This window comes from Pyxicephalus adspersus, chromosome 5 (assembly GCF_032062135.1).
Source record: "Pyxicephalus adspersus chromosome 5, UCB_Pads_2.0, whole genome shotgun sequence".
Classification (NCBI taxonomy): domain Eukaryota; kingdom Metazoa; phylum Chordata; class Amphibia; order Anura; family Pyxicephalidae; genus Pyxicephalus; species Pyxicephalus adspersus.
Genome location: NC_092862.1, coordinates 91,086,833 through 91,158,921, shown reverse-complemented (window position 1 = coordinate 91,158,921; position 72,089 = coordinate 91,086,833). Strand labels below are relative to the sequence as shown.

Sequence of the window (72,089 nt, the reverse complement as noted above, 5' to 3'; positions counted from 1 at the left end):
GCATCCAGATTTTGTTCAATTAGGTCCAATATAGATCAGAGACCATGAAGGTCCTGTCTTAGGTCAGAAGTAATTGATGTGGAAGACTTAGCCAGCTCTGTTTGTAATAAAGCAGCCAAATGGGAGAGCAATCGAGACTCCCCCGCAAACAGTGGGGAGAGAGCAGCAGGAGGCATATCATCCTGGGGCAGGAGATTATATCTATTGCCTGTGGGGATAAGAGCATAGGAGCTAAGTAGGAGAGAGAGATCCCTGTCATCCATTTTGGGGGAGCAGGGGCTAAATGCAGAGGATTAGCCCTGTGAGCAGGCATCCAATGTCTTAGGATCAGGGGAACTAGAGCCCGTGAGTGAGGTTGCTGGTTAAGCTAGGGGAGAGACTCCTTTGCAACCCCCCCCCCCCACCTGGTCCTGCAGGGTAATTATCCGGCTGTTCCTTTTGTTCGGGCCGCACCACGTGTTGTGAGTCCCATCCGGCGGCCATTTTAAATCTATCTTCCTCCTGCCATAGAAGCCGGTGCATGTGCACTTTTGTGTTGCTTTTCTTTTTATTGTCCAGTCACAGGATAGGGTCAGGAACAAATGACAAATATGTGATGGTGAAATGGCAGCTAAGAAAAGCTCATGGTCAGGAAACAGGCAGAATCAGCAACAGTAAATCCAATCGGCCTGATTTAATAAAGCTCCCCAAAACTGGAGAAGCTACACTTTCATCAGTGAGGCTTGGTGATCTAGCAATCCTGGAATGGGTCCGGTCCAGGATTCAAAACATTTGCTAGCAAATTACTTTGAAGAAATCCATTCAAGGTTTTCTGGATCACCCAGCTTCACTGAAAGTGTATGCTTTCCAGCTTTGGAGAGCTTTAAATCATACAGGCCCAATGAATAAACACACCAGCAGCAGATCACAGAACACAGGCAGCACACAGATGTACATCTATGAGGCTCAAGGCACATAGGTGTTTATAGACCGAGATAGAGCTCTGCTTTTTTCAGCCTGGTCAAAATGCTGTCTCACATAAACTAGACTTGTTGAATGACAAACACAACAATACTCATTAAATATTTCTGAAAATTTAGCTTTCATGTTCCAACAAGTGTTCATTACTCCAGTAATTCAATACAAATACAGGTAGTCCCTGAGTTAAGGACATCCGACATACAGATGACTCCTAGATAGGGACGGGGCTTCCCTGCTCGTTCGTGTGCAGAACAGAGGCTTGATAGGGGGGAGGAGGCGGTTCACATGACTTGCAGAAGAAATCTTTTGCTAAACACAGCTGAGACAGAGAGCTGCTCTGCAACATCTTGTAACTCTTTAATGACCAAAACAGACTCTGCAGTTGTTTCTTTTTGAATATCAAAGCTTGCTCCAGAAGTTAATGAATGTCTGTTTTTTTTTGCTTTGTTTGCTATTAACTCACAGTGAGGATTTTGTACAGTAACTGACACCACGCTGCCTAATATGTTGAGACAAACATCTGTCCTAATTGAATTTATTAAAGGAATGTACCTGTTCCGACTTACATACAAATTCAACTTAAGAACAAACCTACAGTCCCTATCTTGTATGTAACCCGGGAACTAACTGTCAGTCCTGGCAGGCTGTATATGTCCAGAGTAAGACTTTGTATTGGCAAGAATCTAGAGATAAGTATTACAAAATAAATAAATGTGTAGAGAGAAAGCTACCAAATTTGAATATACGTATCCACAACATTGTGGATGTTGTACTGCAACCTACCAGTCAGGTTGAAAAAAGACATAAGTCCATCAAGTTCAACCACAAAGGAAATAAACATATCCCAGATATAAAACCCATGGACATACCGTATTTTTTGCCGTATAAGACGCACTTTTTCTTCCCCAAAACTGGGGGGGAAAAGTTGGTGCGTCTTATACGACAAATGTGTTATAAAATGATTAAAATAGGATACTCACCCGATACCCGATCCTGCGTGTGTCTCCTGTCCTCGCTGGCTGCAGCGTGTCTCCTCTCCTCTCTGGCTGCAGCGTGTGTCTCCTCCTGGCTGCAGTGCAGAAAGAAGCCGGCACAGCACCCCCTGCTGATCCCTGTCCTAACTGCCGTACAGTGGAAAAAAAGGTAAGAACGGCACAGAGTGATCAGAAGGGGAATTTGAATCGCAAAGTGATCAGAAGGGGAATTTGAATGGCAGAGTGATCAGAAGGGGAATTTGAATGGCAGAGTGATCAGAAGGGGAATTTGAATGGCACAGAGTGATCAGAAAGGGAATTGGAATGGCACATGAGTGATCAGAAGGGGAATAATCTTTCAGAATCTTTTTTTCTAGATTTTCCACCTTTAAAATTGGGTGTGCCCTTTATTCCAGAGCATCTTATACGGCGAAAAATACGGTAGTTGGTCCAGAGGAAGGCAAAAAAACCCTGGTAAAATTTGCTTCAACAGGGGAAAATAATTCCTTCCTGATTCCATGAGGCAATCAGATGTTCCCTGGATCAGCCATCACTATTATTTTTACTTTAAGGCTTCAATAGCCAGTTAAATTCTGTGCTTCTAGAAAAGCTTTTTTTAAAGCAATCTATAGTAGTTGCTAAAAATGTTCCACATTTTCACAGACCTTACACTGAAGAATCCCTTCCTTGTTCCTCTAAACGCAAAGCGTGCACTCTTGTTCTTTGTAATGATCTCAAAGTGAATATTTGGCAAAAGAGTTCTTTATATGGACCATTTATATAATTATACAGGGTGATAATATTCCCCCTTAAACGTCTCTTCTCAAGAGAGAATAGGTTCAGTTCAGCTAATCTCTCCTCATAGCTGAGCTCCTCCATTCCTTTTATTTAGTTACCCTTCTCTGCACTCTCTCCAATTTCACAATGTCATTTTTGTGAACTGGTGCCCAGAACTGGACTGCAAATTTCAAATGCTTTGTACTGGGGCAGATTTATGTCTCCATCTCTGCAGTCTATTCCTCTTTGATACAAGAAAGTATTTTGCTAGCTTTTGATATTGTAGCTTGGCATTGGCAAGTCTATGATATACCAGAACCCTCAGATCCTTTTCCATTTGTGACTCCCCCAAATGTATTCCCCCTAGACAGTATGAAGCATGCACATTGTAGTATATATTAAAATTATATTATATAGGTTGAAAAAAGACACATTGAGTGCATTGAGTTCAACCACAAGGGTAAACATACTACAAAACCTGTATATTCTGTATAGAAACATATATGCACAATTCATCCAAAAGAAGCAAAAGCATTGCTATTTGCTTTTTGGGTTTGAGCTCCAGCATTTTCCTTTGTGTACACAGAGCTAAAAAAATGTTTAGTAAATTTGCCTTTTCTTTATCTCCAGTAACTAAATCCAAGACATGTTGTAAGGGGCCTACATGCTCTGACCTGATCTTTTTGCTATTAGTATATTTAAAAACATTTTCTGGGTTTTCAGCCTTACTTTGTTTTACAATCTTTCATTTTTAATTTTTGCAAATTTGATTTCCCTTTTACATGTTTTGTTACATTCTTTAAAATTTTTTAATGATGAAGGTGATCTTTTCTTTTTATATTTTTGGAATGCCTTTTTATTATTTATGGGGAAAGGGAAGGGTCAAAGCCAAGGTCAGTACACAGGAGAATCAGCAACTAGAGATGCAAACAGGAACAGCTGTACCCTGGAAACAGAGCCTAAGTGAACTCCTTGTTCTGGCAACTTTTTGTTAACAGCCACATGACAAGCAAATGAGAAAACCTACCACCAGAGAGTGCTGGAGCAGAGGCAGCTCAGGTGGTGTTTCTGGTTCTCTGAGGTAAAGAGGCCGCTCTCAGAGGATCACGTGATTGAGATCAGGAAGTGACCAGCAGACAGGATTCCAGAACAGGGCTGCTGCTTGGCTGCAGAGGAATGTGAGGTGGGTGACACGCACAGTGCCATAGATCCCCTGGTCCTGTGGGAATCTGTGACATCATCTCTGGCATATAGATCAATAAAAGGTCAGCCCAGTGCTCCCTTTTGCAGCAGGACTTAAGCCATGCAGGTAGCTGTCTAAGCTTCTGCTGCTTTTCCAGTGTTGCGCATGGCATAGGCAACTGATTTTTAAGGATCCTCCATTTTCATGTATCCTGTCATTGGTTCCAATATGGACCAAGACTGCTGGGTCCATCACATGCCAAAACATAGCAGGAGGGAGACAGCAAAACATTTTCTAGGGCTTCCTGCATTGCCTTCCCCATCTCTACTGGATGGGCTGCTCTCCAGGCTGTTAGGGGTACCAGTAACATCTTGGGCTGCCACTTCTGGGTTCACCACCCACACATCTTCACATAACTTTGTTTAGGTGTTCAAACACATGGCTAGCCTTGATTTTCTGTGAGCCCCTACCACTCCCTCCAGTAACCCAGCTCCCTGCTCATCCAGACTTACCTCTCCACCCTCCACATCTATCCCATTTACTGTATCCTGCCCATTCTCAGTCAGCAAGAAACTCCTCTGAAAGTTATCAGTAGTAAATGTAAAAATTGTTTTAAAATGTAGGAAAGTACAAAATATACCCAAGTAAGAGTATAATAACAGATTTGAAAAAGCAAAGTGTACACATAATCTGCTGAGGTTTCAAACAATCAGCCACTAATTTGGAGAAAGGTAGAAAATTAAATAGGTGGAAAAAAACAATCCTCAGCAGATGGGTTAAGTGTTTCTACAATATAGTTCATTTGTACACAAACATTTGGAGAGGAGAAGAAAACAAACAAGCCAGAATGGTCTAGCAGATCTAACCCTTAGCCTAGAGGAAATAAAGGTAGAATCAAAGAAAAGAAATTCTGCCAAAACCTTATTTATTTTTCCTTTTAAAAAGAATAGAAAAAGTAGAATATTTCAGTTGCACATTTCAACTTTGTGGGCGTGCTTTGGGATTAGCATGCACAAGCTTTAATGCAGTGTCAGATTTTTGCTTTGGACCATTTTGCTAAAATAATCTGAAAACAAACGTACAAAATGAATTTTGGCCTATAAATTGAGTATTAAAAAGTTTAGGAATGTGATAAACATAAAGGACTATATGGGTTCTAACATGCTCTATTGTGTTCTATGGGTGCATTTAGTCTTTGTTATCTACTCAGCTGGAAGTATGAAGCAGTTGGCCTACACCAGTTTTCTTACTTATGTTTTTAACATATTGAAAATGGCAAGGTTTGTAAATCAACTTTAAAGAAACTCTTATGTTTTCTTTATTCAGTAAAATATAAATGAAGTGAATGCCTATATTAGTCCTAAAATATTCCTGTGACTCATTTAAATACAATATAAAACACCGCTGTCTAGTTATGATTAACACTCATTTCAGGGAAGAAACAGAAAATGGAATTTCCAATATAGAAATTGCAACCTTTCTCATAGAAATGGCATAACTAACCCCTAGTTTATTGACAATTTGCAAAGTGTTAAAGCATTCACATAATGCTATTGACACCATGGGAACATAAATGTTAGCAATATTAGAAGTATTTTAATATTTTTTATACTATGTGTCAGTGTTTTTTCCTAATCTGATGAAACACCCAAATTAGGAACATCAATAGATGTCAGACTACATTTCACAGCATTCCTACATTACAATGGAAGCCATGTACCTACAGGATTGATAGTCAATAGAAGAAGGTGGAGAGCAATTTTCTTACCTTAATCTGTTAACTGTAAACCTAAAGACAGGAGAGTTTGGACAGCTGCACAGTAACAGCAAATTTCAGGTTCACAATGTTTTTCTGAATTTGTAAATTTCTGTTTCCAAAGGTAAGATTTACACTAATTAATTAATTTACACTAATTACTATAGTTGCATTGAGAATTAGCCACCTTCACTTTTTGTTTTGTTGGGGTTTAAAAATCTTTACTGCTCATCAGTTTTCAGAGTTAACAATAAATAATGGCCCTAGAATTGTTATTTTCATTTTGGCACCCTGGGTGATAACCAATATGTGTTCTTACATACACATGTGCACTCTATTCAGGTGTTTGCATGTGCATGCATAGAGGGGTGATTTAATTTTTTTTATAAGATTCTTTATTTAACAAAAAGCTTTTAAACTATTTCAACAACTACACATTTCCACACTGTGGGTGGTGGTACAGTCAGAAGATCACTTGTACATCAAAGTGTAGATCTTGAGCATGTGCAGAAGGGTCTTTCCCCGCACTGTAAAAAGAAAAAGAGCCGATCACATGCATGCACACTGAGATAGGCAATTTGTTTACATTTTCAGGAGAAAGTGTCACCCAATCTTGTGTCTGCGCAGTGTGAGATCAGAAAGCAGGAAGAAGATAGACGAAGATGGGGGCGACTGCTGGTTTTTCCGCATCAGAATAGGGAAAAAATCGTGAGGGAATTGTGGAGGGATTGAGGGCTCTGTGGAAGTAAAGGAAAGTGTCATTTTTTTTTCTTTTAATGAAAGCTCCACTTTAAAGTAAATGTATCATGACAGAACAATGAAGGCTACCATCATGTTAGACTTCTAGATTCACAACCCCAAAACAAATATACAAATGAGAATCTTCAGAGAAACTTCATGGAGATTCCTTGTTGTAGTTCACTGGCTAAAACAGAATTGAACCTAGAGGGTCATTCTCACAGCTATTTAAAAAAAAATTCAGAAGGTGGTCAGCAATGACAACTCTTACAATTTTCTCATATAAGGTGACACTTTTATCCACATATAAGGTGACACTTTTATCCACAGTGACAAAAGTCACACATCTGTCATCTCTTTCCTCCTTTCCTATTTCTACTTCAGCAGATTTGGCTTGATGATTAAACTTGTTTTTACACATTTTTTTTTTTTGCTCATGTAGGCTGAACTTTTTGTGGTTTTCCTATCTACATTAACCTAGTCAAATGAAAAGGCTCCAAACACTTCTCTGGGTTTCAGCTGTTCCTTTAGGTCGCTAGTCATCGGAAAACTTTTTAACTCTTATATTTCAGTTTTATTACTGTGAACATATGTTGTTTCACCTGCTAAAGTGGAGTTATTAGTACAATTACTATTCACATACATTAATTGGTCAAATATTAGATTTGGCCAAAAGCAAAGAAACTACAAGTGGGACTTTTAAGGCAAATACTTTACACAATACTTTTTGACCAAGTTTTAAAATGCTCAGATCCTTCTAATTTTTATTTATTCATCTTAAAAACAATTAAAAACATAGCAAACACTCATAGATGTACTATGACAGTAAACACAGGGGCCCTGATTTATTAACCACCTGGGTGGTTAGCCTGCACCTGGTTCGGGGTAAGAAAACTTGCTACTATCGTTTACCCCGAACCAGGTGCGGGGTGGCTAAAAATATAAACAAACGTTACAGTGCAATCCGATTGTCATACAACATTGGATTACAACTGAAAAAAATACTTACCATGTCCCCGCAGCTCCTCCGGAGACGTCTTCTGTCTTCATCCGGCGTGTGCAGTCACGATCTCCGGGGTTTCCCGGTGACCTCGCTGCAAGGGTCGGTGCGGGTGGAGGCGGGGCAGGAAATTCAAATCACTTTGTATTGAACTCAATACAAAAAAGCTGTATTGAGTCCAATACAAAGAAATCTTTATATATTATATTATATATATATTATATAAGCTACTGTACATTTACATTGCATTATACACTATTTTTTTTTAAAAAAAAGATTTTTTTTTATGTTTTATAAAAAAAAAAATGTTAAAGTTTATTATTAAATTTATTACATTTTGGACATATTTCGGTGAGTCATGCCTAAGAATTATAGCCTACAATCTAAAATAAATTTCCATGCAAAAATTTTTTTTTTTCCTTTTTGCATGGAAGTACGGAAAGAATTAGAACACCTGGCGTTCGCGTACGCGTCCCTCGGCGATTTCTGATGATGTCCGTGCATACGCCCGTTGACGGGGGTCGTAGCAGGAAATTCAAATATTTTGTATTGGATTCAATACAAAGTCCTGTATCCAATCCAATCCAATACAAAATAATACAAAATATATTTATGTGGTTTTGTCTATAGGTTTGTGACATTGGACTCTGTTTTAAAATTTAGGTGTTTTAGAAAAATATATTACTATACAGTATACCGAATTATTGCATTTTCAGTATTTTTTATTTATTTATGCATTCTTGTTTAACCCCCCTAGCGATATTCCCGAGTGTGACTCGGGGTGGGAAAAATTGCAAAAAGCGGTAATCCCGAGTCACACTCGGGGTACCTTTGGGGGACCCCCTTACCTTATGCTAATCCTAAGAATTACAGGCCCACAATATAAACAAAAATTTCTATGCAAAAAAAATAGGATCACTTTTTGCATCAAAAAATTACAGAATTAGAAGGCTAGGGGGGTTAAGCTGATTTTTGTGTTTTTTATTAAATTTTATTATTAAAGTAATTTTTTTTTTTTACATGATTGTGTGTTTCACACTTTATTATATTCAGGATATCTACTAGACCCTTGTTTGGACATATTTCTGTAAGTTACAGGTCTACAATTTAAAAAAAAAAAATCATGAAAAACAGTGTACCACTTTTGGTACAGAAATCAAGACGTCAGTGAAACGCCCAGGTGGTTAAAGCTCTCCAAGGCTGGAGAGAATACACTTTGATCAGTGAAGCTGGGTGATCCAGCCAACCTGGAATGGATCTGGTCCAGGATTCAAAATGTTTGCTAGCAAATAGCAAATGTTTTAAAGAAATTAATTCCAGGTTTTCTGGATCACCCAGCTTCACTGAAGAAAGTGTATTCCCTCTAGCCTTGGATAGCTTTAGTAAATCAGGGCCAGGATCCCTGGAAGCACTGTGTCTCTATGTGTTTTGAAGAGAACTAAGTCCGCTTCATCAGCCCCAAATTCAGAGTATCCCACAGATGTTAATTTTGTGAGGGTCCAAAATATCAGGGAGACAGGTCACTCAACAGCCAAAATTGGATGTTTGCTATGTTTTTTTTTATGATGAATAAATAAAAATTAGAAGGATTTGAGCATTTTAAAACGTGGTCAATAGGTTTTGTGTAAAGCATATGCCTTAAAAGTCCCACTTGTGGTTTTCTTTGCTTTTGCCTTGCCCTCAAGTATGGAGATGTGGCAGACTGAATAATCATTGTACTAATAGGGAATAGCTGTTACAAATATTAGATTTTCCATATCAAAACATAATTGATTTCACAATAAGTATTCTTCTTATTATTATTATTACTACTAATAATAATAATAATATTAATACTTTACTGTGCCATTTAGAACTTGTCTCTTTACTTTCTGTCCCTTAGTAGCAGCAGAAAGGTGGGCAATTTCCCCGCCTAGGCAGTCACTAACTTATTGGTAACAGTGATAAAGGTAGTTTCAATCGATTAGTAACATAGGTAAAATTTATTTAGGCAGGGTCTAAAGAGAAAAAAATAACAGTATTAAAACAATAAAAAATGCATATTGCGGTTTACTATTCTCTGGAAGTAGTAGCTACATTCTTTTTATTTTTGTAGGCTTTTTTCCCTGTATTTTTACCTAGTGGTCCTTTCAGTAATAAACTATTTGTCCTTGGGGTTATTTACACATACCATACTGTATTATATATATGATTAGGCAGTGTTTTTACCATAGGAGATAAAGGTTTTGAAAGGACTACTGTATCATCTTCTCTATAACAGAAGGCAAGTGTTGTCCCTGATAACAAAATAATCGATAACATTCGCCAGTGGAAGGGAGCACAGGTAATTATCAGCCTACTAGTCCTCTGGAAAAATCAGCAGGATGATTTCAATTGAGTATGTGTCCAGCCAAAAGAAAAGAGAAAAGACTTGCCTGCTCACAAATTTTCAAAGCAGAACTAAATTACCACTGTAAGTAAGAAATAAAAGGAAGAGAAAAAAAATCATAGTGCTAGGGCATATATTCCAGGAATTAGGTGGTTTAGGGAAGCTGGTCAGCATCAGTATACTGTATGTTAAAATCAAATGTGGTACAAGTAGTCAGTGAACTGATCTGTGATATCCGATCCCACGGTTTTGAGACCTTGTGATCGCTTAGTAAATGATACAGTTTTTCTTTGGAAAACTTAGATATGAGTAAGATGAGGGACACAAAAGGCATTAGAATTGCTAGAAAGGGACTGAAACCTTAAACTACAAAAAGGACACCTGAAGCAAATTGTGAAAGAACATCTATGCTACAATTCGTAATGCTTATCAGTGTTACAGTGAGTGTTACAACAATAAAACAGCTAAGCATTTTTTTACTGCCAATCCGCTTACAGCCAGTTGATGCAGTAACTTTTTTGAGTTCCTATAGGCCATTAGCAAACTTTCACAAGAGTTCCTCAAACAGGAGTATCTCCTTACTTTCTCAAGAGAGCAGACTAAAGAAAAGTAGTGAAGCAATCACACAAGTAGAAACCTGATATTTCTGGATGGAGCTTTGCATTTCCCACTGTTGGTGCTTGCAGGACATGAATTTTCATTGTAACATTTTCGATAACTTTATGTTTTTATGGTAACAACTGTTAACTTTTACATTTCCCTTCACGTTTGGTCCCAGTGACAAAAGAAATCTGCATAAACTAAAGGGTGAGTTGAGGCACAGACAGCAATAAAAATTTCACAGTAAAACAAATATATCTCCAATCTATCCAAAATTAAACCAACTTTTTTATCCTAAGGATTTATCATAAATTTGGGGATAAGTGTTAGGTTTGTGTTTTAAGTGATACTATAATGGTTTGTTGTGAACATGAAATCTCATGCAAGAATTCTTGAGAATTGTTTTTAGGCAGGGGATTTTTAAAGGGTGGGGTCGTGGAATAGTGAGGGAAATGTAAAAGGAGCTCAGCGTATAAGACCCAGTTCTGCCAGAAGGTATACATTCTAGCATCAGTTTTTATTAAAATAATAAGTTGAGCATTACAGAATGCAACCAAAATGTATTTTTTTATGTATAAATAAATTTACGCTTTATGTATATAAATACAACTATAGAGAGAAATTATTTGATAAGTTGCTGAACTTGGAGGGTGCTTCAGTACCGATTATTAGGCTCATAACTCAGGTAAAATCTAGGTATTTTACACTGCAATACACATAGTATAACCTATAAATCTTGTATATTTTATTAAACTGGTAGACCTCCATGGGCTTAGCACAGAAATAAAGAAATGATTCACAAATATTTGAATCTAATTATCTTAACTATTAAAATTTATTGGCAAAACTAAATAAATGCAGGAATCCAAGTATACCAGTCACTTCCCTATTCTGTATCTCTTTTCCACCTTTACTTCCGTATATCTTCAGACTTCCTATCTTCAATCTAACCTGTCAGTTTGAGGGAACTGAAGAAGCTCTAAGGATATTTTTAGACAAAAACTTTTAAACCGTATTAACAGCTTGGAATATTGGAATAAATGTTTGTACTGTACATACTGTACATGGCCATTGTTCATTTTAAAATGTCATAATAACTGAGAATACTATAGATTACAGATATGAATTTATGTTTACTTATTTCTACGGTTACTAAGAGTATATTTATTACCAATCTGCATAGTAAATCCAGTTAACACAAGTACTTGTTTATTTGTTGTGTAATTACTGAGATGGACAAATGTACTTGAAAGATAACTAGAATTTTTTGTACTGAACAGAGAACTACATAGTTTTATTCTGTGTAAACGAAAATGTCCTGTAATTTGCCTTCTGTTTGCAGTGTTTGTTTCTGTTACACAAGGTTGGTATCAACCCTGGTATTTATCAGTAAATAAAGTACATGTTTGTCATGCTATGACCACCAGCCCATAGGCGCATGCCTGCCAAAAGCCAGAAAATGTAACTATGGGACGTATTATGAGCTATTACTAAGAAAGTCTTAACAAAAGAAACATTAAAGACTCATTATTCCATTTGTATTACCACCTTTTGACACTATCATCCCAAATTTTCATCTGCTGGTTCTTTTGAGTGATTCACAACAGATATCCATGGCACAGACCAAAACTAGCATTTCCGGAAAAGAACCCCATACCAATCTTGAAGCATGGAAATTGAAGTATTACTGTTTGGGGAATGTCCTGCTTCTGGGTCTGTGCAACCTGCAATCATTAGGTTATCTCTAATTACTGCACTCTAAAAAATTTACCTTGATAAGAATGTGAGGACATCCGTCCAAATACTGAAGCTGAAATAGAAATAGATCCTTGACCAGATAAATAACAGAAGAAAAGACATGAAAAGATTATTTACTGACTGAAAACCAAAACCATTTTGCAAGTGAAAACATTTGGCATAAATGAGTGGTCAAAAATCTCAGTCAATGTCATACACTGGTTAGAAGTTATGAAAAATGCCTACAAGAAGTAACTTCTGCTAAAACATCATGCCTATCTGTAGGCATGGTTTGAATAAGGATTTAATGTTTGCTTCCATGGCACTGACATACTTTTTATATATTTATATATATATATATATATATATATATATATTTGACTATTTTTTGCATTTAGGTGCAAATTTCAGCAATTTTTATCCAGTTTGTGATACTCTTTCATACTTGATGGCCTCTTTCATACTTGCTGTAAACTGCAGTGTGGTATCACATGCTCAACCTGTTCCCAAATGCTCCCACTCAGTATGCACTGTAGTTTCAGTGGGGTTATGGCATGATTCCTGGAAGAGACACGTTACATGTTACTAGATGTGCGGTTTCTTGACCACAAGTCAGAAGTGGGTCTCAGTCCCAGTGAGCTCCACACCACGTACTCTTCTGTCTATGTACTGTATTCAACTGGTTGCAGTTATAGTAAGAGTTTGCATGTTAGGACATACATAATTCTTTCCTCTGTATCCTTTCCTTAGTGCAAACAGCTCATGTCTCAGATTCCAACAGTTGGCGATAGCCCCTGAAGTACAAAGAGCTCTCTACCTAGTTTTATATAATTAAAATCCCCATATTTAAAATCACTGTTACTGACCAATCTGCAATGTATGCACATAAACCTCTCAGTAATCATCTGCCACAGAAGAGGCTTAACTCCTCAGTCACCAACCCCTAACGTCAGAGCATTAGCTCCTCAATGACTTGTTGGCAGTATATATCATTGGCATTTGTATCAATTCCACTGTCTGCACGTAATGCCAACTGTCATACCCTCTGCACTACTCTTCTCATAAAACCTGCTTAAATAGCTTCTACTCCCTCTAGTAGATAAATCAAATCATTAAACTATTTAGATCCTCTTATATTAATGCCTCTGGTTTTTATACAGCTGAACTTCTACTTAATAAAGTATTGTAGTGTTTCTCAACCAGGCTTCAATGAAAGGTTTCTAACGTTCTTCCAAAGGTTTCTAGAGGTTCCTTAAGCAATGAGCAATTTGTGACTCTCAGGTCAGTTTAGGTAATAACCAATAATGTTTTTGGCTATTGGTATAGGTGACATTCTTCCTACTGGCTAGCAATGCAAGAAGCATTCTTTATACTGACCACTACACAAATTTACTTTGAGTTGTGAATATAGTAGTTATAGCAGTTATAGTAGTTCCTTGAAATCTGTAAGTTTTTTCAAGGGTTCCCCCATGTTTAAAAGGTTGAGAAACACAGATCTAATAAAACAGTTATATATTGGTACAAAAAAGTAATAATTGTACTTGCACATGTTGCAAATTTTTATTTACATACTGTAGGTTCAAACTGCATACTATAGATACACTATATATAATATTTACGATGCATGTCTTTATATTTTATATTTACCTATTTTATTGATACCCCACCATATGAACATTTTTGCGTGATGTACACACGTAAAACTTTTGTTGTTTTATCTATCACAATCCTTTCCAACGAAAAAAGACTGAAAGATGCATGAACAAGCACTGTACAACAGCCGTTCTGCTCTGTGGAGAGGGGAGAACGAGCAAGCTGCACCCTCCCCTGCTCTCTCCCCTTCACTTGTATTGCAGTCATTAGTTGTTCATGGACCTACCAGGACAGATCCATGAACAACATTGGACGAGCGCTGTACAAACGTCAGATTCTCATCTGATACTAAACCTGAAACCCTGATCAGTTGTGATTCATCTGACGTGTGTACATAGCCTTATAATAATATATTTAGGAAATATATTAGAACAGTATTGAAAAATAGAAATGTCTTGGTATGACACACAACATCATTTATTAACTCTAATTATTACATTCACTCAAACAATGTTGACAAAAAATGACCAGCATAATCAGTTTTGCATTATATGCTAATAAATGAAAGCACTATTTTACTGGTCACTTTTATGTACAATATTCACTAGTCAGTAAATTTTGCATACTTTTAAATTTTCAGTGCAAGTCAGTAATGAATATGTCCTTAAATATGAGCAAAAAAGTGTTTTTTTTTAATTTATAGAATAATGTGTGACTGACCACATTTGTCACTATGGTAAGGTCACTAACTAGACAGACGTGACTCAGTCCTCTACCATACCCCGGGCACAACTGCAGCTAAAACATGTGACCTACTCATTCTCCCTTTGGAGCAATGAGTTTCAAGCAGGGTTTAATGGAAACCTATGGTTCCTCCGGAGGTTACTTAAGCAGTGAGCAATTTGTGCCTCTCAGGTCAGTATCCACTGACACCAATTATCAATTTGGGTATTTCTAAGGGTGTCATTTTTCTCTAGAACAATGGCCAACAATGTAAGAGGCATTCATCCCCATCACCACTAGGCAATGTGCCATGACTGGATTTGAAAATTCCTGGTTGGAAATCAGATTCTTTTTAAAAAGGTTTCAATTTATTTTTGGTGATTTGTGCACAGCTAGAGAAAACAGAAATTTAATCTGTTACACTGACACTGTCTCTTTAAGATATTTTATCACATGTTATTGCATCTCCTATTTGCAGGCTACATTGTTTAAAAATATATGTGTCATGTGAATGTATGTGTCATGTGAATATAAATTATATTATAAAAAAAAATTGTGTTTTAGCATACAGTTAGCACGCAAAAATTTTAATTACAGTTTTTTGTTACTCTTTCTTTAAAACAAAATACATACATTTTTTCTGTAAGAACAAGATGTTAAAACCCAGACCACTATGTAAGGATGAATATGAGGAGGTGGGAACTTTGTAAATGAAAACACAAATTTATACACATTAAAATCATTGGAGTTGTCTTTACAGCACCCCAGATTTCAAATGGTGCAATTTATACAGATACATTCTTTAACTTCATGAAAGCTTGAATGGAAATATTTGCGCCATCTTGTGGTCAGAAAAATTATTGCAGATACTTGTTTGCTGTTTGTATTTTATTTAGTTTTAATCATAACACATTTAATGTGTAACTTTTTTTGTTTTGTTTTGGATGGAGAAGAAAAGATTGAACTCTCTATACATAACCAGGATATAGAAAGCATCACTAAGATGAAGATCAATTTATATGTTTGGTTTGTATTACAAGCAAAAAACCTGAGCACAAAACAAAAAGTTTTTTTGTGAATGAATTAAATTTACTTGTAATAGATCTCCAGACACAGAGATAACAAATTGTTTTGAGCTCCAGGAACAATCATTAGAAAATTGTAGGGGTAAGTGTAATGTGTTAATTACACTTCCTTTCATACAGACCTTTCAAAGATACAGATTTCCGAAAATTCAGATGGAAGAATACTGTTAGCTCAATGCTTGTGATAACTGTGCATGTTTCCATTGAATTAGTTGCTGCAATGAAATACTCATAAATTGCTATTGTGGCAACAGGGGAATGTATAATGTACCTAGAAATGCAACAATCACATAATTTATTCCAATAATAATAATAATAATAATATTAATACATTGACATTGGCTTTCTGTTATAAGTACTGTATTTGTCGTCTGTAGATGATCATAGAAAAAAATTAGGTATTTGTCAAACTGAACAACATTGCAAATTCAAAATGCAGTGGGGTTGAGTTACTAAAGGAGAAGAGACTGTACACTCAGAAAAGTCAATGTTAGTAAATGAGGTTCACTTTGATTACCCAATCATGTGCAAAGAAAATGATTAAAAAAACTGTTTTCTAGATCATTATTGATTCATTGAAATACATACAGCTTCATCTTACTTACTAAGCTCAGTGAACATGAAAATGTGAAAAAAGTGAACCCAATGAAATACAATAACTTTTAAATGTGTATTTAAACTGTTAAGTTGGAGCTCCAATTTAGAATACCATCTTATGGATTCATATGAAAACATATTATCTAGTACTGAAGTGTACACTTATGATTTACAAAAGAGATAGAAAAGCTCACTTAGTAAAAAGAATGTTCCCAAGATTGGTGAATAAAGCAATATTCTCTTCATCAGCAAGGCATGTTAAAGTCCTCTTATTTAACTCTTTACACATCAAGAGCAACAAAGATTTTTGCTAAAATTAACATTCACCTTTTAGTAAATTGGCTTTTCTTTCTTAGGAATCAACTCCATTGTCTCCTTGTTATTTTTAATTTATTTACTTTTTAAAAATAATTTATTTAAAGCAAACTACTGAAATGTTGTATAAGCTTTATTATGATGATGTAACTTTAGTTGTTATGTTGAATCTTTTTATTTCTGCAGCTGTAATAAAATAATACCTGGTCATCCTCCTAGAAAAGTCTTATGTACCTCCTGTAATTAGATGACAATAATCTGTTTTGGATTCAAAACTCAAACCACTGAATCTAGGTCTAATATGAGCACATTATCAAATTATGGAAATGTGTAAAACACTCTTCATTTTTGGCATATTTTGGCAACTACTCCATATGGGGCTGCATCACCTTTTTCACAGATGGATAAGACTGGAGAAACTGGTCGCATGCCGTTTCTCTCTCCATGCCTCCAATAATCTCTTTGCACTATCCCATATAAAATAAATGCTGAGATTTACAAGATTCAGTAGCCTATGCAGGCTTAACCTTTTTTGGTGGGTTTTGTGAGCTTTATACCCTGCCATATTTATACATCATTAGGACTTGCTTTGAAGTCAGATTGAGTGAGATTTTGCTTATTTTATGACTGTTGTCTTCTGAGTTTAAAGTGGTTACTATAGTGATATACAATGCACAATATATTTCTATATTCCTACATCATACTGGAGTTTATGGAAAAAATACATCTTTCTTTCCATTTCCAAAAGGAATATGATGTGGCAGCAGGTGAATATTTAGCTTATACATATATTAGCGTGAATAGGAGAATTAGTTGTTGATCAAATATTAAAATCAAGTAAAAAATGATCTAAGAATCTAAGGTAGTAAGTTGTTGGTACCAGACATGGTGGTTGCGGCATCTAAAAAACTTTTGAGCTCTGAAGATTCTCAAGAAAAGCAGTTTCTAGATTTTACAGTTTTGACGTATAACCAAGTTGCATATGGCAACACTTATATTGATTATGAATATGATTGCTGTCAAGCAAGGGTGATTTGCTATTGGATATGCATTTTTACTCTAATTTAAAAAAAGTATGCTCTCACTTATAATAACAAAGGAAGCTAAAATGTCTATTATGCCTATTTATTTCCTAATAATATATTTGGTTGTTTAAGGTAAACACTGGTTGTCTAGGCTGGCATACACCCTTTAACAAATTGTTATTTAATGAAAGATGCATGTTAAATGTTTGTCACCATTAGGCAACAATACTTCAGTATAACATCAATACCTTTATTATAATAAATTTTGTGTCACTGAAAAAAACAAACAAAACTAAGTGCCAGTAAATAGATCCTTTATGTTGTTTTTTCATTGTTTTAAAGAAATGCTGTGAGCACAGCTCCATATGATAAATGATTACTTTTTCCTAAAGAAATCATTTTACAAGACCCTGTTTTTTGCAATCAGTTGCCCCTGAGCGATCTAATGGACTTCACTTCATTATGCAACCACTCATTAAAAGCCTTGTATCTACTAAAACTGTATCTACATAAAGTGATCTATGAGAGGGCTGCATTCGTTTAGCAGACACATCTTTAATTTTACTCATTCGTCTTAATTTTTTGTAATCATTTTCTGTAAAGAGGGTATAGTGTCAGGCTTTGCTTCTATGCTACTGACAGATCCAATCTTGCAGATAATTACCATAAGGAAATTGATGCTTTAGTGTGCAAAGGAGAATTTAATTTACTCAGACATCCCACAGCACAATGCATTCCAAAGGATATCAGGATTTCACTTTTTCAGAAATTAAATAGTACTTTATAACATGATTACTTATTACTGAACATCTTTTACACCCTTTTTTTAAATAGTTTGATGTGATCACACAAATATATTTAACATAAATTGCAAACTTCTCCCTACCTTTGAATTAAACAGTGGCCAAATTGTGGAAAATACTTTGTAATATTAAACATGGCAAAATACTGTTCACAGCATGTATAGATTTTTCTGTGTTCAAAACAAGTACACAATAAGCCTGATTTATTAAAGAAAATGTGCATACACTGTTGCATTCATATGTCGGCAAACCTGGTCAAACAGTCAAAGACTATTCTCATAGAATTTTTATGTGCATGTGATGCTCATGGTTATGTGCACAACTCTAATAGGGCTTTATCAGCAAAAATGTTGTTTTCTGTTTCACATGTTCAAGTATCTAAAGGTATTCTAGCAACGATGTGAACTACCTAAAATAAGATTTTCCTTTAATGTCTAACATGCATTTGTTATCTGTTTTGCTATGATATTGTATACAGAAGTAATATAGAATAAAGTGTATAAGGATACAATAAAAACTAACTGTAAAAACGCCACAGTGTACGATAGTAAGGTTTTACTCTATGCATGCACATACAACCGTGTTCTGGTCATGATACACTGGCTTGCATGATTTCATATGTTGCTGCCTGTGAATTATGAAATTGCTATATAGATAAATATCAGTACAAGTTGTGCCTTTTTGAATGCATGGTGTTTGGGGCTTTTGAAGCTGCTCCTTCCCTCTTGATCCATTATTGAGCTAATCTTAGTGCTGGTATGTATTGCTATATATATAGTATCAGTTTATACAGGGAGCAGCATTTAGCATTCTATTGTTATTGTAGTGTAGATGAGACAATTGGCCACTGTCTGTCAATTAAAAGAGATAGCATCTCCCTATTGTTTAGAGGCAAATGCAGCAACAAACAGATTTTGGCCAACAGATTAATCTTTTAACATGCCTGACCAATGGCCATTAAAGTGCAAGACTGTTATCTAGATTTTGCAGACAGGACTGCTATCCTGATAGACTGTATTGCTAAGTTTGAGTGGAGAGTTTGTGGACCAATTGGGAGTGGCCACAAACTTTCCTGATAAAAGGTTTCCAACTAAGATGGAAGGCGGGACTCAGAAAGAACACAGCCAGAAGAAGCCAGGGAACGCTGGAAAGGACCCTGCCTGGCTGATATGGGACTACTGTGAAAATTCAACAAAGACTGAAGATCAAGTGTCCAGGTTTCCAAGGTGATCACAATGCACAAGTGTCGTTTGCTGAGGAAATTGTGAAATGTTGTTACTGAAGCTAAGTAACCTTTAGTGTGTCCTTTTGTATACATTACCAGTGTTCACTCTCCAGGATGGGTTAGATAGGGTGTGCATGTGTGTGTATGTATGCATAGTTTTGATCTTTGTATGTTTTGTTGTGTCTTCCTGTAACTCTGAATACGCACCATTTATTGTTGAGTAAAAGCATAAAAACTACAAAACAAGCTGTGTTCCTTTACTGAGAGAACTAGTTAGCTTACCAGTTAGCTTACTCAGCTAACAGTTAGCTATACAAGTATATAACAAAATATTTTGCTAGCAAGCAAAACATGGTAGCACTATTCTTTTTTCTTAATACAGAATCTAAACATGCATGCAGTCATGAACAAAAAGAGTACACCCTCCTCCATCAATTCTCAGGATTATCAATCAGGATGTATTTACAAATCTGTTTTTATCATTTGATTAGCATATTCTAAATTAATTCAAATCTAACCTCAGGTGCAAAACACATAGATTATATTATATATTTTTTATTTAACAAAACTGAAGCCACAATAAAAAAAGCCATGTGTGAAGTACACCTATGATTTCAAGTCTTTTAGAACTAGCTTTAGCAGAAATAACTTTAAGCAAATGTTTTCTGCATGGCTTTATCAGTCTTTCACATTATTGTGGACTAATTTTGGTGCACTCTTCTTTACAGCTCATTGAGTTTTGGAGTGATTAGTTTATGCACATCTCCTTTAGGATTTGGCACAGCATTTTGATGGTCTAGACTTTAGCTGGGCACTTGCAAAACCCTGACTCTTTTTCAGCCATTCTGTGGTAGATGCTGGTTGATCATTGTCCAATTGCAAATGGACATCAGTAATTTTCTAAATGTACCATCATGGACTTGACAATTTAATATGCTAGATAGGGCATGTAGGGTGTGACATGATCTGACCCTGGGGTGAATCTGCTGGGATGTCCACTCCTGGGAAGATTGGCAACGGTGTCAAATGTTTTCAACTTGTGAGCAATCTTTTAAATATAGAATTAGGAACTTTTTTAAATTTATTGATGGAATGTATTTGAAAATTATATTATTGCTTGATCAATTGACTGGTGGGCAGCAAATATTCCTCTCAACAATGCTTCTATAAGATAATTTATGATATCTTCTTGGCATTGTGTTAACACACACCTGAATACTCCAGACCAGCAATCTACTAAAGCTTCTGCTTTTATTGGGTCGTCATTAATTTATCAAGTGCAGTTGATAAACAGCATGTGATGTGTATTTTGCCAAGTGTTTTTGGTAATCTGAGGTTGTATTTACCTAATTTTAGGACTTGCTAAGGACTAGATATTTTTTATTATTATGTTATGATACTCAAAGGTGAGTGTCAAGGTGGGGGTGTATAAGCATAGATATTTGATAGCAGTAGGCTTGGAAACAAATGGGCCCCATATAAGATCAAGTGTTTGCAGATACAGAGTCAAGTTTTTCATCTGAATAATGCGGTACGTCACCTGACCCATTTAGATGAGTTTCAGTGAATTTTCAGTGCTATGGAATTTAAAAGTAAAACACAAATGGAAAAGGCCCCTTTTTTATTATGTAAAATTTGCGTTTTTTGGTATTTGGTATGAGGTGACTTGATATTGTATATAAATATATTCCTACTACGTCATAACAATCCTACCAAAGATGATACATTGTAAACTTTTTCTCCTCAACATCTTCAAAATTTATCAAGTATGGTATGCAGAGGCAGCAATACCATCTAATTTAGAGTTTGTAACTACTTTTCTGGGCCAGTTTAGCTAAAGTAACATTATGTTTAAGAATAAAAAACATGAGCATATCAGAGATGGTAAGGGTACAATATAGTAAGGCTTATCAGGAGAACTATCCACAAGTATTAAACAAGTAACAAACAAGATGCAAAGTAGTAAGAGTAAGTCCTTTTAAGGATTGATTTAAGACCGTACATTCAGTGTGTGGTTGAAAAGCTAGTACTGTACTGTAAAACTAGAATGAAATCCCTTAAAATTGTAAATATGTTCATTTAAAGTAGATAGTGCGCTAAAGTTCCCACTCCCAATCAATATGGAAATGGGAAGGGATATCTATATATAAGGAATTTGTTTGCAAATACTCCGAGTGAGAACATATGACTGGAGTCATGGTTCCAGTATTGCTAAACAATTTCTAGGTTTTCAACAAGAAACTCCGGATTTTTAGTAATGGAGGGACACTACAGATTAGGATGGTTTTATGAAGTCTGCTAGGGAGTCACATGCACAAAAGTGAATACAGAGTTGAAGAGGTGGCTTTTTCAATGGTGACCTATCATTTTTGGGATTCAATAAAATGGAAGTAGGATATCTAATAAACATGGGGATCCATAAAAGAGCTCTCAGAGTCACTGTAAGGCCCTGGTCAGCACCAGTCCTCACCAGGCACCAGTCCCCCAATCTAACACCGCAGTCTTCACCTTTAGTAAGCCCCAGCTTAGCCTCAGGAGACTGTTCTCCGAGCCTCTGGAGACTGTTCGGGAGACTGCATCTCCCAGCACTCGGTTGCCCCCAGGACTTACTGCGCAGGGGTTGGTGTCTGGGAATGGGCTGGCAGCAAGCCAGGAGCCCCCAGATAAAACAGCACCAAGATTCCAACAGAGACAAGTCCAGAATACAGAGCAGAGGTCATACACAGAATATGCGTTCGGGAGTCACAGGCAAAGGTCGGTCCAGGCAGCATAAACTGGGAAAGTCAGAAACAGGCAAGGTCAGCAACAGTAAATCAGACGATGAATCTCCAGCACAGATTAGCTCAGCTATACGCTACAACAGGCATGGTGACTGGGAGCAGAGAGGACTTTAAAGTCCCAGCAGCCAATAGCAGTGCAGGACTGAGTCAGGAGCTGATCAGCCTCTAGAATCCCCTTCAGCTGTGCGCAGCCTTACAGAGTGGTGCTGGAGATGCCAAAAATACATCAGGCTGCACAGCTAAAGGGAACCAGGGGCTGCTATCTTAGTTTCCTGGCTGCTGCAAATGACATCGCTGGACAGAATAAACTGTGTTTCATACTGCGATGGTGCACAGCACAGAGTTGCCAGACAGATGAGCATTTCCTGACAGTCACATCTCAGTTAGGTAGAGCTGTTGTTTTAAAGATCACCATGCTATCAAACAAATGTTTTATATCACTTGAGGGGCATCATTTGGTTCACAACTCTGGACTCCTAGAGTTGGGATTGCTGAATCACATCAAGAAAAAAAAATAATTAAATTAATTTTAATAAAATTTATTAAAAATAAAATTAATTATTAGATGTGGCTTCTGGTTTGGTATAATTTACCTTGAGTTACTAAAATTCATCCAGCATTGAAGCAAGTGGATTGTGACAGAAAATGTTGAAAATGATCTTTAAGACAGGATGTGTTGAGGCACATATCATCCACACAAATACCTAATTTATTTGATTTACTTTATGATGTACCAGAGGGGATAAGGGGTCATTAATCAGTATTCTATGAACCAAAGTCATAGGGACCCTTTACCTTATCAGCATATACAACAGACTAGAGGAAAGAAAAATCAGTGTACCAAAATATGCAAAAGATAAAAGCTGCCTATAGCAAACAAATATTCTACCACTGAAGAGAGATCATGCATACTCCAAATTGGAGAAGGCCAAAATCATATTTAATTTCATCAAAATTTCGACTAAACTTTTATAAGTTTTGATTTCAACCTTTTCAAATTTTTTTTAGGGGTAACATGGAAAAAAGAATACCAAAAATATAAATACTATGCTTGTGGAATACCAATAGAGATTTCACAATTTTTTAAATAGAATTTGGTAGCATACAATGTAGTGGTGTAATACCCAATATTTCGCTCTAGCCTTAGCTTCATTCACTTTTGTGTGTAGATTTTGGTAAACACAAGCTGTCTGCACAGTGCCATATAATTAGGAGAAGCCCATGCTTGATCCATTAGAATTACACAGAAAGGGTATTTTAAAGTAAACATTTTTAAAGGCTAAACAATGTTATAAATGTTAACAATGTTATGGTTGATGTTCAGTACACTGTTTCTTTTTTTTTTTTTCTTTAACAAAATAACACAATAAGACAGTAAGACAATAGACTAGACAAAGGTGATTTACAGAAATGCACACACAATACTAATATACAAACAGATAACAACAACAGCAATTATAACTAATATTTTTTTTTACAGAAAAGAGAATGAAAATAAAGATTTAATGAGACAAAGGTACCTAATAAGCAAAAAATTATAGCACTAAACTAACGGAATATTACTAAAAAAAAGTAAGAATAATAAATCACACTACTAATTATAACTATAATTATAACTACTAATAATACTACTACTAATTAACAAAAACAAATACAAATTCTACTAATTTTCTACTATAATTATCTTTCTCTTTGTCCCCCCTAATTCTCATAAATTTTTACTCTCTCTCACTATACAGTTTGTCTCTGGCTCTCTCTGCTTCTACTCTACCAGATGAGTAAAATCCACAGAACTCTGGCTGCAGGGACACTGATAAATATGTGAAACACACGTGCTGGGATCCCAGATCCTGATCATTGGTAGGTGTGTTCTGATTTTTGCAATACACACGTCATGGTGGAGGTGGATGCTGTAAGTGGTATAAAGAGAAACGCACACTATGCATGGAAGGATTTCTCTCTTAATTATTCATTGTGATTAATTATGATTATCATGCTTATGATTATGTATTGCTTTAACCATAACTTTGTCCAATACTCCTGAAGAAGTTATTGTGTTGAAATGCATTTAGTGTGGACAATAGTTACTAGCCTACCTATGGTTGATGCATAAAGCCATTTTTTTGCAACTGTTAAAGGTTCATACTGTATTGAAATAGGTGGTTATGGTTATATTATTGAGACAGTTTCTATGTGAGACTTATTTAAATGGATTAATTGATTTTATAAATACTTTTAATATTAATAAATAAATTGATACTTTTATATATCTTTTTGTGCCTGCCTTAAAAATGTTATTTGTTCTGTTGTATATTTATCTAAATGAATATGTTGGGGATGTGGCAGTTTATAGCATAAATAATGCATTGGTAACATATCAAACTATAATTTTATCCCATTCAGACATTTGACATTGGTAATGGTTCAAGTTCAGTCACGACAAGAACAATAATTTTTTTAAAGCAAAAATTCCACAAACAGGAACTAAACAGATATGTATGAAATCTCTTGACTTTTGGCATGTGCGGAACAGGTGGATGTTAGAGTCCTGAGCCGGCTCTGCTCTACACCGGGACAAACAGGGCTGTAGCAGGCACATCAGGCAGTGGTTATGGCATTGGGAGGCTTCCTGAGTGGGGAGCAGTACAGAGGGAGGCTTGCAGTAGGAGAATACAGATGCCGACTCACGGTAAGAGCCGGTAGCAGCGTGTGTTAACACAGGCAGCCTCAGCATGCAGGAAAGCCAAGATGGCTGATTCCTCCCCTCACATGTGTCAGGAAAGGGGCGAGTGCTCTAGTGAAACAGAGATGTATACAGGGAGCCTGCCTTCAACACCAGTTGTACAACCACAGCTTTCAGATTCAGAAAGCCTTTTGGAAAAAAATCCATTAATGTTACATACAACATTGGAGAGTACTACTAAGAAAATTACAAAACATTTTACAAGGGAGCTAAGAGAGTTGGGTCAGCGTACAGTACAACTAGAGGGGTGAGTAGATGATGTTACCACTGTCCTAGAGGGGCATGAAGAGGATATTGAGCATTCGAAACAGGAGGTACAGCTTTTACATCATAAAATGGAGGATAATGAGAATAGGGCTCGCTGCTCTAACCTCCGCATACGTGGCTTACCAGAAAGCATAACTGATCTTAATACAACAGTGACTGCCCTTCTTTTAAAATATGTCCTGAGATAGCAGTGGAAAAGCTAGAATTGGATCGTGTAAATTGCACATTAGTAAAACAAAAATCTGATGGTCGACCAAGGGATATCGTGGTTAAATTGCATTACCCCTATGTCAAATATGCGATAATGAAGGCAGCCAGAAAGAAGGAACCCCTCACTTTTCAAGATCATAATTACTAGCTTTTTATGGACTTGGCTCCAGCAATGATATTGCGTTGCAGAGAGATTAAACCATTTCTTTTGATCCTACAGAATCAGCAGATCCCTTAAAGTTGGGGCTTCCCCTTTAAACTGTTATTTACATATGGGGGCAAGTTACAAGCTATCTCTTCATTAGAGGAGGCCAGAAACCAGTTTCAGGAAATGGAACTTTATGCTTGTGATCAATATGAGAAATCAGGCCATGTGGAAAATCCTAACCCTCTAATACCACGAATATCTGAAATACACCAGCAAAAGAGGACTAAGGAGCGTAAGGTCACAGATCCACCTAAACGCCTGAGACTCTCTCAGAGCAATATTTGAATATTTATTTATTTTTGTTTTCTTATTTGGGATACTAATTATGTATTTGGTGGAAGCATAATTTTTTTTAAACAGCTAGTTGAATATTTAAAGAATTGCTTGATGTTATCTAGTATTTATTATTGTGCCTTGGTCCTAGTGTAGAAGACACTGCGCTCTTTTGTAAGTTGCCAGGGATATCCCCCACCATTAGATTAGGAGATAGGTTTGGTGTCTTCTCCTGTTTATATTGCATTTTCGTATTATCAGAAAGGGTGGATGCAGGGTGAGAGCAGCTCTCCACTCTACATACCCCGGGTGCATATATTATGCATAATGTTTAGTGTTTTGTCTGTCTGGTGTCACCCCTGTCTTAGTCTGTATCTTTTCTCTTTTGTTTCCGGTGTAAGGCAGGTGGCATACTGTACAAATGTTTGTGACAGGAATAGGGTACATATGAATAAGTGCTTGGAAAATATAGAGAAATGGTCATTTCAATACTTTCTCTCAATGTACAAGGCCTTAATTCCCCAGGTAAAAGGTCATAAGCCTTCCGTTTTTTTCATACACGTAAAGCAGATGTAATATGTTTACAAGAGACACACTTCTCTACTTTTTCCTGCCCAAAATATTTTCATGCGGCCTATCCAACCGTTTTCAAAGCGAATGCAGCAGTAAAACGAAGAGAGGTGCTTATTGGCTTTAGGAAAACAGTGTCATTTCAACTGGACAGAAAGGTGGTAGATGAAGATGGTCGATATTTGATATTAGTTGGAACATTAAATGACGCCAAAGTGACATTGGTCTCCTACTATGCTCCCAATGATAATCAATTGCCTTTTTTTGAACAGCTGATGATTTCGGTGCACAAAAATGCGCAAGGCTATTTGATGATGTGTGGTGACACCAATGTTCCACTAATACCAAGTATGGACAAGAAAAAAATATCTATGGATTTTGTTGTATCTGGTGATAATACATTATCAAACAAAATTGCTGGATCGGGTGAGATCTGAAATGTTGTCAGATATGTGGAGGAAATTACATCCTAAAGAAATGGAGTACACAAATTTTTCACATCCTCACCAACTATTTACCCGTATAGACCATATTAATTTGGTTTTATCTTGTGATATTTTGGCAATTTTATGGTCAGACCATGACGCAGTTTGGGCTACGTTGTCTTCCCTTTTTCCTAAGCCTGATATGTTTAGATGGTCACCTAATGACTCTTTGCTCAGCAACCCTAAAGTGGAACAAAAATTACAAGGGATTTTGGTCGAGTACTTTTCTTTAAACCAACAACCTATGACATCACCACTTATGCTTTAGGGGGCGCATAAGACGGTGATAAGGGGACAACTCATACAGATAGCCTCACAGATCAAAAAGAAATGTAGGGCAAAGGTAATGGAGTTAGAATCTAAATATGAAAATCTGAGAACACAGTACATACACAATTGAATCCTTGCACAGCATCTATTGCTGAGAAAACGTTGAGATGGTCAAATAATACATTTTATAGATATAGTAATAAAATGCATACATTATTGGCAAATGCCTCAGATGCCCAAACACCTATAGACTATAGGTAAATGGGATTGGACCCACTAGTAATGCAATGCATATAGTGCAGGAATTTTATAAACATCTACAAAAACTGTACCAAACTCCCCATTCTTTTAATAAAAGATCTTTGGAAACATTGGAGACAGCACACGGAGAATATTGCATTTAATTTACCAAGCTAAACAAAATAAGACATCAGCTTTTTTTTTTCTGCTGAGTTTGGATATAAGTAAAGCGTTTGACTCAGTGTTATTGCCATATCTTATATCATTATTAAACAAATGGGGATTTGGAGAGAACTTTTGTAAATGGGTTTCCTCACTGTATTACTCCCCTAAGGTATTTATACAATATATAAGCTATCGTACAGAACGATTTTCTATAGGCAGGGGCACCAGGCAGGGTTGCCCACTGTCGCCATTGCTTTTTGCATTGGCAGTAGAACCTCTGGCTAAAGCTATTTGAAATCATGTTGACATTCAGGGTATAGAGATGAATGGGGAACAACACAAACTCTGCCTTTTTGCGGACGATATTCTCCTTAGTTTGACGAATCCCGTGGTAACTTTGCCAATATGATGAAGGTAATGGAAGGTTTTCAGGCCTTCTCGGGGTTGCAGTTAAATAAATCAAAATGTAAGGCTTTTAATATTAATCTATCAAAAGAAGTGGTAAAATTGCTTAAAGAATCCTTTCTTTTTCAATGGGAGTTAAAAAGACTTAGCTATTTGGGTATATATATTCCCCCATCATATGATCTTTTGTATAGCGTTAATATGCCTGACTTGGTGAAACACCTGATAGGTTTATTAGAAACATGGAAACTCTATCAAATCTCATGGTTGGGCTGTATAGCTTCCATAAAGATGTCCTGGTTACCAAAGTTCCTATATCCTATAAGAGTTCTTCCATTAGCTATGCCTAATCATGTAATAAAAATGCTACAAAGTAAAATGTTAGATTATTTTTGGGGGGCAAAGCGCCCACGAGTCCCTAGACATACTTTATATCGATCTAGGAACTTGGGCGGCTTATCGGTGCCGCATTTGAGTTCATACTATAAAGCTGCCCAAATACTCCCTTGTTACAATATCATGACCAAAAAAATGTCCCTAAATGGGTTTCCATTGAGAAAACAGCAATGGCACCAATTTCAGTAGAAACATTACTCTGGATTCCAGAGGTACAATGGCGCCACATTACCAACCCAATACCGAAACATACATTTAAAATATGTGATTCTAAAAAATATACGGGGGGCCTTATGTCTGGTCATAGACCAGTAAGTTTCATAATTGGGAACTCGTTGTTTTCTCCTGGTCTGGAGGAACCGAGACGTTTCTCTTGGTGGGTAGAAAAGGACCTATATAGAATTTGTCATTTTACTAACATGGCAGGGATTCTTTTTTTTAGCAAGATTAGAGAAAAATATGAAACCCCACCTGAGTAACTCTTTAGGTATATGCAGATCAGGCATTTTATACAAACTAGGCTGAGATTAGCCGTTGGAAGTTACAATATGACGTGGTTTGAGAGACTGTGTGTACAGAATGTAAAGGTAAAAGGAGTTTTATTGGCTCTGTATAATAACTTTAGTTCACACAAGTATGGCAATACCACCTTATATATCCAAATGGGAGGCAGACATGGGCATGTTATTGCAACAGGAACATTGGAATCAGATATGGTCTACAGTGGCCCATAGTAGGATTAACACTTCAGCGGTAGAAACCATTTATAAATTGATGTTAAGATGGTATATGGTTCCATCTAGGCTTACTAAATTCTAGCCGACCTGTGGGGGTAAATGTTTTAGGGCATGTAATACAACAGGAACTCTCTATCATATATGGTGGGAGTGTCCTAAAATAAGAAAATTTTGGACGAGGGTATATCAAATAGCTTATACTTTTATGGGTTGCACATTTCCTAAAAAAACGTCAGAGGCACTTTTGTGTTTGAAACCATTGTCCTGTACTAATGTTCAATTTAAATTGATAACGTACCTGTTCACTTCAGCCAAAATGTTTTTGGCTAAAGCATAGTGGTCTAAAACCCCCAATGTGCAACAAGTTAAAAATAAAATGTCCTGGTTCTTGATGAACGAAAAGATAACAGCGATATTGAATGCTTCGGTTCCTAAATTTCAAAAAATATGGTCACCATGGATTGAGCACTATATAAATAACAGTTGGGATCGGTCAATGTTGACCATTTAGTTACAATATTGATTATGTAGGTTGTAATACATGTCCCCTTTTCATATATGGGATTGTCAGCTGACCTGCCCCGTCCCCCCTTCTTCCTTGGTCTTTGTGTTTTAGTGGTTGTCGATGTTATATGTAATATGTTAAGAGTATTTGGGTATATATGTCATGCTTAACTGAGTGGTAAAGAAAAAAAGTATACTATAAATAAAGTAAAAATTGAAAAAAAATAGAAAAATACGCAGTGTTACCGGTATAAGACAACGTGGAAAAGAAAGGTGAACCCTTATTGTATTCCTAAGATAAGGGAGTAATGAAGAGTGAAATAATAGGGAATGAATAATTGTTAAAAGATGAAGTATGGAAGGCTCTTTTCTCTCTCCCTTTGTATCACTGAGAGATATTATACTAATTACACTCATTTAAATATGATTTGGATGAAGATCTACAGGTCACAGGTTTTTTTTTTCCTCTTTTTTCTTTTTTGGATGGAATTACTAAATAGAAGTAGGGTCTGTATAATTATGTTGTAATGGAGGGAAAAGCATTAATACTTTTTCTCCTCTTATTATTAAATTAATTACATGTTTGTTTTGAGTGTGATAATAGGTAAAGGGTTTTAGTAGATAATTTTGTCACTGAGGAATATATGAGGGGGGTGGGAGTGGGGAAGCAGTTGACAATACAAAAATGAACCAACTAGTGTGTATCGAGACAATAATTCTAATAAAAGATAGTGATTAAGTAACAACTAGAACTGAGAAATATTAAAAGTTGGGATAGACATATAAAATTAAAGAAACTCCTTGTACATGCTCTTATCATCTCCCGTCTGGACTACTGTAACATCCTTCTCGCTGGTATTCCACTAACCCGACTCTCTCCTCTACAATCTATCATGAATGCTGCAGCCAGACTCATCCATCCTTCCCTCCGCTCCTCCTCCGCTGCATCTCTTTGTAGTTCTCTCCATTGGCTTCCATTTCACCTTAGAATCAAATTTAAGCTCCTGTGCTTTGCCTTCAAATCCCTCCACAGTTATTGTCCCACTTACATTTCTGACATGGTTTAAAAATACTCCCCCTGCCGCTCTCTCCGCTCCTCCAATGACCTACTAATGACTTCCTCACTCATAACCTTATCACACGCACGGTTACAAGACTTCTCTAGAGCTGCTCCAACTCTCTGGAATGGTCTTCCTCGTCCTATTCGGCTTGCTCCTACTTTCTGCTTATTTAAAAGAGCGCTCAAAACCCATTTTTTCAAACTTGCCTACCCATCTTCTTCTGTCAATTGAAACCATCACTACTTCCCACCACTACATATCTCCCATCCTATTGTGTGTGAAATTCCCCCACCTACTAGATTGTAAGCTCTTCGGGGCAGGGTCCTCTCCTCCTGTATCACTGTCTGTATTAGTCTGTCATTTGCAATCCCTATTTAATGTACAGCGCTGCGTAATATGTTGGCGCTATATAAATACTGTTTAATAATAATAATAAATTTGAAGATTGTGTTGTATAGAGATTATACTGGTTAGTTATGATTTGTTGGAAAACGAACAATTTATGACACATTTTATGTTGGCTTGTTTATTTGTATGATTAAAATGAAAGGGAAAGGGAAGTGATCAGGCAGGTAAGAATAGTTATTTCAGAAGAGACATCCCCTGTTCCTTTCTCCAATAAACACCTGCCTGATCACCAATTTTCAAAGTGGGGCATTAGTTTCACTTTGAAAAGACAAAATATGCCTAAATATAGAATGGTAAAGAATCCTTTGGTCTAATTCCAAATTATAGCTAACCATATATAAAAGAAAAAAACAAACAATATTAAGTTGAGTTGAGATGCAGATTTATTTTTATGATTAGTTGTATTGGCAAAGCACATACTACAAATGCAGACTGGCTACATTGTATGACTTTAATATGTGTTTTAATTCATTTTATGCTGCCATAAATTTCCTGTTGCTTTAGGAGATTATTTCTTTGTCCACTTTGTTGTAAGGATTATATGGTGAAACAGTAGTGATCATTTTGGAAATTGGCCCCTGGTGATTATACGCAGAACCCGTTTTGCTTCCAATAAGAGATCTGAAATAAAAGTACATGAATATAAGATCACATATTTCTGTTTTAATATGTTACGTTTGTATACATATTTTCTTTTATGTAGAGGTTTTTCTGTGTTTTTAAAATTCGTAAAATGTTTTTATAGCCAAACTTTATGGTTTTGTATAAAGTACAGATGGATTTGGACCCCTGTGAAACTTTTATTGCTTTTTATATCCCTAATTGTAGGAGAGTTAACATTTACCAATGATGGGAAATTTCAAAATTTTAAGTAATGAAAAGGAGGAGAGGGTGAATCTTCCAACAGGGATACTTGTTGCAATGACATCTAAGAGGAAGAATGGTGGTTTACTCTTATGTCTTGTTGCATTTGCAGGACAGGCAAAAATGTAAAATCTCAACCAATGGGATGAAGGAAGAAAAACTATAAAACAGATTTTACCCCTTACATGTAACAATAATATAAATTATAAAATGTATTTAAATATACAGTTTCAAAATATTTTACTCAGCTGTATCCCATATCCAGTAAAGCTGATCTAACTTTAGTTACCTACTTTGCTCTTTTATCATGTTGTGCCATACATTGAAATGTGACAAGATTATTAGAACTCCAGAAACACGTCTAGGTAAACGATCTTATTCAGGATACTATAACAGCCAAACCTATGACCAGAAGGCATTTGGTCAAACAATCCATGTTGAAGGGAGTTATAAGCCAGTCAGCATATTTATCTCCCAGTTAACAAACATTAAATGATTGTCTGCTGTGGGGACCTGATTTCTGTTAGACAGGTATAAGGACAAGTTTCAGAGGTTTCTCTAAGATATCTGAATGAAGAACAGTGGGATCTCTGGGGGTCCCTTTTAAGGTGGAGTAAGGCTCCAGTAAGGCTGGAATACATAGGATATGATGTTTAGTAGTACAAAGATTTTATCTTCTTGGAGTTATCAGGGTGCCAGCATTTCCAAAAAGTTTTTTTTTTCTAGTGGATTGCTAAATATTTCTCTAAAAAAATCCCTGAATCAAATTCACACTTTTTTATTAACAATACTGACTTTTTCATTTTATATCAAGAAAATCTTGTGTTTATGATTTATTATTTATAAACCCTTTTTATAAAACAAAAATGTTTTATGATATATTATATGATATATTGTAAACTGATTGTTTTTTAGAGCCCGTGCTTGCTCTTTACAAACATTTTCATGTGAGCAGAGACTGTTTAGTAGCTCTGAACTGCACGAAGGACAAATTAGAGCAGCACTCTAGAGGGTTAACACGGTAGCAGAAGAAAACTCTTTCAGAAATGCAACTCACATGTACCCATTCATTTTTTTGTCTGCAGATGAAGGGGGAGACGGAAGATTAGAATTTGCTGGGTGGGTAGCTATCCAATGAACCCTGCCAGTGTATCCAGGAATGTTTGGAGTGCTAAAAAGAAAAAAGTAAATAGCATTAATAATGCCATAGACAATGAGATGCCATCATTGTCAAGGTTATACAACAAAGAAGTAAACAAACACTCTAATTAACTATGTTTCATATTTCTGATTAATCCTGCAAAGTTTAATAAGAAAATGTAAAAACTCTTTGGCTGAAAGTTTTGTTTATATCTGGTCATCCTGGCAAGAACAAAATTATGTGCATATGTTAAGGCCAAATTAAAAACAAACAAAATTACAGCTGCAAAATGAAACAAGTTCAGCAAGCTAAGTATGCTATATATGTTAATAAGAGACATCTTCTTTAAAATAGTGCAAGTGCAAAATGATGTTCTTACTTTGCCGGACATCATGTTACAAAATAGTGAATCTTTATGTCAAAGCAATAGTGTATGGTGCAATCTGGCAATAAATGAATTTCTGAATCTCTACCACCCAAATATTGTAATAGTTTAGTCACTTCTGAAAAATATAGATCTCATCACTGATTATGTAAGAGAGTAGAGAGGAGCTGGGGCTATTAATCTCAATTTGGGCTTTAAGTCTTACAAAGCTCTGATGTTAAAAAACATAGTAATTAGCATATTTGTCTTTGTCTTTGGATAAACAAAAATATTTTTTTTTAAGTGCAGCATCTGTATAAAGTAGTAAACTGGATTTTTATTTTTTTCTGTTCTAGGCCAGCTACTTTTTGGTACCCCCTGCAGCCCAATCTGCGGGGCTCTGCCCCTATCAAAATACATAAAATGCATGCACTGTTCCACCATAAACAAAAGGAAATATCAAAAGCACAAACTACAAATAACCTAACCTATACTGAAAAACAGAACTGACCACAAAATGGACATGTATAAAACAAAGTCTCAGTAGAAAAAAATAACGAACACAACTGAGAAAAAAACAATCCTTTATTCAAACGATAAAAATATTTCCGCAGAGACACAAGAAACAACAAGAAATTTGTCCACACAGCCACAATCAATACCATACTGAAAGAAGAAAAAACATATCTGCAAATATACCATAAATACCATTCTGAGACAACCAGAAACATGTCTACAATGTCACAGTTTTTACCCTAGTGACAGAGGAAAAAAAACATGTCTTCAAAGACACAATCATTGCTGTACTAACATATCTCAAGAAACTAAATTGGTAGCAGAAAACCACAGTAGGATGCAGAAACCTTGGCAATTTATTTAAAACATTCAAAGGTCATATTAAAACTAAAATCCAGAAACTGAGAGTAGTTTTGTGTTTCTGCACAGCGGAAAAAACTTCTTTCAACTGCTTTCAAGCTGAGAAGGACACAAAACTCTAGCGAGCACATGTTTTGGGTGAAGTGGCTGTTTGGTAGTGCTTTGAGTATTTTTTGTAAGTGTTTGTTAGTAATTGAGTATGCAATATTACATCAGTCTTCAGTTATATTGTAAACCGGCTTGTTTTGACAATTAAAAAAAGTTGTGTGTTTTACGCACAAATACACATGAAGTAAAGAAAGTAGGTAAAGGTAGTAAAGCAATAGGCTACATTCAAACGTCTTTTAAAACAAAAACATAACTGATTTTTATTAGGATGTTATTGAGATATGAATAAACTGTACAAAAGTTAAACTTCTAAACTAACTTGTAATTTTAAATGTAGAGGACATCCCCAAAAATAACTTCAAGAAACCTTACAGGGCATTTTTCTCATACTCTTTCATACATCCTTTGCTAAATTGATGCGCCAGTGTGAAGTTGTTCTTGTTTAATATAACACTTGCAGCACAGCTGTATATTTGAGTAACAACAAAGTATTGCTACATTGTATTTCATTTTTCATTCACATGTTAAAATACAATATATATATATATATATATATATATATATATTCATGTTTTTTCCTTTTTGGAAGTTTGGGAGAAAGATGAAGGGTATGCTGCTGTTGATGACTGTTTAGGCTTTAGCCTTTTCTTGATAGAAATGTAAAACAGGGTGAGTGGTTTTCCCACTCTGAACTGGAGGTTACAAGGACTGATTTTCCTGTTGTATGACACTGCATTTTTTTTTTATTTTATGTAATTGATATTGGTATGTATTTATGCATATGAGAGATAAATTTATTGTTAGTACGCAGTTGAAAGACTTATTCCTTATGAAGCTGTGTTAGAGATTGCAGAAGTCATGAAGAGTGAGGAAGACATTGGGCCTTGATGCAGCAAACATGGAATGGATTTCCTAAAAATCATTTGCTCTTAGCTGCAATTGTTTTAAATCCTGCACCAGATCCATTCTAGGTTTGCTGGATCACCCAGGTTCCCCCATGATAGCCTATCTTCTACAGTCCTGAAAAGCTTTAATAAATCAGGTTTATTGCGATTGTATCCTTTCACTTGAACACTGACAGTAAAGTTGTGTTGTCACTTTTTGATGAATGAGGTAAAATTGATTAGAATTAAGAATAAAATTGCTGTGATCAAATAGTATAAAAAAGCAATGAGAAGCAAGAAATTCAGGCTTTTTTTTTTTTTTTTTTTTTAAATAGAGCTAAAAAGGTGAAAAAAAAGATGACAATCACAGAGCAACATGTCCTTGATATTTTTTTTAACAACTAATGGAATGCATAGTACATTCTGAGCTGCCAAATGTCAGGACGTTTAGGTACAGTCCAAAAAAGCAGGCCAAATACATTTACACTTAAAGTCTGACACAAAAAATAGCTTTAAAAATAGCTGCCAATATTTCAATTATATGTAGAATAGTAACAAATCATTACTAAGAATTTATTGTTTTGTGACCCACTCAGTACTGTTAAGTGAGGCAGTCAAAATTTAATGGATGAAATGCTTACTATAGGGAAAATATTGAATACTGATACATGGGGCATGTAAAAAAACAATGTATGTAATGTGTGTACTGTGAATTCAGTACCTTGCAGGAAAGTATTTCTTTATGTGTATGTTTATGTAATTTTGTATCCACATTTCTTTGGCAGGTCTGTTCTCCTGCCTCTGCACCTATGCCCCTACATTATCTGTGCAAATATGTAAAAATGTGGAGGTATTTGTGGGACTACAAGTATCAGGAAGGGTTAAAGAGTGACACAAAACATTCAGGTGCAGCTTAGTTAAAAGTTAGCAATTTTAGAAACATCTCTGTTCTTGCCCAAGTGGGAATTTCACTGGTTGCTTACATTCTTTGGTAAGAGTGCATACATGCACCTATTGCCCAAAATTCAGCTGTCCCCCCACAGTGGTCATTGAAGGGCTGGTGATCAGGCTCCTGATCATGTGATGATTATGATAAGCAATCATAGTAGTCACAATATAACAAAAACTGTGACTATGTTTACTTTCAGTTCTGTGAATGTATGGGTCATTTATTTAAAAAAAAAAACAAGTTCTAACATCCAAATGTGCCTTCTCTCAATTGACGCAGTGAAGGCATTTGATAGGGTAAACTGGTGATTTATGTATGCATCCCTAAAACAAATTGGTCTGGGCCCCACTATGGTCTCCCGTATTGCAGCTTTGTATTCAGCCCCTTGTGCACAAGTTCGTGTTAATGGCACCTTATCGGCACCGTTCTCCATCAAAGATGGTACCAGGCAAGGTTGCCCTCTTTCCCCCCCCTTACTATATGCATTAGTATACAGATAAGGAATACAGATAAGAGACACGCAATATAAGATCTCGCTTTATGTGGATGACCTTTTTTTATACATATCATCTCGCCACTCTTCAATTCCCTCTATTTTGAAGGAGTTTGATAGGTTCGGCTCGGTAAGCAATTTTAAAGTCTATTATAATAAATCAGAATTGCTCAACGTCACCCTTCCCCGGACCAAAAGTAACTCCATAGGCATTAACATTTTCTTCAGGGTATGTAATGAAGCTCTCAAATTTTTAGGGATTCATATCACATCGGACCCTACCAAATTATTTATGTATAAATATTCCTCCCTATTTGGTAAAATTCAATCAGACCTCGACAGGTCTGATTTTCCAGAATTAATTTACCTAAAATGGACATCTTGCCCTGTTTCCTATATATTTTCCAATTGGTACCCATATACCTTCTGGCCTCATACCTACGAAATCCTCAGCAGTTCTTCCTATTTATTTGGAGGGGTAAATGGCTTGCATAACACTTTGTTCACTAATTAAACTATTTAAGGATAAGGGTGGAGCGGGTGTTCCTGACATCTTCTCATATTATAGGGCTGCTATACCAATAAGAATCGTGGACTGGTTTCATATTAGGGACAGGAAAAGTTGGGTGTCCCTGGTGAATGCATTATCCCCCCTGGATTCAGGATCCCTACCATAGACAGACACGGTACCGTTGAATCCCAAGCACCCTATTCCTAAACTGACTCTACTCTTTACATGTTTTGGATGGTCTCCTACTTTCGGGGAAAATTTCCTCTAAGTTAGGCCCCATGACCCCCTAAGTTTTACAATCTGGCCTTTACCCCAGCAATGAATGCACAATGGTTCCTGATCTGGAACTTTGATGAGCATAGACATCTTCGGGACATTCTGTTCAATGGGCAACTTCAACCCCTTTCCTCATTGAGAGTCAGAGATTGTGGCAATATGGCCCTTGGTTTCAATACAGACTGCCATCTTCCTTTATATTCTATATCACAGAAACCTGACCGCCATAGAGACGATTTTAAGGTCCCCTGATCGTCCATCACATACTATTTCCCTACTATATGCTATTCTTTTGTCGGATACCAGGCCTAACTCTTTGATATATACTAGATATTGGGAGTCAGACCTAAATACGCATATCTCTGATTCGGAATGGGCTTTTATTTTGACACACAAACTTGCACTTCCCTGTAAAGTTCAGGAAACTAACTATAAGATCCTCTCCAGATGGTATAGGTGCCCTACAGATCTGCGTCTCTTCTCGTCCTCTCATCCTGACACACCTTGGCGATGCCTATCACATAGAGGTACTATGCTACATATATGATGGGAATGCCCACCTATCCTTCGTTTCTGGGATACAATCATAGAAGTCTACAACAAATTGATGGGTTCGGATGTCCCCAACAACCCTAAAGTGGCGTTGTTATCTATGATTCCAGGCTCGATTAAATCTGCCAAAAGGAGTGTACCCTGCCATTTTTTGACAGCATTCAGAGCAGTTATTCCCAGGTTCTGGAAACAGACCAGCACTCCTTTCATAAAGGACTGGTTTGTGGAACTTGAAAGGATGCAGCATATAGAAATGTTGGTAGCTGAAGACGAAGACCAATCTAACAAAAATAAATTAATGTGGTTAGCTTGGGACTGGTTTAAGGAATCTCCTCAATTTCAGACTTATCTGTCATGAGGTGACTTCCGCCCCTGGGCATTGATATAGTTATATAGAGTTATGTTAAATGTACTTTTTATTTTTTCTTTCACTCTAAATTGGGTCTTTTATATCGCTTACATCATCTACCTTAATCTTCCTTTCCTCCCCTATTTGCCCCATAACCACTGTATCCTCCTCCTTATAACCCCCTAGGGCTTTGTTTTTTTTTGTCTGTCTGTCCCTTTGTTTTTCCCCCTAGGTTCTGGTTTAGTGCCACCATTACATGAAGGATTTGTTATAAATATGGTCCCTTCCGTTTTTTATGGTATAAGTATATCTTATTGTTCTGCTGGGCATTACCTGTAACCATTTGTTTATTGTTCTTCATGGACATTACATTATGTTTTTCTTCCTCTTTGTATATGGTTTGCATACCATATGTATGTTATGTTTATTTATTATATACATTCACGTTTATTTGTTAAAGTTTAATGTTGTACTCAATAAAACTTGATTGAAACAAAAAAACTATTTCTTTTATTAACTTCTGTTAACTTTACCCTACTATTACATCTTTACCCTAATATTACATTCCTAATTTTTTAACATTTGTGATTCCCATTTTTCTGATTTTAACACATTTCCTTTAAACACAACAAAAATTACAGCTGCATTATAATTATTGGAAAAACTATTTAATAAACCTTACTTCATTTAAATAGTTTAAAAGATATTTACATTACACCTGTACTTTCTATCCACACCTGTTTTCTCCTAAACAAGAAGATATGTGCATTCCCTTCCTTTTCTCACGTGTTCCATCCCACCCCTTGCCACAAACTTCCAACCAAGCATGAGTGTTCAGCTACATCAATATGTGCAGTCAACTGCACCCAGTCTGAGTACCTTACTCAGGACCAGGCCAAGGCAGAAGAAGAACCCACGTTGGGTACCATGCTACAAGGTCCTCGGTAAAGTGGAGTCTTCTCCTGCTTTTACATCACCTAGGTCTGACCTGCACTGTGCAAGACTGTGAAACTAATAGCTTAGTCATTTAGATTACATAGGGGGAACACTGCTAAAGGAAGCGGCTTACACAGTTGGAGGTCAAGATGATTTGATTTGTGATCATTGGCTAATGGACATACCAAAGCTGAAAGCCTTTGCTAGCACAACCCCTATTTACTTTCTCAGTTGTGAACTGGGTCAACAGCAAGGGAGGAATATGCCACCTGGTACATTCCCTCTAACTACAGTTTGGGTCAGTGGTGTCCAATTTTCTGCCCAGCTCTCCTTTCCCCACCTGAGAACAGACATACTGACAAATTTGCCTATCCCCCATACTTTTTGGCAACCATTCTGGGCACCACACTGTACAGACATCCAGGTGACAGGCAGAACTGAGGATGGCCATTATTATGCTTAACTTCTGACACCCACTGAGAGAGGATAGATCTTAACTTGTGTCTGCATGTACTGGGGGAAGGAGAAGCAGGGAGCAAAAGGGGACACCAGTTAAAAGGGGACATCCTTTCTAGAAAGGAGCCTGGCAAATAAGCCATTAGAGGATAAGGGGCAAGGGGAATGTGCAAATGGCATTTTTTATAAAGTAATATTGTTTGTAACCACCCTATTCTAACTTGTTTCCTGAAAAAGGAAGCTGGGTGCTGGGCACCAACATTGTAATGACTAATTGTAAACCTGTTGATCATTTTAAGCCCACATATACCCACCATATTTATTACTGTACTGTCAGGCTGTATTTTTTATTGTTGCTGCAAGGGTTAAAATACCTTATATGGCCAGCATGTTGATGTGTGATAATTTCACACATAGCAGGGCACATGGTATTCCAGAGCTATGACACCCTTACCCTTGGGGGGGTGATGGATCAGACAGCAGGATTTCAAGTCTGATGTTGCTGAGCAGTGATTTAACGCCAATGAGCTGCCAGCACTGGCGCGTTAAGCCTTGCAGTACTTACCGGCTTTAAAAGAGAACCCTTAAAGAGTACCATGTTTATTACTGCATTAAAATTATATATGCATATGGTTCAACTTTAAATAAACAAAAGAACAGACATCTTATTTTGTTACGGATTCCTTTCCAATAGGTATGAAAAAGATTGGGCTATTGATAGGCATTTTTTTTTAAATTGAAGATAAAAGACCTTTTAGTGTAAGAAGCAAGGCTAGTATTGGCTATCAAAAGTTCATAATGGCATACTTTTAATATAACAAAATAAATTATTGTTTAAACCAGTCATTTTCCTAAAGTCTAAAGCTAAAAAGAGCCTTTCCACTTTATGTCAACATAGGGACATCTTGTGGACAATCATGTAAATGCAGCGTAAACTATGTGACGTCAAACTACATAGAAAAAAGCCATTTCTAAAAGGACAGTCAGATAATAAAATGAAAAATGTGTTTTCTCTGTTTTTGTGCATTTAGTTATCCTTATTTACAAAAGTGAGTTTGTTGATTACAAGAATTTCACAAGGTTTTTGATCGCTGTACTAAACAAAAAAAAATAGATTTTGTCAATGAGCTCAAGGTTTTGTTAAACTGGAAACTGGAATACAAACTGCATTTAACCACACAGATATGATCAGGAACCTATAGGGAAGTTTTCCTGAGTTGTTTAGGATTTCCATTTGGTAAATTCTTAATCTGAAAAAATATTACAACATACTGGGATTTATCCAAAAACTACTTGAGATATACAGTTTAGGGAACATATAAAGTCCTCCTTTAGGTTTCACTGAAAGCCAACTGTAGAAAGATACATACTTTGCTGTGTTTGTGTATCGAGGCTGCAAAGTTCGAACTTTAGTAAAAGGTGTGAAGACTGCTCGGGGATTGTCAATGTCTTCAGTATTCACGGAGCCAGTAAAGCCACTGTTTGGAAGAAAATACAGAACACCATTAAAGCCCAAAGTCAAATAAATAGACAAGCAGATAAACAAGCGTTGTATCATCACATTCCATAGCATTACTTTCTTTTTCCTGTTGTAACAGTTGTGCAGGGTGTCTAAATCTGACTGTGCAATCCAATAGTTATAGTGTAATTTAGGATAATAGAATTAGAGTAACTGCCTGGGCGAGCCCAAAAGTGAGGTTTTAAATACGTGACACATCATGGTGAACTAGGGCCTGTATGTCTCAAAATCATATGGACGGGTATCTTTGTCAAAATGATAGTTAGTCTAGTTTATTTTTGCAACTCTGAACTTAGTTAAAGAAAGCTGAATTGTCACTGGTACCATGAAAACATTTTACAACTGAAGTCACTAACGATGGACAGGCAGTTTTTGCAAAGCTTTTGCAGCAGATATACTTTTTTTTGCAAGTGGAAAAACGTTTGCAAAAAATAGTCTAATTGGGGGTCGTAAGTGCTGGTGCTTAAAACTGACTTCTACAAAAACTTACCAATAACCTGGTATATGATCCATACGAGGATACGGAGATTTGCTGAAGCAAAGAAAACAAAGTTACACAGTTTCAAGAGTAAAAGTTTCAAAAATACTAAGCAAACAAAATGTTGTTTGTTATTGCAGAAAACAAAACCACACATTTTATTCCAGGTTTTTTCAAAGTAATGTTTTTGTACCATATGCGGCCCTCCTACACCTACTTCATGGCCCTTAGTGGCTTCAAAATTTTAACCTTAAAGCGTTGTTCTCGAGTTTCTAAACTTCAGTATTCAGTGTTGGTTGCCAATATTTCACAAAATTATTTATGGCTGGGTATTGTAGTACAATAGGGGAATAACTTGTAGTTGTTATTGTGATGTTAAAGTGATCCTTTCACCATCGGGTCACTTCTGTACCAAATTTAGCCTTTATAAAAAGGAATGAATAAACTTACCTTTGTAGAGGCCTGGGTGTTTGAAAGCTGCTGTTTTGTTGCTCGCCAGCTACTGCCAAGATTTCACCCTTCAGGTAGGTCAAAAACCTTCTTTCACTCATTCACAAAGCTGGCAAATGTTGTTTGGTTTTATACAGACTCAACCACTACTTTTGTGTACAAAATACAGTTTTCAACTCTTAAATGATGGTATCTTTCAGCAAGAATTGCATTTCATTTTTATTTTTCACCAAATATAAATATATATAAATATATACATGCCACTGACTACTCATTTATCAAGGGTGCACAAAGCTGTACATGGATTTAACACAAGCTAGAGGTAACTGAAGAGCCAATACATGCAAAGATCAGGCCACCTGATCAGGCCACCCACAATATTTTCTGGATTATGAGGGAGGTCGTCCCATCTTTATCCAATTTAGCCACAGATCAGGATAGCTACAGTATATTTGACCAGTGCTGACAGGAAATATTACAATAAAGCCCAGTACAGGAAAAGAAATCACATTAACATTTGTTCAACAGCCCATTGGATACTTAAGGATAGGAATCAAGGAATGTTAAGGTGCGCTTGTGGAAATCTACCACTCTTTCTTACAGATGAAATTCATGCACCTATCCAATTCTTCATCTTTTCATCAGAAATTATAAATGGACAAAACAATGACCATTTTCTTGCATGAAAGATGGCTTTAGGGGAGCATGGACTCTTTACAGAAAATATGCACATGCCAAAATACAATATTATGCCTCCTAAAAGACCCAGAACAACCCTGAAAAGATAGATTATTGTGGGGCATGAGACATATAAAAAGTGGATAAGAATGTCTTTTGTCCCACTTCCTATCTTTGTTCACTCACTTCTTCTTCACTTTTGTACTCCTTTGAAACTAATCCATTAGGATTTAAGGTTCAAGGGGTTAAAGGTCAAAGCACCAGTGTATTTAATAGAATTTCCAAACATACAGTACCTTACAAAGCCCCTACTCCCACCACACCTTGCATTGTATATCCCTAATTTATCCATGGAGATAGTATTCAGAATATGTCCTGCATTACATTGATCTAAATCTAACAGCTTTAAAACATGTACAGAATCAATTTACAATCACACTTACAATGTCAGAGGTTTCTTCTGACCATGGAAAACTCTTGTTTGAAATCTGTCCCACATTCCACCTGCCACCTGTAAAAATGAATAAATAATAATGACGGTTGAATATAAACTGATAGATTGACAAATGTAGATGGTATATATGACTGTTGCTATGGACCATTGTGTGTGTCCAATAAAAGATGAGTGTTAAGTTTTGATTAAGCAGAACTTGGTGTTTTTCATCTCTCAGGTCTCCCACATTGCTGCAAAGAAGATAGCCCTCCCAACAGGATCAAAAACACGAATAAAAACCTAGATGCCAATTGAAAGCATGACAATGACGTTTTATTAAAATAAGACAACTTCCCCAGGGACATTGTCAACCCTGGTTTTATAGGATTGCACTTCCTTGCACAGGTTAAACACTGATGGTGAATATTATATGTATGCTTTATGCTGGACCTAATGTGTGTCATAAGCCCAAGTTACATTATTGCTGCTATGTGGTCGATTTGAATTTTGGCTTTTTCTAATGAAGTTGATAATGTGTGTCATAAGCCCTAATGTGTGACATAAGCCCAAGTTACATTGATGCTGCTATGTGGTCGATTTGAATTTTGGCTTTTTATAATGAAGTTGTTAAATTTTTTGCCTGTCTACACCCCCTCAGCCTTCCACTGCCACAGTGGAAATGGTTCTGAGCATGACATTGTAGAGTTGTAAAGTATCATACACTGACAGCCAGACGCACAGCTGAACCATTACCACCTATGATGTTATGCTCAGCACCACTCCGACTGATCAGCCTCATCAACCCATGTGGCATTTAGTCTAAAGTCAATAGTAAAGAGTCTGATTGGTAGAGTCACATTTCATATGTCACCTATTAGCCTCCTCTCTGACAGCTTAGATGACTGTAGCTGTGAAGTTGGAAGGCTTATCTATTTCCAGCCAGTGCTGGATGAAACATCAGTTCTATACTCATCCAGTCCTATACTCATTTTTGGATCCTGCAATGGTAATTATTAGCTTTAAATAAATTATTAAATAATTTTTTAGGTTTGCTGTGTTTATTGCCAGGGATTTTTAACCCCTTTTGGCAAGATCAACAGTGCTATGATGCTAAGATGGTTGCCCCTAGGGAGACGTTCCAGTGCAAGAATGTCAGGATAAATATCCAATATATATTGAAGTTTAGGTTTGTTTGAAGTGTATAATTAGTTCAATGAAACACGGAAAGTTTGAGATCTAATAAATTTTTAAAATGCCCATCAGTGCTTAACAGAAACATTTTTGTCAGTTACATTCCATACTTTTTACAGTTTCTTTTTTTAGCTAGCTATCAAATTAGGTGAAAGCAAAAAACTCTGTGACATTCCCTGACAGACAGCTCTTTAGATACTCTATCTGCACTTATGTTGTTATCCCAAAGATGACAGATGTTCTTTAAAAATTTATTCTTCTTTTCTACTGCTTTGCTTACACAATAGGATTGTGGTGCCACACAGGACTGCTGTAGAAAAACACTGAATACAGCAGTTTCAACGCAATCTTTGGAGGGGGCATATCATTGTCACTGGCAGACACTAAGTTATAGGTAAATGAAGGTAGAAATGTAGTCAAAACTTGTTGTAACTGAAACTTAATCATATACTTTTAAACAGACATTTTTTAAAGATGAATTTAGCCCAGTCCAGCATCATGTCATGTGAAAGAAGTTACTGGTAATGCTGAATCTTGACTACCCGGTACTAGTATCAGAAGATTCTTCAGAAAGAACCAGACAATTATTATATCTGCCTGCGCAGTGCCCTCACCTTAGTCCCTTAAATCCTTCATATCAGAAGAATTTCAGTCTTTTGTTTAAAACACTTTACAAATTCCATATTCATGCCACTAACTGTGTCTCAAAGGGGCTTACAATCTAATGTACCTACCATAGTCAAACGTCATAAAAACAGTTCAAAACTGAGGAGAAACCAATAACCTAATTGCAAATTTTTGAATGTGGGAGAAAACCGGACTGACCAGAGGAAACCCATGCAAACACAGGAGACCATAAAACTCTATGCAGATGGTGTCCTTGCTAAAATTCATACTTGGGACCGTAGTTCTGCAAAAGCAAGAGTGCTAGACACTGAGCCAACCTTAATGTTAACCATAAGTCTGCCTATTACCTGTTTTTTACAATCACTGAGTTTTCTATTAAGAATCCTATTATGTAGAAATAATATGATCTTGTTGTCCTTTTGCATTACTATATAGACTTTCCTATCTGTATAGTAATCCTGCATAAAACAACACCATAGACTGTGCCCTTGTGCAGGAGTTTATTGGAATAATGAAACAATGCTGCTTAAAACAAACTGGTGACCAGTTTTAGGCCTGTCCGTTTATTTATCACAGCCATTCTGTAATAGGTTGACTGCTGCTAGATGTCCTTAGTCTGATGACATCATTCAACCTATGTTCTGGGACTGGATAGTTAAAGGTGAAGCAGTATAGTGGTAAGTGATTACATGACTGCATTGCATTCTTTCAATCAGCATGCTTCTTTCTAGCAGATAAAATCATTGGCCCCTTCTTTCTCCTGCTTCTTCTTCTCACAATGCATTACTTTGGTAATTACTAGGTAAGATTCAGGTACTTTACTTTCTACTACTATTGCTTTTTAAAAAAAACATTTATTGATGTTATAAATTATTACAAAGCTACATAATTTGTGTCCATTATATTTTCCTAGAATTCATCTTTAAAAAACATGTAATAACAAAAGTTCTAGTTTTTATGAACGAGAAAACTTTTGTTAGTTTATTATGTAGTTTATGCTAGTTGATTTGTTTATGTGTTCCAGGGAATATCACTTTAAATCTATATAATTTAATAGTCTACTAGGTTGAAGAAAAGACAGATCCACTAATATTATACAGTTTACATACTTGCCATATTTCTGGTTCAGGTTCATATCTTCTCTGAGTAAAATGCTGTGAGATTGGATCTGGCATTTTTTCCAATGTAGACTCAGGAGGCTGTAGCTTTGGTGGCAGCTTAATGTCCCATGGAACATCTTCATAAGATCTGTGTATTTAAATTGTGATTGTAATGATATTGCAAATAACTTTTTTCATTTATATGTTTTATTTATATGCAATAAAATGTTTAAATGAGTCAAATGTAAATACATGCTTACCATCCAAATTATTTGGTATAAACATAGCAAAGAAGCATCCTCTAAATCTGATCACATGTCTTTAAACAAGAATAAATATTTTTTTTATAAATAATAAGTAAGGGGGTCAAACTCAACTGCTATTGGCAGTGATACACCATGCATGAGACATCCTGGAGCAGTCCAAGCAAGTTTGTCCTGCACTTCTTTTCACAAGGCATTAAATAAACACAGTTAAAAACTGAAAAATTGGGAGCAAGCAGGTATGCCAGATTTATACACAGAGCTGCACAAACTAAAAAGACTCTTTGTTGTAATCAGGGAACAATTATGTAGATACATCATAAGGTAGGCAGTATATGCTCTGAATTTTAACCAGGGTCTTAAAAAGGATGTATCAACATATGTCACACTGAAAAATTTATTTTTGACAACAGCTCACAATAAGAGGTTACTTTCCTGTTACAATTGCATTATTTGCTTGCTGGCAAAATTGAGACACACTTTGACTGCGCATTGGCAAGCAAGAGTATTATGGTAGATTGTAAAGATTGTTCTTTATCCTATTAGAACATACAAAGATTGACATTAATGCCAGCCCCAGGTTTTCAAGACATAAATGTACCGGATAATAGGAAAGAAAGAGGGGCTTTTTTGGCATGCAAATAGAGTTGTACTGTATTTGAGAAATTATGTCAGGCTGCTGTTCTCTGCTACACTATCACCAGTTCCTTTCATCATCTTTTTTGCATCCTCCATACATTGTACACCAGAAATCAACTATGTATCCATGACCTGTGTATGGGTTTGAACAAACCTTACCTGATTGTACAACCAATTTGTATCGCAAGTAGCGATCATCCCTGAGGAAGCCGTGAACGGTGAAATGCGTCGGTTACAAAAGACAACTGTGGTTATGTATTGGATGATTAGCCAGCAACTATTATAGGGTGCATTAGGATTAACTTGTATAGTGCCAAGTCACACTGACAACTAATTTTAGAATTAACACTGATATTTAATCTCTCTTTTTTGATATTTTATACATTTTTGGCAAGCAAGTATTCAGCATTTTAGACAGGAAGGAAATGATGTTCTTGGAGCATATTAGTGTTCTTGGTAGAGACATTTTTCTGGTTCTGTAAGTACCGTACTGATTGTGTCTTTGTGGACATATAAACAGAAAAAGTATAAATTCTGGCACAGAAGGATATGTGTAGTGCTGCACAGCTGCTATAAACAATGGATTGAGTAAATCAATTCAAAATTTCAAGTTATAGTATAAGGCCATGGATTTGACATATTGACATATTGTGAGCCTTGAAGAAATGCATACAGTGTACATATATATATATATATTTATATATATATATATATATATATATATATATATATATATATTGTTTAGCATTACAGTTGTGTAAACTAAGCTTCTAAAACTTTTCATTTTAAATCACAAATACCACAGCTTGCCAATCAATTACTACATAATTCAAGCAGACACTACTTAAATAAATAGATTTTTGTATGGGTTACCAATGAAATAGTCATTTTTTTCTTCATGAGGAAGATAATCATTTTGTTAATCACCTGTGAAATTGGTTTTTGAAAGTTCTTCATCACTGAGCTTTTCCAGGCTAAAAATTACATGAAATGTGTTGATACAATTGATGCATGTTTTCCTAACCAACATCTGAACCTCAAGGTGAGCAAGAGGACACAGGTGCAAGAGTAATGAACTGGGATTATCTTTATCTTGTAACAGAATGCAAATGCATTGAATACAATGGTCAGGTATATATGTAGTCATATATTTTGAAACAAAGAATGTATGCTTATAAAAAAATAGAAAATGCCAAATTGGTAAAAGTTGAATTTTTTACCTAAAATTTGAGTTGCATTATACAAAAGTTTAAATAATATAGGCAGGATTTACCACAATATTTTTGGCTTTCCATTCATACATCAAACATCAAATCAGTAGTAGTAATCTACCAAACACATCAGAAGAGGAAGCAGGAACAATAAGCTATACCATGAACTTCAAAAAGAAATAAAAGTAAAGAATCGCACCTCAAAAGTAAATATAAACAAAAGAGCAACAAATGGTTGAAAAAAAAATCAGACCTTGAGTAAAAATAAAAAGAAGCCAGAATTTTTGGAATTTTCCATCAAATATTAGATTTTATATGTACCTAGTTGGTCTTAAAAAAAGGACTGTGTGTTTGGAGGAAAGGTTGTCTAGGCATAAACCAATCAATAGCAGAAACTTAACATGATGATGGCTATTACAGTCTTTTCGTAAGTTAAACCTGAACTCTTAGCAGTAACATAATCATTATATACTCTCTGCCTAGCTTTTTAGCTCATGTTCTACAAGAATAAATGAATTAGGTAATATTCACCCAACAACAGTAGGCAACTTTGTATTTTTTCTACCTATAGAATTTGGTCAGGCACCAAGTACAAAGCAGATCCAGCATTCTTGTCATCAGGGTTGGACTTGGCCATTAGACCTGTATTGTATGTGATAACCTCAACAGCAGGGTGGTGAAAATATTAATCAGTTACAGGCAGATCCTTTAATGGCTAGGAAAAAGGGAGGGAATATTTAATGAATGTACTACCTGAAATTAAGTTCAATTTTACCATACAGTTGAAGTTAAACATTAAGTTTAAAGATACATTTTAGACATAGGTTTAGGGCTAGTGTGCTTGGACTTTACGTTGTGTTCACTATGCAATTAAAAAACATTAACTTTAATATGGTAAAATAAATGCAAAGTGAAAATTAATTTTTAGTTGAATTTTCAAATACATTAAAAGTTCAGTTATTCCTTACTACTTTTGGATTAACTATTCATATTTAAAATATCTGTGATGTATGGTTCAGTGAAACAAACAATTTGGAGAATAATGTGGTACATTAAAGTGTATCAGTCCAGCTCCTAGCACAATTATTTGTAGTTGTAGAGAGTTTGTGTTTACCGCTACAGTATAGCATGGTAACGTCTGATTTATAATAAAACAAAAACTTTAAAAAAAGGCTTTTAGTTTTGCAGGAAGGTACAACCCCCCCCCCCCCCCCCTTTTATCTTTACTGTATATATGACAGACAATAGCACTGGAGTTTTGTCTCAGCCCTTGTATGCACTAGGCCATGGACAAAATTACCATCTGCAAGGTCATTACAGGCTGTGTGATGTTAGCCTGCAGTAAGTGCATAGGTTGCATCAACTACGGTAACAGCAATCCACAGTAAATTGTAAGGATACAATCTTGATGAGTCTCTAATGTTGATAATAAAGTCTCTAGTAAATGAGTAGACTACATTCTCCTTAGCAGGTAAATATATTGAATTCTAACTAAAACTAATCTTAACTGGTTGGCCCTTATAGATAGAGCCCAGTACATAATTTTACAGCAAGATGGCAAGAGACTCAGATGACTTAAAACATTTAGACTTGGCACATGGGAACATTTAGATTTTTTAACAGTAAAAAAAAATAGCACAGCAAAAAAAAAAAAAAAAAAGAATATTTGCTGCTTGGCAATACCTTACAATACAATACAAGTGTATTCTGATAAGATAAAGTAACATTTTTAAACATCTTATCATAAAAAAATCTCTAGTAATATTTCTGCATGATGCATTTTTATGTTGAATTTGTTAAGGTGGAATTGTTGTTAATAGGACAACTAAACCTGTGAGCTGCCCTTGAGCCTTTTGCTAAGAACAAGTAATAAGATCTGTGTTTATAAATTATTTCCATGTCATTTCTGCCTAGATTCATCAGTTTGTTAGAAGATACAGAGTTTACTAACCATTGTGACTTCTGTGTTCTTTTATTAAATGCCCAGAAGATGACAGAATGGGCCTGACTCTTCAAGACTGGAGAAAATAGACTATCAAGAGTGAACCTGGAATGGATCTGATCCAGGATTAAAAAGATTTGCCAAAAAGCAAAATATTTAAAGAAATCGATCACTTAGGTTCTCCAATAAATGTCTATCTTAAGTTTTGGGGAGATTTAATAAATCCAGCTCAATGAGTCCTAGTTTTAATATGCATTGAAGCTAACAATATGTAGAGATTCCAATAGCTGTGAATGATCTGACAGCCGGATTGATGGGCGAAAATTTAAAAAAATCATAGCCAATGTTACCAATCTACCGTAGAACACAGTTAACCAATTAATTAACCAATAAGAAGGAGTAAAAAGTATATGGTTATTAAAATGAAAATGTAATTTTTGTCAAGTAGCAAGACAAAATTCAAGAAGAGATTTAGACTGTAAAAAGTATGTATTTTGCTAATACCATCTATGTCTGCTAATACCAGTAGCAAAGCATATCTTAAAGCAGAACTCCAGGCTATCTTACACAGATACAGGCTCCTTTCCTTAACTAAAACTGTGTAATCTAACTTTAGTGAACACTGTAAGTTTTGCATTAATGAGAAGCTGTAGCAAAGCTTTTAAAAAAAATAATTTACAATTTAAAGTGGAACTAACATTTTAGTTCCACAACTAACTAATTTTTTTTTAATTGCAGCAGTCATGTCCTTTTTTTCAGTAGGGTCAGGCTATGCATTTTCTGCAATTAAATAAACCTACCTGCCTATTTGAAAGTTCCCAGCTAAACTCACCTCTCTTCACTCCTTCTAGGTTTGGAATCTTTAGCCATTTTGACAGGCCAGGTTTGAATGACATAACTCATGTAAACGGCAGTCAAATATGCCAGAATTGCACAGTGAGCTGTGCACATGCAGACTGTAAACATGCCGGTAAGTTTGTTTTCCTACAGAACAAACATTTTCCCTTCTGCAATAAATAGTCTGCCTGCTCACATTTTTTTCAAATTTTACCTTCAGGTCTGCTTTGAGGGGGGAAGAAGCACCAAGGAAGGCAATATATAAATAGAATTACCTTAGGCCTTAAGCATATAGATTAATTTATGGTGTATTTTAGGAATTTAGGGATCTCCCAATTATACATAGAGAATGTGTTTTGTATTTATACAGAAAATCCATTATTTAATACTGGATCTTTTTTAATTGACGATTTTTCCACATTTGTTTAATGGATGTTAAAGCAAAAGTAATATGCTTGCTACAGCACATTTTAGGTTTTGATAAATACTTACAATTCAGAAAATGTTACTATCTAAAAAAACCTTTGAATTAGGTCACATAAATTATGCAACATTTGTTTGGCCTGGCACTTATGGAAATGTGTAATACAGCTGTGTTGAAACAGAAAGATACTGGTTACCTGCTGAGCAATGCCCTGATATAATCAATAGGAAATAATGGGGGATTACCGTAATGCTAGTTTCTGCCTCATTTTTATTTCTCCACTTTTCACAATAAATAAATATGTAGGTGAAACCATAATAAAAATAATGTTCATAAAAAAGCATTTTGTTCAGCTAAACTAGCTTTACAGTCAGGATGGTTTGATACATAGAGGAAGAAGGGAAAGGTCTAGGAAGGGGCAAGAAGTGTACCACAGCAATTCTTGGATCTCTTTCTTTTTCATTTAGGACAATCATCTACTCTTCTATTCTGAAGCTTAGAAGAATATGTCAATGTTGTTTAAACTGCTCATTGCATTGAAAATCACTTTATAGAATAAAAAGGCTTAATAAAAAGTCCTAATATTTTCGTGATCTGTTTTCTCATGCTAAGATCTTGCAACCCTAATTTCTAATCACAACAAAAAAAATCCTTAAAAACTGACTTGTAATGATGCTACTACTTTTTTGGAGTGAGAAGGGTATGATTCTCTATATTTCATTAGGTAACTTTACATAGTAAATGCATATACTTCCAGTGTTCTGGACTATAATTCCAGTGTTCTCCCAAGAAATTTTTTTCTGCCGGGTCAGGGGAAGCTTTAGCCGGGCGGTCAAAAAGTGGGCGGCAGACTCACGCTGGCTCAGCTTCCCTCTTTTTCTGATGCTCACTGTTAAACCAACGCCACCTTGCACTGCACATGCAAGAGATTGAGCACTTTTTTTTTTTCTTTTTTTTACATTATAGGAGATTCTCTGAAGATGCATGTTCAGAATGAGCAGCCCACAGCCTATTGGGATATGTGGGATGTGAAACAAATTTCCTAGGAAGCTGCGGATTTCCCCTTCAGTCTTGACCACCATGGCAGTAAATATATATACCGTATTTTTCGGACCATTAGACGCTCCGGACTATAGGACGCACCAGGTTTTCCGCACGGGAAAACAAGAAAAAAAAATTCATTTGATTTCCCCTGAGATCCAGCGTGCGGCACTTGTGCCCGCCCATGAAGGCGGCGCCGATCGGCATTCATCAAATCAATCGGCGCTGCCTTCATGGGCGGGCACAAGTGCCGCACGCTGGGACACAGGGGAACACAGAGGAGGAACACAGACACTGGCTGCTGTCAGCCTCTGTCTGTTTTCCTCCTGTGTTCCCCTGTGTTCCAGAGTGGGGCACTTGTGCCCGCCCACGAAGGCGCCGCCGATTGATTTGATGAATGCTGATCATGGAACACAGGAGGAAAACAGACAGAGGACCGGCGGGGACACAGGTAAGTAAAAAAAATATGCCCCTGTACCTCTGCATTCGGACCATAAGACGCACCCTGATTTTCCCCCCACTTTAGGAGGAAAAAAAGTGCGTCTTATGGTCCGAAAAATACGGTATATATATATATATATATATATATATATATATATATATATATAATAATAATGTCCGTAAAGTTTATCCACAGTGTGCAATGACATCATAGGCAGCAGTTTGATAGCTCTGCGTGTGAACGCGGCATGTCATTTTATGCAGGCTAACAACTCGCTGTGTTCAATCCTTCATATCTTCTAAACCCTTGGTCATAATGACTTAAAATATACTTAACATTTCTTTAAAGAATTTCAATAAACAGGGCTCACAAGTTTAAAACTTGTGAAAAATGAACTTGTGGTTGCTGTTTAAAAAGAGAGTATGTCTATGGGTCCATAATTAAAAATGAAATTGTGGGACCCAGGGGTTACTTACATAGTAAGAAGCATTGGGGTGGGGCCCCTAATTTTATACATACCTTTCATAGAACTATAATTGTCATACTATGCTACCCTTTCTGCTTTTTTATCTTGAACCATACTTTCTCTAGAATGTATAGGTGCAGGGAAATAAAAAAAAAGGTGCAAGTGGGGGGCACTTATGGCTTACACCCCCCGAAACATCATCACCATGGCATCATTACAACATAAAAAAATTCTGTTCCTCAAAACACACCTCCCTGTTACACATGTCCATACCCGTCTAATTAAATTTTAGGGGATGGTAGCCACAGATGTTCCCCACACATTTTTGGTTTCTTACACCTCCCCATTCTAGAGAAATTGGGGTTCAAGTGTTAGAAGTGGGCAGGAATGTGTAACAGGGCAACTCAGCCCATTTTGATGGGAAGAATTTTTTATGTTCTAATGATACATTAGTAATTAAATCATAGGAGGAGTTAGCCAAAGGTGCCCCCACTTGCACCTATATTTCAAGTTTTGTACATCCTGACCCTCTAGAGAAATTGAGGTTTAAAGACAATAAGCAGACAGGGTAGCATAGTTTGACAGTTATAGATTTGTGACAGGTAGGTAAACATTTACGGGCCCCACCCCAATGCTCCTTGCTATGTAAGTGGTCCTGGGGGTCCCCAATTTGCATTTTTTTAAATTTAGGATGCTTAGACACACTCTCTTTAAAAAAAGCACCCCCAATGTTGTATTTTTATAGGTTTTTAAATTTGTTACCCTGTTATCTTGAAATTCTTTAAAGCTGATAATACTAGTAGCCAAGAGTATCCCATGTACACCCTGAACATTTCAAGTCATTATGACATACGGTTTAGGAGATATTAAGGTTTGTACACAGGGATTTGTAAGGCTGCAGAATATGACATGCAGCATTCACACACACAGCTATCAGGGTTGCTGCCCATGACGTTATTGTACACGTCCACTCATGCAAAGCCATTTTGGAAGCAGCTTTTTTTTTAAACAGAAATGCCAGCTTGTGCTATCAGATGGGGATGGGGCTGCCTGTGTCCCACTCCCATGAAGGCTGAACTTTGTGCTCTGCTCCCCTGCACATCTCTCATTGGTTACCCTCCCAACGGATGACAGCTGAGCACAGAGCAACCTCACTGAGATTTCTGCTAAATCACAAATTTTCAAAGCAGAACTTTAGTCTTGATTTATGTACTACTACTTTTGTTCAATGTTTGGTATAAATCTTGGGATATTTGCTTTTTCTGTATGGATAGTAGTAATCCCTTGTCGCTGTATTTGTATACTAGATTAAATTATCACCATCTTATCTTATTAAAAAAGCACTGTTTAGAAGAGTTTTTGTTCTATATGTTGGGTGCTTTAATACTGCACAGTATTTCTTCTGCTCTGTATGCCGGATGTACTTCTCAGTGGCTGCTGTTTTTCTGTATGTGTGGATACTGAATAATACATGTCTTATTTTTTGTATTTGTATATTTACTATTTATATCTACGAGCACTTCCCATTAGTTTCTATCTTACATCTTATAGGTAATTCTTAGCTCCTTCCCTTATTCATGCAAGTTCTCTGTACAACTTCCAATGTCTTCCTAATTCATATCCTATATTATTAAATCTTAAGCTACCTACAATATTAGCAACTGCAAATAATCATAATTGATTGTCTTTACTGACAATAGAATGAACAAATGCTGTACAAATGGTGATGCTCTGTACTATGGTGTAGGGAAGGGGAAGCATGTGCATGTAGCTTAAAGGTGGTTGTTAGAGTTTAGGTGGAGCAGACAAGTTATATAGAGAACATGCCCTTGTGTGGATCAGATAGCTGCTAAAAATTACTTTTAAGATATACAATAAAATAGGTGCTAGTGAGCAATGTTGCTGGGTCTCTAAATATATCTAAAGAAAAGTTGCCTATTAGAACTTATCTTTCATATTATATGTAGGAGGCTTCTAATATTATATAGTGGTTTTGCTGAGTAAAGATTGGACATTATATCCAGCTGTACATCCACATAAACTGCACTATTTATGTCATAATATTTGCCCCTTCTTGGGACTTCTTAAAGACCACCAATGTGTTGTGGTTAATGAACTGCAGGATGTAAATGTATTCATTTTTATCAAGGGTACCCCGCAACATTAATTTATTCACTTTATAATTTAAGGATTAAGCTATTTTTTTATTACATAAATTTTGCAAAGACCACAAGAAATAGGTCCATCCTACAGTTTACACTAGATAATAAAAAAACAGATATGAAATCTGTTTAGCTAAATTTTCTAGTTACTAAAACAGAAACTGAAATCAATTTTTGTTGTTATATATAGTACATTTCTAAGAAGCCCTAAAAATGTATTTATGCTGTCATCATATGCAGAATCAAGTCAGACCCCTAAACTAAACACTGTTTGAGCACCATTCACACTGCCAGCCTCCCAATTGCAATAAGGTAAACTTTAATCTTGTTGTTACCTCCTGGTAGTAAATGTAAAATGTTAGACTGACAGCAGTGCAGCTAATATACAGATATCCACATTCAATGTATTTCAGGAAACAAAATTTTAGGGAACACATAAATAAAAAATTTACCAAATCACTGCCTAATCATCAACTATTTTAGAAATGGACTTCTAGGCATACTGGAGATTTAAATAAATCCAAATCAAATTTAACATGAAAATACTATATAACCCTAAAATCTCACTCTAAAATACAATTTACATTTTAGACATATCCTGTAAAAGAAATGACATTTTTAGTAATATACTCCCTAAGGCTTGCCTGCTAAAACCAGACAGACACTACAGCAATTCACAATGAAAACACTGAGCTCTGTTTAGGTGGTTGCATTGATGGTAGATTTGCTGTTCCTTTACAAAAAAAATGTAAGGCTCTGTAACAAAGTCTTTTTAAAACCTTGAAATGTACACAGATCAATGAGGGAGTATTGCTATTTTTTTTAACAAAAGTGGAGATAAACCCGGGGAAACATTTAAAATGAAATAAATCTTCTTACCTTTGTGTAGAGGAGGTGTACATAAATTTGTGGACCAAGGTATCTCTTGAACAAGAATCGTCTGAATGCTGTTTAGAATATTTACAAAAACATAAAATAAAAAAAATATGAAAATATTCGAAATACTATGTTTTGGAAATATTTATACAGGCAGTCACAGTCAATCAATATATATGTAAATTTATCATGAACCTGGCCATTTTTACCTTAAACATATCATTCCCATACCAAAACTTAGACTAATTACCTGGTAGGCTGCATACCATGTACCCTAGTCTGCCTTCCCTTACATTCGGTGCATTCAGGATCATTCTGTCAAGGTTTTAAAAAACTGAAAAGTTGCACTATGCGATTGTTGCCCCTGGTACCCCCCCTTCAAACTAATTGTTGTGTCAGTTTTTTTATGTTCCTTTAATGTAGCTGCTACCTGAAGCTAGAAGTAGCTAAAGGTCTCCTTGGGCTAATTTCTGTCTCGTCCCATTCTCTTTCAGGTAACAGGCTGTCATAGTTCTTCTGGGCAGGATCCCCTCCTCCTCTTGTGTCACTGTCTGTATCTGTCTGTCATTTGCAACCCCTATTTATTGTACAGCGCTGTGTAGTATGTTGGCACTATATGAATACTGTTTAATATTATTATTATTATTATTATTAATAATAATAATAATAATAATAATAATAATAATAATAATAATAATCGTTGCTGGGCAGAATATTTGGTGGGAGATGGCCATCACTTTAATCTCATGGATGATTTGCAGCCTAACTTTCAGAGGGAAAACAGCTGAGCAGTGATATTATATATATACATATTTGTGTCATTGGGTGACTGTCACATTCACCTCAGGATCTGTTACCTTCCTAACCCTTTGCAGGATTTTGGTGTATATTTACAAATCCTGGTTTAATAAAAATATAATACTGTGCAAAAGTTTCAGGCAGGTGTGAAAAACGCTGTATAGTAGAAATGCTTTCACAAATATACATTTTAGTTCTATAGATTGTGAGCCTCTTTGAGGAACAGCTAGTGACATGACTTTGTAAAGAGCTGCGTAATATGTCCGTGCTATATAAATACTGTGTTATAATAAAAAATGTTTATTCTTTTTAATTTACAAAATGCAAAAAGAGCTTATAAAAGAAGCAGTGGTAGGTCTGCTTTAAGTGTTTAAGAGGTGAGGGGGAGCATAGGGGGCATGCAATCCCTTGTACTTTCTGAAATTGGAATTTCAGAAAACTAAAAAGTAATTTTCTCTTCAGTGACAAAACAGGTAGGAAGTTATCATTGGCAAGTAAAATTTAAGCTGTTTAGGCAGCTTCTTTCAACCTTTTTACCCAAAGGGAAGCCCTCAAATAATTTTCAGGTCTCAGGGAACCCCTACTAAATGAGTGTCACATTGCTGGCTCTGACAAGTGTCACTGGACCCAGAACTATAGGGATCAGCCAAACTGGGGTCAGCCACAGCTCAAGAAATTCCTTGCAACCTCAGAATGAACTCTGAGAGGAATTCATGGCATTCAGACCTAAACCTCTATTTTTTTGTTTTGAACTGAAGTTTTTACTACAGAGAGCTACAAAAATATTCTGACAGCTCTTGGAACTGTTAAAACAAATAGGTAAGGTATTTTGACAAATCCTCTCTATTTTAGTTCTATTTTAGTCAGAATACTACAAGATGCAAAACACTAAGTTGTGAAATAAGTTGTCAGCACAAAGACCTTTCTTTAAAAAAATGCAACCTTTAGTATGTTAAATTAGGAAATACAGTACATTGTCAGTTCTTTGGCTGAAAATAGCATTGTATTCATTGAAAACAAACCTCTATTTTTCCTACACAGACAGCTTTTGGAAGCTAATTAATATCTCTTGGGACTAAACGGCAATGCTTCAAACAGAACAGAAAGATTTTATTACAAGGGGTTTCAAAATAACTACTTAGCTCTTGGGATTAAAATACTCAGTTTATTTGTAAGAACAGAACTACTCTTTGACAAATTTGCATCTCCCTGGACAGCAAAAGAATTTAGTAAAAACATGCAAAAAATGTATCTTCAAAAAGTGCAGCTTTTTTGTACACTTTAAACATAAATAGTTCACTCCTGGGACTTAAAAAGACAATGTATTTTGTCAAAACAGGTGTCTATTTTTTTTAAATAATATGGCTTTCAGCTCATTGCTTGTTGAAACAGACAGCTCCTTTGATGTAAAAAACTAGGGGTTTAGGTAAAAGAATACCACCTGCCCATTACATTAATTGCCCTCTTCCACTATGTCCCTTCCACACAGCACAATGCCTCTTTGAGTCTGTAAAAGAAGTTTATAAATGATGAAGTTCCTACGGACTACCTGCGGTTGCATTTTGGCTACAGGAACCTTTATCAGAGGTGATGCCAACGATCATGGGTAGGCCTGCTAATGTGATGATCAACATCTATGTGCTTTAGTTCCCTTTCAGAATTTCAGTCAAAAAAACACACTTAGTTGCTCCCAGGCATATAGCAAACTGTTTCTAATCCTCCAGGAAAAGAAACCCCACCGCAGGTCGATGCGTTTGCATATGTTGCCCTGGCGTTTACGGTAGTGGTGTGATTCTTTCTCCAGAAAAGGAAGAGCAACCACACAGGCAGAAGCAACTTGTCACTCCAGAAACAGTGGCGCAACGCCACCACAATGCAAATTCAACCTAGGTGCAAACACTTGCACAAAGTGGTTGCCAAACGCTCCCATACAATTGAACGAAAACTGTTAGGAGCATGGTTGAGGATGTGATACAACGCTGTGGTTTACTACAAGTCTGAAAAAAGCCTTAAAAAATTAGTGAGTTGCATATAAGATACATGTATCACTTTGTTGTCTTATGACTATGTTATTCAATGGCAAATTTATTGTTGAATAAACAGACCTATGGTAGAAATGTAAAATTTTCCCTGGTCCATAAGGGGTGCAGAGGTGTGAGAGGTGTTTGGAGCCATCAGCAGGGATACAGCATGTCCTTAACTCACAGGTGCTCACTGTTCCCGGCATATTTGAGTGGCGGCCATCTTGACTGCGTGGCCGGAGCACCAGTGAAAGAATTTCACATCACAAATCCACTTTTGCCTGCTCTTCCTCCCTGTCACCTCAAACAGCAACCTGGGACACAGTATTGTTCCACCTTTCCACGGTGCTGCGGTCAGCATATCTTCCACAGACTACTCTTTTATGTGCTGTGCAAGGACATCCTGAATCCCTTCTTGTGGGATTCTTCACCTGAAACCAGATTTCACAACACTACCAAAACCCTTCTGGGAACATTAGTGAAGGTTGCAGCTCCTACCCTGCCTGCAAGCCCTCACTATACCGTTGCTATCCTACTTGCTAGTGGCTCCTGCTGGTACCTCTCGCCATCTTCCTTACCAGCATACCAACTAATATGCCACCGTGCATGGTAGCATCCTCAGGATATGTACAAATATATTTCACGTACTACACCGGTGAGAATGGGAAAACAGAATAAGCCCCGCACAGCTCCATGGTCACCAGATCATAATGGTACATCTACCTCCTCTATTACTCGGGACTCGGAGGCTTCATCCTCCCCGACTGAGACTACATGTTTGGATTTCTCCACTCAACCTTCTCAACAATCCCGCTGTACCACCGCGCAAGAAGTCTCCAACATTCTTCTACCATATTTTGATAAAAAATCCTCCTCGGTCGAATTGGCCCTCGAGCAAATTGTCTCTAACACGACCAGCTTGAGCAGTGCATTAGTGACCTGGAGGACCAAGCCATCGAGCATCAGACCACTATCGCATTCCATCAGCTCCTCCTCGCTTCCTTGTCCGACAAATATGAAGACCTGGAGAACAAGCATCATCAAGCCAACCTTCACTTGATTGGCATCCCGGAATCTTACAAACCTGTTGACCTGGTCTGCTTGATCACAGTGGACATTCCTCAGGCTCTGCAAATGGACCCTCTTCCTCCACGTGCCATTAAACGTGTCCACCTCCTGGGTCCAGACCTTGTGCGGTTGTTGCAAGATTCTTCCATCCAGCAGACAAGGAATTTATCCTCTGAGCTTCCCGATGCTTGGCATTCCTCGTGGTTCAGGGACACAAAATCCTGATTTTTCAGGATTATTCAACAGCTATAGAACAACAATGACAAGCCTTTCCTCCGGCCTGCAAATTTCTCATGGAGCGCAACATCCGCTTCGCTCTCCATTAATGGGGCACCTATGTTTTTTGATGACACCTACCTGGCCCTACCTCCTTTCCAGGAGATATTCGCACCTGACATGGCTACCTGAACACTGCTACAGCTTCCCTCACCACCCTCTTTTGTACATGATGGGTAACTATGCAATTGTTTTAATATTACTGTCTTGCACCTCCAGTCAAAATGCAATTTATCCCCAAATTGTAATTCTGGTTCCTTCCATTATCCCCTCTCTTTGGGTTACATAAATTGTCAAAGCTCCTGGCTATGGCTCAGGGATCATATCCCACTATGTGACCTAAGGCTTTTAATGTCCCTTTTTTCTTTACATGACAGGTAACCATGCAACCACCTGGTTATTAGTGTTTTGTATTTTCTAAATCTCTCCATTCCTGCATCAAAAAACTAAATTTTTGGGAGCAACATCTTAAAAGTTGAACCATTTATCCCTGGGATGCTTATATACCTTGTGCCTTACTCCCGGTGCGTCCTGTTTTAACAATCTATGAGAGAAGAGCTTACAGGTGACCACCATCACTCATATAGATATCTCCTCTTCCTGAGGAAGCAGACTTAGTCTCCGCAAAACGCATATAAGCTTGGATTACCTCATTTAGGAAGTTTTCCACAAGGAGATTTACATTAGTGCTGTACTTCTATCTTGTTTTTATTTATATTGTATTGTACATTTTAACAAGTGATTTTGAACAAAACTGTATTTGGTTTTATAATTGTGGATGAAGAAATTTGCCTAATTCTGACCTTTAAAGTCCAATTATTTGGCTAGTTATCCTTTAGGAAACCTCTTTGATGTTGTTTGTACATTACTTTAAATTGGGATGTGGTCAAAATCCATTTAGTCCTGGAAAGGTACAGAACATCATTATACATGCAATTTATCCCCCAAGGGTAAATCAGGCTTTTTTTCATCCCCCTCAATAAGTCACTTGATTTACTGAAGATACAGGCCTTCCCTGTCTATGGGAAAGTAAATTCTCCTCCTCTCTTGTACAAGAGTGGGAAAAAATTTAAAATAAATTATGGTTCACCAGCCTCACTAAACAGTTCCCTGTAAGCCTTGTAACCTCATTGTCGTAGTTTATTCTCAGGAACTGCCTCGATTTTTCAATTGGCATTTTGTATTTATAGTGTACCACAATACCCTTCTTTTTGTATGACTAATGATTATGTAACTGTTATGTACCTGTTTGATTTGCCTCTCTGTTCCTATTTCGCATAAGTTCTCGTAGTATGGCTATTTTGATCTTCTTTTTGTCCACACTTTTTTTAACAAAGAATTGTTTGAGCCTATTGTATGTTGTTAGATTTTGGAGTGGTCCCCCTTCCCCTAATCCCACTGAGGGTCTCAGCAGCCTGGGACAGGCCACTTTTATTTGACACACCCACTGCCACCCCTATTTTTGCTCCTAGGTAAATGGTGTTGACTATACCGCCTAATGCTTGCAACCCCCCACCTGTCACTTCATCTACTCTCAAAACTGTGACTTGGAATGTGGGAAGCCTCAACTCCCTCATCAAAAGGCGTAATGTCACTTCAAATTTGCGCACTTACCGTCCCGACCTGGTGTTTCTTCAAGAAACCCATTTGAAGGTGGGACATACACTGCAAATGCCTTGGTCCTGGGTGGGGGGAGTGAATACTTTCTCTTACTCCAAAAAAAGCGTGGAGTGGCGATCTTGATCCGTAAATCCCTACCTTTCCAAGTTCTTGACTCATACATAGACACTGGTTATTGGTTTATTTTATTAAGGGTGAACATCCAGGGCGCAACATACTCATTTTATGGTTTTTTTTTTTGACCATATACTAAAACTTCTTCTAGAAGGGAGCTAACCAAATCTTTTTATTGCAGGGGATTTTAATAGCATCTTGTATAAAAAAATTAGACCCTTCCACCTCTAAAAGAACTGGTAGCCCGTCCCCAGTTCATTAAATTTCTAACCACCTTCCCCTATTAGACCCTTGGCGGGTAAGGAACCCCGCAGCTGGGGAACAATGGGCCTAAGAGGGCAATACACACCCTACGAGACCCAACTCTAGGGACCAGGTACCACACCCAACCTGACATCTTGCGGCTCCTTGAACAACATTTCTCCTCAATGTACTCGGCCCAGCCTCCTAACCAACAGGACTTGAACGTTCTGCTGCAGGAGGCCAAACTACCCTGCCTATCTACGTCACAGCAGGAAATTCTTAATGCCCCAATTGAACTGTCTGAAATTGAATCAGTCATCCGCAAGCTTCCCATGGGAAAGACCCCAGGTCCGGATGGCTTACCTGCAGAAATGTATAATCCCCTCGAACCATATCTCTCCCCTTTACTAAAAGAGATCTTCAATGGTATCCTCCTCAATCAGCTCTCTCTTTCCCTCCTTTAATGAGGCCCCCACATCCCTCATTCCCAAACCTTTTACAAACCCTGAATCACCTTTTTCCTATAGACCCATTGCTTTATTAAACACAGATTACAAAATCATGGCAAGAATCATGGCCAACCGCCTCCATCCTATCCTCCCTTCCCTTTTCACGGAGCAGCAACTGGGTTTCATCCGTAACTGGCATATTTCTAAAGGTATTAGAACAGCGATGACAGCCACCACACTTCCCTATAAAAAGAATAATGCCCTTTCTAAGTCTTGATGCAGAAAAAACTTTTTAAAAGTTGAAATAGCTCCACCTATTTGCTCTATTGGCACAAAGAGAATTTGGATCTAATTTTTCTATCTGTGTCCGCTTCTTATATACGAACCCCACAATCTCCCTGATAGTAAACAACCAGCTGTCCCAACCTTTATGTATGCAGGGTGGCACTCATCAAGGCTGCTCCTTGTCTTCACTCCTTTTTAATATTGCCCTAGACCCTATCATACGTCTTCTCATGTCCAACCCACATTTTAAGGTAATTACCTTCGGCAGTACCGAAATTAAACTTATGGCAGACAATGTCCTCCTCTTCATTTCTAACCCCACTTCCTCCCTGCCAATCATTATGAACCTTCTGTCTCGCTTCCGTCCCTTATCTGGATACTCAATTATCCTGGATAAGTCGGTGGCCCTACATTTGTTTTCCACACACAAACCAACCTGGAGCAAGCAAATCATATTTCAATAGACCAAGATGATATCACTCCTTACATTTCGGCCAAAGATTGGCATAATCCTCTAGACACCATGTTGCTTGTCCCCCTGTAAAGCGATATGTAAATTTAACAGATTTTTCAAGGAAACCATAGATTACGATTCTATGGCCACGGGCCTGGTGGGTTTGTGTCAACATTTCTCTAGTATAGAATCATCAGCTCTGCTGCAAATGATACGAGTGTCCTGGAAAGCGGTGCCATCGGTTCAGTACCAAAAGATGTTTTTCAAACTGTTCCACAGGGCATATATCTCTCCATCCTGAGCGCACCACATGGGTCTATCAGAGTCTAATAACTGCCTCAAATGTGGTGCACCTCAAGCTGATCTTTTTCACAATTTTTGGGACTGTCCACTAATCAAACGTTTTTGGAGACAAATTGCCCGTTATATCAAAATGCACCTGGTCAGTTTTTTACCTTTTACCTCTTTGGGCAATATTTGGTATGGTAGATCGAGACGGTATCCGCTATTCTCGTGGTGCCAAATAGTTGTTACTTTTTTTATCTGCAGTGGGAAGGAAATCCATTCTCCACTGTTGGATATCCACTGACTTCCCCCCGATCCAGCTGTTCCTTACAAAGCTCCAGTACTTGTTTAAAATGAAATGGTTTGAGGACTCCTACTCCAAAGAAAGCAAAACCCCACAAAAGAACAACCGCTAAGGCTCCTTAGTCTTAGAAGGTGGTCCCCCCATCAATCTCTGTATAAAGAGCTTTCTCGTCACCAATTTACAGACCCCCTATTATCTGGGCAAAATCCCCTTCCCCTCACCTCTACCTCCCTAACTCCTAACTATAAAAGCTGTGTACTACTGGCAAACAATAAATTGACAGTAGACTCTGTTGTACTGACAGTTATTTTATTGTTCCTTTTTAATGGATACAGAATGTATTCAACTGCCAACTTTACAATGTTGAATTTTCTGTTTAGTTCTGTAATTTCTTTGTCATTTTGTTATTAATGTATTTACTCTGTTTTTCCTGAGTATTGTTGTACCTCAATAAAAATATTAAAAAAAAAAAAATGCATGTACCTGAAGAATAAACTTCGGCAATAAGGGACTGCCATGTCCATTTGTCACTTGAGGAATTACTTTCACATTACTGGTCCACCCTGTGAAAATAAATATTGACATCTGTCAAAAAAAAATTTGATCCACACAACCACCCTAAAAATGTTATTGATATGGTATTATATAAACTAAAATAAACACATTATAATATATCACAATATTTAGATGAAAAATGGAACAAGTACAGATGTAGATGTGTCATTTACAAAAGCATTAGGTTTGAACCCTATTGAGATGTGCTCACTGTGTATTTATTATTAGAAATTGTACTGTATGACATACTGGGCCAGATTTATTAGTTTAAGAGGTTCACTGGTAGCACATATTGATGATGTCTTGCTATGATATTTTCTTTATTGTAAATATAACTTTTGCAAAAGCCACCACCTTTAAACATAGTACTCTATCTGTCAGCTATTTTCAGTGTAGATAACTTATAAATAAATATAAAATAAAAAGGAGCCCTCTTGGTATATATAATTCCATCACAAGTTATATAATATTATTATTATTATTATTACGCAGTATTTATTTAGCACTGGCATATTATGCAGCACTTTACAAAGTCCATAGTCATTTCACCAACTGAGGGCTCAAGGGGCTCACAATCTAATGTCCCTACCATAGTCATATGTCTTTAATACAGTCTGAGGTAATTTTTTTTGGGGGGGAATCAATCTAACTAATCTAATAGTTTTGGAATGTGGGAGGAAACCGGAGTACCTGGAGGAAACTCATGCAAACACAGGGAGAACCTGCAAACTCCATGCAGATAGGCATTGGACCTGGGAGCTAGCGATGCAAAGGCCAGAATACTACCTCTAAGCCCCTGTGTTGCCCACAGTATACCATATGTTATAACCCTGTCAAATAGTCAACTGCCTATTCTGCACTAGTAAAATAATGTAGAAATCAGCAACAACCCATTTGATAGAAGTGCCTACTATTTATTGTGCAACAACAAAAATATAGCCAATGCTTTTGGGTTGGAGGGGGGGTGTTAACCAAAGTGCCCTTCATCAGGGTCTGTAAATACCTTGGTAAATAATGAATGGACTTAGAGGTGCCAATATGGATCTCTGCAGACTTTCTGTAATAAATGGCCAGATGGTGTAGAGATTAGAAATTTATAAGATTTTCTATAGGATATATAGATTTACACTACATTTTAAGTGCATTAATACTTACTAATGGCAATACCTAGAGGCCTTTACTAATGGCAATAACAAAAACGTGTATATGTGGCCAGCACCCCAGAATGCAGGAGTGTCAAAGGTAGAGGTGCTGGCCCCACTGACAGGAGTGGCCCTTTTAATTGTGGTATTGGTGCTGGCCACTTTATTTGCTTTACCCAGAATTCCCAGGGATGTTGGACAAGCCTAGAAGTGATAAATGCTGAGGAGTACAGGGGGGAGGAGGCCAGTGTGACCTGATCTGATGAGGCAGCAGTAGCTTAGCATGTGAGCTACAGCCAGATTAGTGTGGTCACCTCCAGTCAATATGGCGTTCGGGCAGCCATGTGCCAGAATAGCATGAGTGGTTCCTGAAAGACTCAGCTACTGTGATCAGGTGTATTCTGTCGGCTGTCACTGCCCTAGAATTCCAGTGTGGTGGCCAAATACCCACTGTGCAAGCGTTTGTGCAATCCACCGTGTGCATCCAACTGTGGGAGACACATCATAAGGAGCTTGCAGACTTCTAAAACTATATACAGCTAGGTGACATTTGCTATTTGAACTGAGTGCAGTTTGCCAAGTGTTTCAGGCAAACCTTAGACGCCACCTAGTGTCTATTGTTGGAAACTGTTATCCCGTTTGTATTTGAAATTTCCCTATTTGCATTCACCTTGTTTGTAACATCCAATATCTCAGAACCTGTAACCATAGGTTTGTTTATATTGCAAAATATTCAATAAAGTGCATTTTATATTTCCTCTGTCTGTTTGGCCGATCTTACTTACCTTGCCTTTACATAGCTACCCAGTAATACTTCTAAGGAAAAACTTGTGTTTGTTTATTGTTTGTTTGTTTGTTTATTGTGTTTACCCTAGAGTGGAAAGTGCATTCTGATTGCTAGGTGACAATCTACACAGACAGGAAAAGAAGCACTGATTTTCCACTCACTAGTATTAAGGTAAAAAAGTATCTCCCCACCATTTAATTGCACATCCATTTTGTGCTTCCATACATCTGTTTAGAGCCTTGGTGCCCAACCTTTGGCCCAGGGGGCACATGCGGCCATTTGGCACTCACTGTGCAGCCAGTGGGACTACTACAGAGACCTCTGGTTTTGTACTTATTGAACCAGTGAAGGAAGCAATCATTAACACAATCTTACTTTTTTTTTTGTGCCATCCATACCTTCTCTCTGTTTTTTCATCTAATCTTCTATAATGGATCTTGCTAAGAGATATCAAATGTAATACAAGTATTTTGTAAGGAGGCTGTAGAAAGCAGAAATGAGGAAGCATTCATTTGTAAAGGGATATAATAGCAGTGATCACTAGCAGTCTCGTGTAACATATCCCTTGATCTCAGAAGCATGTCCCCAATCTCCAACAACTCATATAGCATGTTTACAGTCTCTAACTATCCCCTTATACCATGTCCCTGAAAATAATATGCAGCCCCTTGGTGACATCAGGGGTCACACTTGAGGCCCCCTAAATCTGAAGCTGAAATTGGCTACCCTGGAATTGATTTGTACAAGTAACAAATACAATATAAATTTATCACAGTGACTTTGCTGAGCGGCAATAAAACTTTGAGCAGGCAGGTTCTTTATTGCAGAAGGGACAGGCAATGTCTCTTCTGCAATAAATCAAACTGATCTGTTTGTTGGCAATCTTTTCTGTAATATACACTGAGCTGTGCATGCAGCTTTGCATGATCCTGGCATAGCTGGCTACCAGGAATAAATGAAGATTTGCCATTTCAGCCTGGATCCCAGGAACCTGGAGGAGAATTGAATGAGTGAGGAGAGGTGAGTAAAACCCAAAACAAAAAAAACGCACTTACCTTCAATCCTGCAGAGAAGTCGATCCGTGCTCGGGCCTAGGCGATCGAGAATTTTTTTTAAAAAAAGGTTGTTGCACGTAAAAGAAAACACAAACAAAACGAATTTTAGCTTGAAAAAAAAAGGTTGTCTACCCTTTTATGTAAAATGAAAATTCTGAGGAAGCTTTAAATAATTGCGAACTGGAGGAAAGTTAATTTTATTGCAGAGGAGACATAGCCAATGGCTTCTGCAATAAAGAACCTGTCTGCTCATTCATTTTTAACTTTCAAAAAGACGTGTCCTTTAAATTTGACTAAATGTCTTGGGGCCAGTTGTGCTCAAGCTTGAGCTTCCAATAAAAACTACCTTTTAGAACATATCACCAAAGCTTGGTTTCCTGCTGTCACTATTCAAAATGCAATACAGCCATCCCTGGAATGTATGCATGTAGACAGGAGGTGGTTATCAAGTGGCTGCAAGAGAACAAGAGCATGAAAATACAATAAAAGATAAAACAAGCATTTTATTTAAAATATACTAATTGTTTCTATTACACAATGCTTCTGCAATCAATGCCATTTGGTTAGGGTTTACATTTACTTTAATGTAGCTACTCATTTTTATTTAACACCTATTTACCAAGCCCAGTGATTTGCCACTAGAATAATGTTTCAGCTCTCATTACAACATATTTATTTTCCTACCTCATCAGTAAATGGAAATGACAAGTGAAATCATTCGTGAGAAAACCCAAATAGTTATAGATCATTTATTGATAAGCACTGTATTGTTTTACACATGCCATACCTCCCAGCTTTGCTCTGAGTGCAGCATCTGATCTGGCTACAGAATTCCATTTTGTTCCCTCCTTGTGGATCAGATCCTTTAAATATTCTTCATCCTTAAATCTCTGGCTAGAGATATTGCGCTGTGTGTAACTGCTGACAAGTCCACTAGGTGGCGCTGTTTTACACCTTTTTCTCTGCTCCCTCGGATCGTTGTGCCCGGGCTTCACATCAGTTCGATCAACCAGACATGGAATTTTCCTGCCTGTCCCGGGTCTTAAATCTGCATCAGCTCCAGCACTCATGAAGCCTGAGCACGGATCCACCAGAGGCATGTCATCACGGAGGGGGTTCAAGCAGTATCCAGACATATCAGGAGAAGTTGAATATGGATTATATTTAATAAATGGATTCTGTGTTGTCATGTTGCTGCGTGGAAGTGCTGGTCCAGTTAAGAGAGTATCGTATACAGCCATGTCTGATCTTGTTATTTCTCTACCGTATGTTATTAATAAGTAATGTTCTCCATTAAAGCTGACAGAACTTGTAAGAACGCTTGCTGGCCATCACGTGACATGTGAGTTCCAGTTGCTAGGAGACGTGGAAACGCTGTCAGGCCCAGCCCCCACTCAGCAGAGCGCTCTTAACCCTTTCAGGTCTTGTATGCCTCGTATTGCAGCTATTACTCCAGTGTACTCCCCATGAATCATAGTAATATTTCCATTCCTACTTTTCCATACTTTTTGCCATTGCTAATATTACCAATGTGAAATATTTTTTAAGTCAAGGAAACAAAATACCCACAGAAAATGTTTTTTTCTTCATTGACCCGTGCTTTTATTAAAACAACTAATATTATTTCAGAGAAAAGTACATATTTTATTTTGTTACTTTTTAAAATTCAATGTCAATATTTCAGTAGGTATACCATGGGGCCCTCCTTCAAAGTAAAAAAAGAAAAGCTGTATTTGGCCTTCAGGTGAAGTTTCTAAATGGTAGAGGTATGACTTTAAAAGTTGATTTAATGATCATTATTATGACTATAAAAGCTGCTTTAAAGATCATTAATATGGTAACATAAGGTTAGTTTGTCAGGGTTTAAAAACTTTCCCCAATTCATTTGCCCCATGGATACATACTGAAATATTGACACAAATCCTGTATTAAGGTGCGTACACACTTCCAATTTTCTTATCGTTCCAATCGAACGACGAACGATCGATTGGGCAAAAAATCGTTCGTAAAAAAGTAACCAACGACGCCGACGAACGAGGAAAATTGTTGGAAACGAACGACCGGACCGGCGGATCGGATTGGGCGACGATCGTTGAACATCGTTCGTGTGTATGGTCGTTCGTTGATCGTCCATGTTCAGAGCATGCGTGATGAACGAACGTCCGTTCACTTTCCTGTCGTGCACATAGTTCCTCTATCGCTTAAACGATCGTATCTATTGTGTGTACAATATCTACGAACGATCGTGTCGTTACCTCTGTGCAGGATCGGTGCTATACGATCGTTCGTGTATATCGTGCAGGAACGTTCGTCGTTCGTTTTCCGACGATAATAATTGGAAGTGTGTACGTAGCTTTACACCTGGAGCGATCCTGAAGCCAACCCCTAAGTTAGTTTTGTTCCTAATCTCAATTTATGAGGGGGTGCTGAGAAGTTCCTGGCTTTGCCCCCTTCCAGATGAAATAGAAATTTGACTGTGGAGGAATATGACAGCCTAATATCTTAGTATATAACTATGCAAATATCAGGTCTTTGCAATTCTTAAAACTGTTTTTTCTTTTAGTGAGAAGCTGTGATGGCAGAGGCACAAGCAAGCTACGGGCCATGACGTTTTTGATTCCCCAGCGAAAGTCAGCAAAGGACATTCACACTGAGATGTCACAAACACTGGGGCAGAAGTGTTCTTCAACGACGTGAAACTTTCTTGTTACTTGCCGCTGACCAGCTCTCAGCTCTCAGCAATTCTCAAAACATTGCCCCTTTAGGTGTTTCTTCAAATTTAGGAACAGATAATAGTCGGAAGGGATCAGGTCAGCTCAGTAGGGGGGATGGTGGACCAAATGGAAACAGTGCATTGTCCTGTAAAAAAAGGATTCCTTTGGTCAACTTTCTAAGGCGTTTCGTCTTAATGGCATCCTTCAGCTGGTCAAGGAGGTTAGCATAATACTGTCCGGTGATACTAGAGCCCTGAGGTAGGTAGTCCACCAACAGACTGGGTTCAAAACTTCTTCGGCTGCGGGATCCCGCTGTGGCGCCATTCCTTTGACTGTTCCTTGGTTTCAGGATCAAAGATGTGGAGCCAGGTTTCATCCTCAGTCACTAACCTAGCCAAAAAGTCCTGTGCAGCTTCAAAATGGGCCAAAACGGCTTTGGATGCTTCAGCTCGTTCCTTCTTCTGATCACTGTTCAAACATTTCGGCACCCACTTCGCTGAAAGCTTGCGCATGTCTAGGATAGTGGTGATAACAAACCCAACACGCTACCGTGAGATGTCAAGTATCTATGCTATCTTTTTTGTGGATATTCGCCGGTCCTCAATAATCAGCTCATGGACAGCATCGCAGGTTGCCGGGTCGGTTGAGGTTGGGGGGCGCCCACTGTGGGGCTCATCTTCAACGGTGAAATGCCCAGTCTTGAAACGAGATATCCAGGCTTTGACAGTGCTGTAGGATAGACACTTTTCCCCCAGTATTTGTGACATCTCAGTGTGAATGTCCTTTGCTGACTTTCCCTGAAGAAACAAAAACTTCATGACGGCTCATAACTCCAACAACGTGAAACTTGCTTGTGCCTCTGCCATCACAGCTTCTCACTAAAAGAAAAAACAGTTTTAAGAATCGCAAAGACCTGATATTTGCACAGTTACATACTATGATATTAGGCTGTCATATGCCCCCACACTCAGTTTTTACTTTCATCTGGAAGGAGGCAAAGCCAGGAACTTCTCAGCACCCCCTCATAAACGGCCCCACACACATCGCTGGATACACTTTAGACCTGGTATTTTCCAAACTCTGCAACCACACCTTCCTTGACAATTTGCCATTTCCCTTCTCTGATCACAACCTTATCACCTTCAACATATGGAACTCTTGCCCCCCTTTGCCACATCCCAGACCTGGCCAGTGGCAGAG

The 72,089-nt window shown here is 37.1% G+C and overlaps 1 protein-coding gene across 2 annotated transcripts; it reads right to left on the bottom strand.

Moving 5' to 3' along the window:
* Positions 1-31,546: 31,546 nt before the first annotated feature.
* Positions 31,547-69,507, bottom strand: SPMIP7 (sperm microtubule inner protein 7). 2 transcript variants are annotated; one of them, XM_072412102.1, is made up of 9 exons: positions 68,963-69,507; positions 65,120-65,199; positions 56,723-56,790; positions 46,426-46,564; positions 43,509-43,576; positions 41,950-41,991; positions 41,311-41,418; positions 33,103-33,216; positions 31,547-31,802 (listed from the first exon to the last, which is right to left on the bottom strand). In XM_072412102.1, the coding sequence occupies exons 1-9, from the start codon at positions 69,414-69,416 to the stop codon at positions 31,682-31,684; spliced, it is 1,194 nt and encodes a 397-aa protein (XP_072268203.1). In that variant the 5' UTR covers positions 69,417-69,507; the 3' UTR covers positions 31,547-31,681. The 2 variants fall into 2 exon arrangements, with proteins under 2 accessions (XP_072268203.1, XP_072268204.1); XM_072412103.1 differs by having other exon boundaries at positions 33,109-33,216.
* Positions 69,508-72,089: the final 2,582 nt, after the last annotated feature.

Excerpts from the sequence above, each read along its gene's own strand:
- SPMIP7 (XM_072412102.1), bottom strand. The coding sequence starts at position 69,416 with ATGGCTGTATACGATACTCTCTTAACTGGACCAGCACTTCCACGCAGC. Across the intron at positions 43,577-46,425 it reads CTGAACCAGAAATATGGCAA|GTGGCAGGTGGAATGTGGGA; the intron begins GTATGTAAACTG and ends TCATTTTTACAG. Across the intron at positions 41,419-41,949 it reads GATCATATACCAGGTTATTG|TGGCTTTACTGGCTCCGTGA; the intron begins GTAAGTTTTTGT and ends TCTTCCAAACAG.